Source organism: Pinus tabuliformis, chromosome 4_1 (assembly GCF_031772625.1).
Source record: "Pinus tabuliformis cultivar Carrire ecotype Pingquan chromosome 4_1, CPIR1, whole genome shotgun sequence".
In the NCBI taxonomy this organism is placed as follows: Eukaryota; Viridiplantae; Streptophyta; class Pinopsida; order Pinales; family Pinaceae; genus Pinus; species Pinus tabuliformis.
The window spans coordinates 914,533,477-914,605,565 of NC_142303.1; the positions used below are offsets into that span (position 1 = coordinate 914,533,477).

The 72,089-nt window shown below is 36.2% G+C and overlaps 3 pseudogenes; 1 reads left to right on the plus strand and 2 right to left on the minus strand.

Annotated features, from left to right (window-relative positions):
- Positions 1–35,372: 35,372 nt before the first annotated feature.
- On the plus strand, positions 35,373–43,098 carry LOC149179127 (uncharacterized; annotated as a pseudogene).
- Positions 43,099–43,817: 719 nt separating this feature from the next.
- LOC149179128 (uncharacterized) lies at positions 43,818–46,088 on the minus strand (annotated as a pseudogene).
- Positions 46,089–46,265: 177 nt separating this feature from the next.
- On the minus strand, positions 46,266–47,115 carry LOC149179129 (mitochondrial dicarboxylate/tricarboxylate transporter DTC pseudogene; annotated as a pseudogene).
- Positions 47,116–72,089: the final 24,974 nt, after the last annotated feature.

Consider the following 72,089-nt stretch of genomic DNA (forward strand, 5'->3'; position numbering starts at 1 on the left):
TACGTGTCTCAAAAAAAACATATTACATTACATATGCAACAATAAAAAAAACTTACATGCGTTTACTATGCCATACTCCCGTACATAGTAAAATATAATAAACTTAAAAGACTTTACCTAAGTTTACGACCACATTATATTTTTTATTAAATGCTTTAGTGACAGGAACCGGCGGTCAACCAAAAAAACTTCACGTCAATCGCACGGAGGTAAGCCTGATAACCAAGAACCATGTACCCTGCTGCCATGACCATTGATCTGATCGGGCGGTTGACTGCAATCCCCCGGAGCCCCCAATTGCACGAACTTTACTGGCCGGGGAATGAGCGGTTTTGAAACTGCACTGTGGACACGCATCGGCATATCGCACTGATCAGAGCCCCTTCAGAAAATACCACAATCGGTAGAAGGCGGTACGGGGAAATCCATGGTGGTTTTGCTGCTGCACGATGGCGGATTCGGCAAACTCAGCAGTTTAAATTAATATTTCAACACTCCCCTTTAATTTCAATTGTTGGGTTATGAGTCATACCCAAACATTTCCTCAAAAAACTCACAACTTTTCTGCCTATTCGTATCAGCTTTCCTTTCATCGCTTTCATTGTTGTGCTCAGGCACTCCAATCATGTAATATCCTCTTTCTCTCAGCCTCAAGCAAGATTTCCAATCTTTGCATCTCCAAGCTATCCTGCAACCTTTTCTTCTCTGCTCTTATGGCATATTTAATTCCATATCTCTCCCCTATAAGAAGATCTTCATCAAAAAAATATAGTTCAATGATAATGATCAAGAATTACAGGCTCCCCCTAACTATATGCATCGTCTCCTTTTGGCAGAGTCTTCTCAAAATAAACTTAGATTGGTTGGAGAGCTCAAGGGACTTTCGGACTGTATTTCCTTCCTTCTTCATACTTGTGTAATTTTCTTCTTTTGCATGGCTCTAGCTTGTGTAAGAGCCCATGTTAAGTTACAATCACGTGCCATATGACTAATGTTATGACACTTGAAGCATTCTACATTGTTCATGAATAAGATTTCATGATTTCTTCCTGTAAAATTGTTTCTTGGAGGTTGTCGAAGACTATAACATCTATGTCTATGAGATGCCTTACAGTCTTTTGCCATATGACCAAAGTTTGAACAAGAATAACAATAACCAAAAAATGAACTTTGGTACCTGGGAGATGGAGGTTTCCTTGATGTACTTCTGAAGCCTTTCTACCTTGATATCCTTTGATGATAACCATTTCCTCTTGCCTCTTTGACATCATCTACATTTCCTTTTGGCGCTGGTTTTCTACTTGGAGCAATATTTCTTGTTGGAATAGGATTTCTTCTATTGTAGCCTTGATTTTTCTCCTTGCCTTTGCTGGAACTAGGAGCATCACAATTTCTTTCTGGCTTCTTCACATCTCTTTTGCTTAAAGCATTTTCATTCTTGTTTGAGGGTTCACCTGCATACCATAGTCCTGATTTATCAGATGGACATCTGTGATAGCTGAGCATGTCATCCAAGGCTTGAGAGCTCTTCATGATTTTGTTCATCCCTTCAACCTTTTTTCTGAGGAGGACAATATCTTCTTCCAATCTTTCACACTCATTATTCTTCTTTGCAAGTTGTTCCTCATTTTCTTCATTGCTACGAGTAGCTTCAGCTGCTACTATTTTAAGGGAGATGATATCTAACTTCATTTTGAAGATTTCTTCATTCTTTGCTTCACTGCTCTCCAATTTCTTCTCAGCTTCTTGTGCCTGTTTCCTGGCTTCTTGTAATTGAGACTTAAGGGAGGAGACTTCTACCTTGTACTGACCAATCTCTTCTTCAAGTTTGTTCATGCTCTTGTGCCTTTGTTCAAGTTGACTTGACAAGGTATTTTCCTGCATCTTTGCTTTATTCAATTCCTTCTTAAGCTTGGCAAGCTCTTCATCCCTTATTTGTACTTGAAGCTTGATGATGTCAACTTTTTCCTTGTTTGATCTTCGTTACCAACTGGAGCTATCTTCTTAAGTGCCTCATTTTCCTTTTTCAAATTGTTAATCTCTTCCATGGCAGTCATAAGTTGAGCAAGGATTTCTTCTACAAAGTCTTTTTCATTCTTTTCATCTTCTAGGTCTTCTTCAGCCTTGATGTCATCATTCTCATTTTCAGCTTCTATGATGGGTTTAGGATCTCCTTTTTGATTGATGGTCATGGTCAGTACTCCTTTTGAATGAAGGTCATGAATTTTGTCCCATATATCCTTTGCTGATGAATATTTTCCTAGATTCTTCTTTACAGAATCAGGTAGCCCATTCAAGATTGTCTTTGTTGCTTTTGCATTGTACTCCTTGGATTCTCTATCCATTCTGCTATCATCAATCACTGATTCCCAAATTTCAATCCCTTGAGACTGTAAGAAAGTCCTCATTTTTACTTCCCATATATCAAAGTTCCCATTGAACCTTGGAGCCTCAAATAGAATGCTTTCAAATTGATTGTCTTCTATTTTAGTAGTAGAGGGAGACACATCCTTAGGAGGATTGGAGACTTTCTTTCTTGACCTTGCCATTTGTGTTCTAAAATACCTGACTGTGTATTTACAAGTAACTGACTGTCTTCAATAGCAACACAAAAAAATAGCTTGAGAAGTACCTTGGATTTTTTTTGATTGAGTCTTCACTCTGCTGGAGAAGCTGCTGCAACAAAAATCCTTCCTTCAGTTTCTTTGACACCTTCAAAGAGCCTTAACAAGCTATGATACCAAGTTGGAAATTTTCTGGTAAATTCCAAAACAAAATCACTGAACAGAGAATGATGCTCTGTTTTTGCCACAGGATTTTTAACACAGGGAAGCAAATAAATTTTTTGAGCAGACAGAGTTTTCCACATACATAAAAACTTTATATTCATTAATAAAATGCCTGATACAAACTTCTTCCTCTTAACAGAGGGATTCACCAAGAACTTAAAAAAAAATTACTCTGCCTCTTTTAGAAATTTTACACTACTGTGTGTAAAAATTTCTTTTACATTTACTGCTGTAAATAAAAAAACTCTTACATATCCATTCTTCAATCAACAAAAATACATATGCGCTACTGCATATATTTCCCTCACGCTAATGGATTTACTTTGCATTTCCCTTTTTTAACAAAACTACATTCGCCCTCTGCTCTGTCTCTGTTTCGCACTGCTGTGCCTTTTTTCTTTTCTTGCATTACAATACGCGTCTCAAAAAAAACATATTACATTACATATGAAACAATAAAAAAAACTTACATGCGTTTACTATGCCATACTCCCGTACATAATAAAATATAATAAACTTAAAAGACTTTACCTAAGTTTACGACCACATTAAATTTTTTATTAAATGCTTTAGTGACAGGAACCGGCGGTCAACCAAAAAAGCTTCACGCCAATCGCACGGAGGTCAGCCTGATAACCAAGAACCATGTACCCTGCTGCCATGACCGTTGATCTGATTGGTCGGTTGACTGCAATCCCCCGAAGCCCCTAATCGCGCGAACTTTACTGGCCGGGGAATGAGCGGTTTTGAAACCGTACTATGGACATGCGTCGGCATATCGCACTGATTGGAGCCCCTTCGAAAAATACCACAATCGGCAGAAGGCGGTGAGGGGAAATCCATGGTGGTTTTGCTGTTGCACGATGGCGGATTCGGCAAACTCAGCAGTTTAAATTAATATTTCAACAAACCCAAATTGGATCCAATCACCGGATAATGGTTGGGGATGAAAATGAAGCTGGCGCGGGAAACCAATTCAAATTCCAAATTCAAATCACTGAATGATGCGAAATTCAAATCATTGAATGGCGTGGGTTAACGATTTGTGTTGGGAGTAACTACGGACTGCAGAAAAGGTACATAATTAATTAGCCACGTCGGTGGTCATCCCCAGGTTGCCCAAAACACATTCTCCAACGAACCATTGCCGTTACCGTTCTCCGACACCAGGAACAGATTCTTTCCCGATGGGTAGATAATCTGAGCAATTCCTCCACTCGGATACACTTAGTGTTTTTCATTTTATCTATTAAATATCACTTTATTCTCATCCAATGAACAAGATGAAAAAACACTGAGCCAATCATTGTCTTAGTACATGGTGTTTCATGTTTGGGGCAAATATTTAGTACATGGCCTTTTCATCTTGTCCGTTGGATGAGAATAAAGTAATATTTAATGGACAAGATGAAAATTAAGCACCATGTATTAAGCCAATGATTGGCTCAGTGCATTTTCATCTTGTTCGTTGGATGAGAATAAAGTGATATTTAATGGACAAGCACCATGTACTAAGCCATTGATTGGCTCAGTGCCTTTTCATCTTGTCCGTTGGATGAGAATAAAGTGATATTTAATGAACAAGATGAAAAAACACTGACCCAATCATTGACTTAGTGCATCATACTTAATATTTGTCTTCCACGTGACCACCTTCTTCCCTTTTTCTAGCGCGTAGTCTACTGAGGTGGAGGAGTTGCCTGGAAAGTTATGGAAATTCCGGTCATATTTAGAGAAAATCCGACAAGGATTTTTGTAAATCAAAGTTATATTGTTAAACTTCAAAATTTTAGGTGGCCTAGACGTTTTTGATGGTGCTGAATACATTTCCACCATCAAAAACATGATTCAAACACTGCCTCTACAAGATTTTTTGAAATCTTTTTGCCCGGATTTCGGCCACTTTTGGCCGTCCAGGCAATTCCTCCGCTTCGTTAGACGAGTCCTTTTTCTAGTGGATCTTCCTCTATAAGTGGTTTTAGCTAGGCAAATGGATTTTACATTGAATTTCACCAATTATTTATCACAAAGGAGATGGGTAATTTTTATATGACTTTTAGACATTAATTTTGGGTCAGGAAATTGAAATATATGTATTTCATTTGAATTAAATAAATTTAAATTTAAATTAATTAAGGATTTAATTTTTATTAAATTTTAAGTTAATTTTTTTATAATTTTTCTATATAAAAAAAAACCATCATGGTTTCAGTTTTTTTTTTTTTTGAGAGATGGTTCCAGCTTTGATATCCTCTACATATTATTTCATACTATTACCTTTTTTGAGAAACAAAAATTAGTTTAGTTTACATTATTTATCATGGATTTTATAGGGTATTAAATTAATTGCAATATTATTTATAAGTAAATGTTGAAAGTTTTAAAAATATATAATGTAACATAGTAATAGATTGTTGGACATATATACTGTTCACACATTTTAGTCTAACATTTTATATTGAGATTGAATTGTTTATGATCTTGACAAGACTAAATAGATTTTGTAATAAATGGTTGGATATATGTACTTTTCACACATTTTATGTGTAACATTCTATATTGAGGTTGAATTGTTTATGATCTTCACAAAGACTAAATGGATTTTGGAGGCTTTTTAACATACCGAGTGGGATGGTGATAAGAGGGCCTTTTCACATAATGAGAGGTTAGAAAGGAGTGGTTAGCTCTAAGTGACTGTATATGGAGAAATGAGAATCAAAGTTCAGTTATTTTTTAGTGGTTATGTGTATTTTTTGGGAGATGACTTAAAAAATAGTGATTTCCTTTGTGTTTAATATGAAAATGCTTCACATATATTTTGAACATAATAATATTAATTAAGAGATTTGGAGATTTTTAAAAGTAAATATCATAAATATTAATATATTTATGTATTTTTTGATTTAAAAAATCAATATAAATTAAATATCTTATTTTATATTGATATTTTGTTTAAGACTAGGAGGGACTGTTTTGAATTGTTTTTTAGTTTTGGTTAAAGAAACTAGTACAATTATTGTCGTTGTGTTTTTTATTATAAAAAGTAATAGAAAGATATATAGTGTTTTTTTCATGTTATAATAAAGTATTAAACATGAGAGGAGTTTTTTTTTCATCAATATTAATTTACTTGAATTCAATCAAGGATGGACATAATGTTTTGGTTTCATATTAGATAGGCATAAGTTAACTATGGTCTTTCACAATGCATCAGTGACAATGCAAACTTGGAAAAACAACAATATGTTAACTTGCAAGATTATTTAACATACTTGGACAATGAATTTGGATATGGTATAAAAAATAAAATTGAATTAGCTTTCCAAATATATAATCTGTATTTCTTAAATATGCATTTAAATAAGTGAAATTTGAGTTTCCCTATGTACATTACTTTTCATAGATGGAATTTCCTTGATTTTTTTATAGAATTGTAGAGAACACATAATTATAGTATGACACTATTTTTTACAAAATAGCGTCATGCTATAATGGAGGTTTTAATGTATTTGTATCATAAACCACTAGGTTTGTCACTCTGAACCTAAATCCAAGGAAACCAAATTAGTGAACATGTAGGCTAAGGTTATCACTCTTACTAAAAAAATTGAAATAGAAAGAATGTGCATAGGCTCTACAATGCACGACTGTATTTGATCACATGTGACGTAGGTCAAATAACCATAGGTCTACAACTTAATCATAAACACACACCATAATACCAAAAATGAATTGAGATTCACCCAATAACAAATACACATAAACTCTCCAAATAATTAATTAAAGAAAATATTTACAAGAGAAATCATGGCCCGATGATTGGCCTCTCGTTCCTCACACCCATTCACATACTTTATCTCTTACATGCCTCATGGGCTCACCTCAGTTTATACAAATGGATTAGAACCCAAGGTAGGTTCTAGATCCCTCAACAAACTCCCAAAATATCTCCCATAATCCCTAAAATCTCTCATCTAATTCCTTATCCCTAGATAAGAACTAACTAATCCATAATCCTCTCAAACCTTCCACAATACTCTCGAATCTTCTCTTATTTACAATAATCTGCATTCTTCTTAAAAATTATAGGAAAAATACAATAAATAATTAAATCCTAGCTTTCTAAAATAACTCCTCTAGTAAACGATTGACCCAGGTTAGATGCACCTGCATCAACATGTGCACATTTAAAGCATAAGTTTATGCTCTAGGAACTTGCATGCACTTTATCACTAAGCATTCATAAGGTGCGTTTGACAAAAATTTGCCAAAGAAATCTTGCAGGTATCTAGGGCCATCAACAACATGTTGACTCACCATAAAGAATCTTTCAAAAGTATTTTTGGTCTCTTGATTGGTATAGTCAACATGGGTATGGATCTTGGGACCATGGACATGGAAAAGGGATGGAAAATTAACATGCAGCCAAAAAGGAAAATTTTATCCATTTAGGGCCAAGAACAATGCCTTAAACAACCATACATGACCTCATGAGAGTACCATTGGCCTATTATTTTTTATGTTGTGCCACTAGGTGGTTTTCAATAAAAATATATATTCTCATCTCTTCTCCATTTACCCCTCTCACGCACTCTTCATTCCCACATCTTTGAATTTCACCTATATCCCAATTTTGTCTCACATATTTCTTAATGTCACCTACCTCCATCCACACTATTTATCTTCTTACCTCCTCCTCCTTTTCCTCTTATGCATCATTCCCACATTCCCACCACTCCTTATCTCACCTATCTTCACCTCTTATTACCCCTCCCCACGTTATTTCACCTTCCCTCTTGACTTACCTCCTTTCCCAACCCCTTTTGTTCTAACCATCCATGTTTATCTCATTCTCAATGTGTCTCCATGCCAACACCCCTATAGTGTCCAACATCGTAATCCATCTCTCAAGTGACAACCTACCTCTACACTTCCTTGTCCCAAAATAAAAAATCAACCCCCAAAGTGCCAAAACTTAAAATCCCCATAAGAATGCCCTCTCTCCCAAGCTTCCCACACTTATGCCCTCCCTTGTCGCCCCTCCTCCCCCGCTCCCCTAAGTCATTGCCACAAACCCAACAATTGATGTTACCACCCTCCATTACTCCCATATAGCCACTCCCACATATCCTCTTATCCAAAATTTAATTTGAGGAAGACAATCATGTTAGGGCATAAATATGATAAAACAATAAAAGACTAATAATAATAAAATAATAATGTCTTTTTAATGTCAATCAAACCCATGGATTCATAAGAAATATTAAAAAAATCATGTTAAATTACAAATTTATTAATTATAAGCTAAGATTAAGGGTTAATTAATCACTAATGAAGCTTAAGTATTGATCAAGCTTAAGGTTAACCATAAGCTTGATCATTAATCAAGGTTAAGGTTAATCATAGTTTATTCATTAATCAAGATTCACCGTTAGTTAATCATCTAGCACAATAAGATATAGAATATTAGTATATCCATATAATGTGTGGGTATGTAGCTAACATATTCATTCCTCTTAATTATATTAATAATTCTTATAAGAATCAAACAGGTTAATCACTAAGGAAGTAGGTTAATAACCTAATGTAACATAATATAATTAAAGAGAGGATACTAAACAAAGCCAAATAAAAACTAAATTGATATATAAGACTTCAAATTTAAGGTAAAAAAAAATAATCCATTTATTTAAAAAAACAATTATATATGTAACTTCTTAAAAAAACTACACTCATTTAATTATATATATATATATATATATTAAATAAGGCAAATAATATATGTATGTCAATATATAATTTAAAAATAAAATAAATAATTTAATTTTAAATAGGAAGGGGAATCTTTTCTCTGGTTAAAGTTGTTTGAAATTTATTTATATTTTAAAGAAGAACTTAAATAAGTGATTTTATTAATTTTTTAATTAAACTATGAAATTATATTTTTATTTTATTTTATTATTTAAAAAATATTTTATTATTTAAATTGTATTTTTAAATGTAAAAAAAAAATTGACATTTATAAATATTTAAACATATATATTATACTTAATTGATTATTTAAATTTATAATTCCAAAAAATGTAATTAAAATTATTAAATATTATATTAAAAATTATAATTTCTCCTCTCAAATTAAATTTTTAACAAAATTTATCAAAAATTTAACAAATGGCATTAAATTTTTTGTGCCAGAAAAATCGATTCTTTAACGTATCTTAGGGTTTTTAAAAATTTCATTTAATTATCAGTAATTAATAAATAATCAATAAAATTTAATATTTATAAAATATTTTTAATATTAATTAATATAAAAGATAAAAACTTATATAAAAATAGTTATATTTTTTTTACTTAATTTAAAATAATTATAAAAATAAAATCAAATATTTACCAAATATTTTAACAATGAAATAAACTCTGATTTTTAAGTATATGATATTAAGAAACCGTAATATTGTAATAAAAAATCACCAAAATTTGTGCCTCGGAGAGCACTTGAAGGTGAGAAGTTTCTATGATTAAAAAGTCACATATACATATTTGTCCAGATCTCAATTTTTCCCGAAGGCAATGGGGATCAGTGCAATTATCAAAGTTGAAAGGTCACCTAACAGGGAAATCCAATACCGATCTCAATTTTGTAAACACGTGGTGGAAACTGTAGGCCTGTAAACCATTTGTACAGCAAAGCCCACTCGGATAAAGCAAAAGGGTTTTAAGCTTACTAAACCCACCATTAAAATCCCAGGTATATCGGATAACGTAACGTTGAGATTAAATCCCAGTGCCCATAGTCAATGCAAAAGAATCTCATTCACCCTGCTTCAAACCAACACCGTCCTCGTAAACTGTCCGTCAGCGCGGTACATCACATTCACATTATTACATGATTTACCTAATAATAAAGTACACATTTTACCATATATTTCTTTTAGTATTGGGATATATATATTAATATTTAGAAAGATTGAATGTTGTATTTTGAGTAATTACATATTTTATTATATATTTTTTAGTATTGCTTTGGATTATAGGATATATATTAATATTGACAAAGCTTGAATGTCGTATTTTGACTCTGACTCTGTAATTTAAGTAGGAAAGAAAAATGTATATAAGAAGAGGAAACTAAATTCATATAGGAAGACACATAATTTTATGTAGTAAAACTCTCACAATGTATTAAGGAAACATCCAATGGGAAAGAGATTGGAATGCTTTGTTATTCGAGGTCAACAACAACTCTCTATAATACAATAAGTCTCACGGGTAACAACATTTTGATACAAAAGAACCATTACTAAGGTAAATTACATTTACAAAGTTTTTTAATTGTTGTCATTATTAACAATTTCCACCTTGACAACAATTTTCCTATTCCCTTGCCCATGTTCATTCATCATCTTTTCTGCAAGCCAAGAGAAGCCAAACATCACTGCAACTTCTCTACCAAAACAAGTTTCCTGAACATGTCTACACAATTCTCTCGTGTGCGGACCTTTTTGAGAGCTACTTCGTCGTCATCAATTACCTACCTTACGAAATGGTATTTTACATTAATATGTTCAATCTTGTTGTGATAAGTCAGATTATTAGCCAAATGAATATCACTTTGACTATCATAGAATACATTCACTTTCTCCTGCATCCTTCTAAGCTCACCTAGTAGACCCTTCAACCAGATTTCCTCTTTACAGGCATGTGAAGCAACGATATATTCTTCCTCAGTATTGGACAAAAAAATTGTTTCCCGAAGCTTTGACATCCAACTAATCACGACACCTGTAAGAGTAAATACATATCTTGTAGTAGATCTCCTTCTGTCCAAGTCACCAACATATTCTGAATTGGGATATCCACAGACTGAATCACCACAGCCATTAAAGATGATACAAGGGACACTTGTGCCTCTCAAATATCGAAGCACCCATTTCACTACTCGCCAATGTTCTTTTCCTGGATTTTCCATGAACTTCTTGACAACTCCAACTACATGTGAAATGCTAAGTCATGTAGACACCATTGCATACATTAAGTTTCCTACTACATTTATATATGGTACATGAGACATATGCTCATTTTCTTCATCAATTGTAGGACTTAAACTCGAATAAAGCTTAATATGGGAAGCTAAAGGAACATTAACAAGTATCACATTGTTCATACCGAACTTTGCAAGTAATTTTTCCACATATTTTTGATGTGATAACTAGAGCTTTCCATTTATCCTATCTTTGTGTATCTCCATGCCCAAGATTTGTTTTGCAGCTCCAAGATCCTTCATATCAAACGTCCTAGCAAGTTAAGCCTTTAACTTGTTGATCTCTTTCGTGCTTTTGCTTGCAATAAGCATATCATTAACATACAAAACCAAGATAATGAATATACCATTGAAAATTTTAAAATACACACAATGATCATATTCACTTCTAGTGAAGTTTTGACTCACCATGAATGAGTCAAAATTCTTGTACCATTTCCTAGGAGACTATCCCAGGCCATACAATGATTTCCTAAGCTTGTAAACTAGTCTCTTGTTGTGACCTTATATAAAACCTTCTGGTTGTTCCATATAGATCTCCTCATCCAAATATCCATGAAGAAAGGTTATTTTAACATCTAGTTGTTCTAACTCAAGGTCAAGTAATGCAATTACTGCTGACACTGTATGAATAGAAACAATTTTTACAAGTAACAAAAAAATATCATGAAAGTTAATACCTTCTATCTTTCAATATTTCCATCAACATTTTTCTTCAATTTGAAGACCCATTTACATGCGAAAGCACTTCTCCATTTAGGAACTTCTACAAGATCCTAGGTTTTGTTCTTGGCCAAGTAATCCATTTCCTTGTCCATAGTCTTCTTCAATTTTTCATTATTTTCATCATCCATTTATCCCTTATAATAAGAAGGTTTCCCATCCTTAGTAATCAGGGAAACATAAGAAGCATAATTTACATACCTCTTGGGTGCTCTTGTTTCCCTTGTAGAACTCCTAAGAATGACTCGTCATTGAAAATTTACACTTTCCTTTATACCTTCTTCACTTTTTTTTTCAAAAGTTTCTTCTCCTTCTGACTTTCTGAAAAAGGTTGAGTCTCCAACTTAATTTGTTGATAAGACAATACCTGTTCCTTTTCAACTTTTTCAACATCAATTTTTAGAAGAAAAAAATCATCAACCATTACATCTCTAAAAACAACAATCTTTAGCGTAGAAGGATCCCACAACCTGTATCCTTTCACAACATCGTCATACCCAACGCAACCATAACATTTATCTTTTGGGTCTAACTTAGAGCAATGCTTCTTTAGAATAAGAGCATAAGCATTACAACCAAAAATTCTTAAATATAAATAATCACAAGACTAACCCGACCAAACTTCTTCAGGAATTTTACAATTGATAGCAACTAAAGGTGATCTGTTTACAAAATAACAAGTAGTGGATACTGCTTCGACCCACATCTCCTTCTGAAGATTAGCATTGATAGTCATGCTTCTGGCTCTTCGCATAAGAGTAATGTTCATACATTTAACAATGCCATTTAGTTCAGGAATATAGATAGTAGTTTCGTGTCTAACAATCCCTTCATCATTGCAATAATGTTCAAATTCTAAGGAAGTAAATTCACCTCCATTGTTAGTTCATAAATATTTAATTGTATTTCTTATATTCTTTTCCACCATAACTTTAAACTATTTAAAAGTATTAAATACAATATCCTTTCTTTTAACATATAATCCTAAACTTTTTTGGATCATCAATAAATGTTACAAAATAGGATGCACCTCCATAAGACATTGTAGGAGATGGTTCCTAGAGATCGTAATGAATATGATCCAAAACTACTTTACTATTATGACTTCTAGCTTTAAATTTGTGTCTACATTGTTTTCCATATACATAATGTTTACAAAAATCCAGACTCAACGATTTCAAATTAGGAAGTAGTTTGCGATTCATCAATACCAGAAGGCATTTCTCTCTCATGTGACCCAGTCGCTAATGCCATAGGCGAGATTCTTCTCGCTCCTCCTCAGATACATTTGTTGCCTCATTGACTTGAGCATTTCCATTAAGTCTGTAAAGTTTTTTTTATCTTCTCTACCTTCATAACAACTAGAGCACCATTTTAAACTCCTAGCACTCCACCTTTACTTGTGAATTTGTAACCCTATGAATCCAACACTCCCAAAGAAATCGAATTTGTTTTCAACTTAGTTACATGTCTAACGTCAACAAAAGTTATAATTGTACTGCCATACATTTTAATTCTGGCATTTCCCACCCCAACAAATTGAAAAGATACATTATTACACCCATAAACACAAAAATTCCATTCACACCTTGATATGAAGTGAACCAGTTTTTGTGCAGACTCATGTGATGAGAAGTGCCAGAATCTAAAAACCAATCTTTAAAATTCCAACAAACATTACACATAGACAAAAATTATCTACCATACCTGATTCAACAAAAAAAACCTCATCTATCATCCCTGACTTGACTTGTTTTGCTTCCTTCTTTGGGTTTTCACCAAAATCTTGTATTTTCTAACAGTCCTTCTTAATATGCCATGTTTTTTTGCAAAACTAGCATTTAGCTTTACACTTCTTGCCTCTTGACTTTGATCTAGAAGAAATTCTTGATTTTTCTCCTCTCTCCCTAGAATGGCCTCTGGCTACCATAGCTTCTAACATGGACATTTCATTGCTAGAATTTCTCTGCACTCCTTCAAATAACAAAGCTCCCATAAAATAATCTAATTCTAGAGATTTAGTTGTGTTGAAACTGATAGAAGTCACCAAATGGTACCAAGGCTCAGGAAAGGAGCATAAAAAAGTAATGTTTTTATATTCTTCTTCAAATTTAATCTCCATATCAGTTAATTGGAATATAAGTGTATTAGGTGATCTGCAAATTTAGTGTCTTCCTTCATCTAAAGGCTATACAACTACCTTTTCACGTAAATTATGTTGGTTGTGGATTTGGTCATGTCTAAAGTTTCCAATTTACCTCATAGATATGCTGTTGAGGTTTCTTCAACAATGTTGAAGAGAACATCATTAGCTAGACACAACCTTATGGTATTGAGAGATAAGGCATCCAAGTCCTCCCATTCCAAATCTGTCATGCCAACTTGTCTCTTTCTTACCACATCTACTACTTTGTGCAACTTTTGTTGCACAAGCAAATGGGCCTTACTTTTAGTTTCCATAATGAAAAATTATTTTTGTCGGTGAATTTCTCCACCTCAAACTTGACATGTGTCTTTTTCGCCATTTTCCTTCTACATGAGCTCCTTTCAATATTTTTTTTTTAATTCACTCGGTTCTTTCAAATTTCTTGATTTGAATTCTTTAACTAGGCTTTTCTAAAAAATGATTTATTTCATAATTTTACAGTTGCACAATTTTTATTCTTTATTTTGTTTTATTTTTAACTATTGAATATGTCGTTAATTTCTTCTCCCGACATAAACTTCCTAGGGTTTTTTGTGCTTAAGAAAAACACTACTTCAAAAATATACACAAATTTGTTTTCTTCCAGTAGAAACTCTTTAGAGATACCATATTAAAATTGAAATTCTACTAGGTTTTTTTAAAGAAAATTACCCAACTAGGGTTTTGTTGTCACTGCTACAACACCGTCCAAAAATTTCGCTACAATTGAATTTTGGAGCCTACTATCATTTTCGTATCTAATGTGTTTCCTTAATCATCAAATTTCGTTACATGCTATTCTGTGTGTTTCAAGTGCTCTTGAGTGGTCTCAAGTGTCGTCGCATTGATTAGAACATCTCTAGGTGAATTTCATGGTCATAACATCTTTGTTGTTATAAAACAACACTTTGGGTCATAGTCACACACACTTCACTCATGGTACTCAGGGAAAGTGTAGAAAGTAGAGTTTTGACATATATTTATCATTTTTCAAGCTTGTCTCTGTTTTCTCGATGATTCGGTATGAGTCTAATCCAGGTGGATGTTGGTGGCCACCCACCTATCCCATTTGGACCCCCACAACTGTCTCTTTCAGCTTTTTCAGTTTCCTAAATTGTAGCACAGTTTACTATTTTTAGCAGTTTTTCGGGTCCTGAACTTCCGGAGCCGTTTTGAGGCCCTAAATGACGTTTTTTTGGGAATCTGGGGCAACATGGGTCCATGGACTCCCAAAGTGGTAGTACTCGGATAGATCTTTCTAGCAGGCTATCGTACGCGTCAAACGGAGATCGTATGCCAAAGTTACGACCCCGGGAAATTGATGTACCAATTTACCGAAACGGGGCCCACAATTTGGCGTTTCATCTTCTAGGGTTAGATTTCGGAATGTTAAGGGTTTTACATTGTTTCTCAATAATAAATAGGCCTTTGAGCCTCATTGTAACAGAGTTTGGAGAACAGTTCAGAGGCATGTAGCCGCCACATCTCTTCTCAGAGATAAGCTACCATCGCCCTAGCTGGTTTTTTCTCATTTCTGTTTGTAAGCGCATTTCAGTATTTTACAGAAATCTCAGTATTTATGGTTATCTCATCTTTGTATTTATGGTTATCTCTGTAATCTATTGCGTTCCTGTCTAAATCCGGATCAGTGGTATCAGAGAGGTCTGCTTTTTCTCTGTTTTTCTTTGCATGTCCCCAACGAGGTCGGGATATAAGGAGTTAGGGCTTGAACTGGTCAAACCTTTGCAAGACCAGCCTCGCAAATCCCGACGGCCTCCCATGGCGGATGAGAAGAAAGACGAGGGGGCAGGAGATCTTATCAAAATCTTGCTCGAAGAAGCGCTCGAGTGGCAAAGGAACGCGATGATGGATAGCTTTGCGTAGATCCTTCAGCGGCTACCCAGAGGCAACGCATCGGCTTCCAACAGCGACTCTGGAAACGCCACACCATTTAAGGTACAAGTTAATTTTGAAATCCCCATCTTCGAGGGTCAAATAGACGCAGATGCCGTAGATAAATGGTTAAATCTGCTAGATGGGTATTTTTCTGTTCATGAATTTTGAAATCGAGAAAAGATTGTTTTCGCCCTTCTCAAAGCAGCCCCCACGTCAAGGACTAGTGGGAAACCTACTGCGAGCAGAAGGATGAAAGTACAGGCTCACTATTTTCAGCCGCACCAACTTGGAATGACTTCCGAGATGCCATCAAGGAGAAATACTACCCTATCGGAAGCTATGAGGACAAATACATCAAATGGACCACACTGCGGCAGGGAGGTGACCAAGATGTGCCGGAGTTCACAAACATTTTTCATACCCTTCGCACACAGTTGGGTATCAAAGATTCTGAGCTGCATCTGGTACTCAAATACCGCGGCTGCCGACACAAATACATCCAAGAAGAGATGGGGTTCTTGAACATCTCCTCACTCGACACAGCATACCGATACGCTGTCAAAATCGAGCAAAAGTTCAAACAGAAGAAGCGAGACTTTGGATCTGCAAATCTGAAGCCCAAAGGACAAAGCCAAGGCGGGGTGACCCAAGACAACCCATCGAAGCCGCAAGAAAAGAACAACACCATGAAGTCGAATAAGGACACAGGGAAGTGGTGTGAGTTCCACAAGAGTCCCACTCATAACACAAGTGAGCGTCAGACCAAGCAGTCACTGGTGGATGAGTTGAAGGCTTCCGAATCAGATGCATGTTCCGACCCTGAGAAAGAACCCGACAAGGGGAATTGCAAAGGGAAGCAGATCATTGATGCTGATCCCAGTGCCAATGTTGCCACTGCCAAGATCCAGAAAGACGAGCCCGAAAATCCAGAGGAAGGGGAGCGTCTTTTCCACTCACAGATGTGGGTGAAGTGTTCGCCGCTACAATTCATTGTCGACAGTGGCAACCAAAAGAACCTTGTTTCAGCAGAGGTCGTGAAGCGGTTGGGCCTACCGAGTAAACCACACCCACAGCCGTACAGTATCGGGTGGCTTCATGAAGGACGAGATCTCAAAGTTCGCCAGCAGTGCCGCCTTCCGTACAGCATCAAGCCCTTCACAGACGAGGTATTGTGTGATGTTACACCTCTGGATGTTTGTGATGTATTATTAGGCCAACCATACTTGTGGAGGCGACATGCTGTGTATGAGTCCAGGCCTCGTGCTGTCATTATTTCTTTGAATAATTCATTATACAGGATACCAGAGGTAGCCCCACCTACCGCCACATCTTTGATCACTACCAAGAAAGGCAGCAAGCTCATATCACAGACCAGGAAATTCATATGTCTGGTCCACTCCCAAAGTAAGGGGAAGATTGTTGCTACATCCATGACCCCTACAAAGGGTTCCTCTACGCAGCAGCAACAGCAAAGGAATACGGTCATGAAAAAACACAGGAACAACTTCTCACGCACAGGGGTACCACACAAGCTTCAAGTGGGCGACAAAGTCTGGTTGCATATGCAGAGAGAACACCTTACCAGATGCCATCAGAAACTCAGACCACTCCAACATGGTCCTTACATCAGTACCAAGGCTACGGGAAACAATGCTTTGAAGCACAACATTCCTCCATTCCTTCGCTTGCACCGAGTGTTCAATGTGGACCATTGTCGACCATGCTTCCCACCATTTCTGGACACATCAGAGATCGCAGAACAACTCACTAGAGAACCAGCTCAGCAGAAGCTTCCTCATCTCAGGGAGGAACTCAACGCAATGGGGACCATTGCTTCCTAAGGGGGGAGGAATGATCCAGGTGGATGTTGGTGGCCACCCACCTATCCCATTTGGACCCCCACAACTGTCTCTTTCAGCGTTTTCAGTTTCCTAAATTGTAGCATAGTTTACTATTTTTAGCAGTTTTTCGGGTCCTGAACTTCCAGAGCCGTTTTGAGGCCCTAAACGACGTTTTTTTTGGAATCTGGGGAAACATGGGTCCATGGACCGATGTTGCCTCCCAAAGTGGTAGTACTCGGATAGATCTTTCTAACGGGCTATCGTACGCGTCAAACAGAGATCGTATGCCAAAGTTACGACCCCGAGAAATTGATGTACCAATTTACCCAAACGGTGCCCACAATTTGGCGTTTCATCTTCTAGGGTTAGATTTCGGAATGTTAAGGGTTTTACATTGTTTCTCAATAATAAATAGGCCTTCGAACCTCATTGTAACACAGTTTGGAGAACAGTTCAGAGGCATGTAGCCGCCACATCTCTTCTCATAGATAAGCTACCATCGCCCTAGATGGTTTATTCCCATTTCTGTTTGTAAGCGCATTTCAGTATTTTACAGTAATGAAATGAAGTATTATTTCCATTGCATCTCAGTATTTATGGTAATCTCATCTCTGTATTTATAGTTATCTCTGTAATCTATTGCGTTCCTGTCTAAATCTGGATCAGAGTCGCACATGGTTTTATGTTTACACTCATAACGTTCGCCCCTTTTCCTATATCCCAGGCTTAGAAAAATATTTGGTTTAAAAGAAAACCCATTGAGGCCAAGAGTGCATGAGCACACCATCAAGCCTTGATCTGAGATTCTTCATTGTTTAAAAGTGCGCAATGCGCCCTCCAAGAGCACAAAGCACACTACTTAATCCATATTTTCCCTTCCATGTTCTGAATTGTGCCCTTCAAAAACCAGGGCTTCCTTTGCACAATCCTTCGACCTCAAGGAATGCTCCCTCCTTGGGAGCACTCCTTCGACCTAAAGGAATGCGCCCTCCTTGGGAGCACTCCTTCGACCTAAAGGAATGCGCCCTGCTTAGGAGCACTCCTTCGACCTGAAAGAATGCATCCTCCTTGGGAGCACTCTTTCGACCTGAAGGAATGTTCCCTCCTTAAGTGCATGAGTGCACCCCAAATGCCTTAAGCTCCACCCTTCAACCTTTCACAACGTGCCATGCGCCCTCTTGACCCTTTAAGCACATGAGTGCACTTTGAAGGCATGAAGCTTCATCCTTCAACCTTCGGAATTGCGTCATGTGGCCTCTTTGGTCTTTTGAGCGCATGAGTGCACTTTGAAGGCACGAAGCTTCATCCTTCAACCTTCAAACTTGCACCATGTACCCTCATTGGTTCCCTTTGAGCACATTCCTTCAACCTGAAGCGATGGGCCCTCCTTGAGAGAACTCCTTCGACCCGAAGAGTTGCGACCTCCCTGAGAGCACTCCTTCGAATTGAAAGGTTGTGCCCTCCCTGAGCGCACTCCTTTGACCATAAGGAATGCGCCCTCCTTGAGAGCACTCGTTTGACCCGAAGGAATGCGCCCTACTTGAGACCACTCCTTCGACCCGAAGGGATGCTCCCTCCTCAGTTTCTTGAGTGCATGAACGTACTCTGAAGGCCTGAAGTCTTATCCTTCAGCCTTCAGGAGTGCACCTCGTGCCCTCTTTCTCTCCATTGAGCACACAATGCACTTAGGAAGCCCGAAGCCTTCCCCTTCATCCTTCAGACTTGTAGCATGCACCCTTCGAAGTGTGACCATGAGCCCAAAAGCCCTTTTTGTCCCTCTCAAGAGAACTAAAAAGGGAATGAAAAAAAAATATGAATAAGACATGGTAGAATAATATATTTTCATCTTGATCGTTGCTTGGCATGAGTGACTGCAGATGTAAGTATTCCAGAAACATCATTGCAAGCTCACATGAGGAATATTGGGAAAAGAGAACAAACGAAGGAAGTTGCATGAAGAATGAAAAACACACTTGAACCTTGATGATCAAAGCACCCCAAACACTCCATTACATCAAATACCCTTTGGAGGGTGAGGACATCAACGATTTAAGTTTATTGAAGAAATGAAGACATAAGTGGCAGGCATGTCACCACTAGAGAAAGTTTGTGCCATCAGTCATGATTAGTCCTACTCATCAAAGATATTGACATGTCAAGTCTCATCACATGATCATGTGGAAGTCATAATGTATTATTGTAATCATTGTTAAAAAAAACAAGTGGAAGTACAAGAGTCATGTATGAACTAAAGAGTTGTGGAAGTCCAAAAGACATGTAATATCAAAAGCCATATGTAATTCCAAAAGTCATTTTGAATTCCAAAGGTTGTAGAATTCTAAAGGTCACTATAAGTTGGAAAGTCAAGAGTCATGAGGATGTGAAAGGTCATTCCTCAAGTTATAAATAGATCTTATTCTTCATGTAAAAGACTTTTTAACCTTGGATTCTCCCATAAGGCATTAGAGAAACAGAGTTAGTACTTTTGGGGAGTAAGTAGTGGCTCTAACGCTCCACTATTGGAGCTATTAGTGTTCATTGTATTTATGTATCTTGGGAATTTTTCTTAATATTGAAGCCTTTTCAGGCCAACAAATTTTCACGGATGGATTGTGAATGTTTCTAAGACTATTATTTGAATGTTTATGGTTCATGTTTTCTTTCACCAGTACTGGAGTAATTGAACTATTTCAGTGACTTCAGTGCTTCTTGTTGGAAATGTGTTGTTATGTTTATAATGATCATCACATCTTTGTGAACTATTTCGCTTAACATTAGACGAACTTTTCTCTTTCACATGTTTCTCCATTAGGGTAGTACTATTACTTCTCTCTTAGAGGCTCACTTTATTCTCCCTCCAGAGTGAAAGAACCTAGATACACCTGCAATTGAATATTCACAAGGCACACACGCTTGCTCATTCGAAAGGACATTTTCATTTCTCTCTCTTGCTAACATCTAAAGCCAAGACATATCTTTAAGTTAATTGTATTTGGGATGTATTACATATGGGACTCCTACATCAAACTATGTAAGGTCTAATTAGGACTTTATATCGAGGAGATCCCCTTTATGTTTGCGGTTTCCAGCACCGTCAATATTTTTGCGCTAGAAGGAGGGCCAAATTACAAGTGGTGCCTGTTGATTCTGTTTTAAATCTCTTATCTTTAATGACTCTTTCCAAAATCATAATCTTGGAGTTTTTTTCAAACCTACCTTTTGGTAAACTTTCAATCTCGATGGAACTTGTTCATGCTTTGTCTCAATTCAAATTTAATGGCGAGAGTGGTATGTTTTTATCCAGACACATAAATGATTTTATTGGGTTTTGTAAAACTCATGAAATCAATGATGAAGATGTTATGTGTATTCTATTCACCCTCACTCTTGAAAGTCATGTTAATCGATGGTGTCATACCTTACCATATGACTCCATACATTCCTTTCGTTAATTCCTTAAGTAGCTTCATCAAGATTTTGATAGGTATGATTACCGAGATGTTTACAAAAGAATCAATCATCTTAGAATGAATCCTAATAAATTAATTAAGGATTTTTCTAATATATTCCTTCATTTATGTTGTGATTTTCTCGGGAAAAATTTGGATTGGGATTTCCTTAAAAGGAAGTTCAAAAGTTTGGTTCAAATATCTTTACATGGTGAATCTAAATCCCTGAATGTTCCTGTTTCCCCAAATTTCAAAAAACGTGAGACACTTCTAATTCCAGAGAAGCAACCTACTATCCCTTTTGTTCCTTTTCCTCCTCATTTTCCAGTACCAATTTGGGTGCCTCCTTGTGATAATGTTGAAATTAGGAAATCTAGGAATCAAATTCCTAATTCATCTTCCCAACCTTCTCCCACTTTCCATGATTCAGATCTAATGAAGGAAACCTTGGAATAGTTCATGGATCCCAAGGTGAAGGCTAATCCCTCGATTTATCAATATGGTATTGACAATCATAATTCTAGTCCTGAATTTGATTTGGATTCTTTTCATCCTCTGTCATATTTTTCTCATAACGCCTTGTCCCTTGATTCAATTGATAAGTCTCCTTCTGCATATTATTTATTTTCAAATCTAAAAAGTGGTCAAGTGCAAGGTAGTCATTTTTCACAGGAAGAGGGGTAGGAAGGTGAGGATTCTTTTGATATTTCTTCTCTTTTTCAAAATCCTCCATGTCAATATAATGTTCTTACATGCTTGGTTGATTTTGAATCTAAGAATCTCAGTGATAAAAATAGAATTGATTTTCGTAATCAATATAAAGTCTTGGATAACCTTCACCCATTATTGTATGTGATGATGACTGCGCAAGTGCACCATTTCATCTTTTATTTTCTCAAGAAGATTTTGTTTTGGAAGATTTAGACCTCAAATCTGATTCAGTCCAAGAAGTTGTTCTCTTGGAAACTTCCTCTTCACCTCATTATCCCTTGTGTAATACTATTTGTAATGCATCAACTTGTGAAGAAGATACTCCATGGCCTTCAAGTTCATCATCTAGTGAGTTGGATTTTTAATTGACATAAGATAGTGAGGTCATCCATGAAGGAGAAGAAGGTAAGCATCTTATCAAGTATCCTTTCCATTCCTTATCATTTCCAATTTTTCATGAAGAAAAATATTCTATCCAGGTTACTCATGATATTTGTCTGATTTATCCATATTTAGATGTGCAATTAGAAGAATCTTTTGACTTGGGTAATCTCTTTGTCTAAAATGTAAAATTTGATCAAATCGATGATCTAGATGGCTACCATTTGGATAATAGTGATATTGTTAAAATTACTAATGGTAGTTGTCCATATACCATGCATGATCTGATCCAATCTTAGATATCTCGTTCTAAAATCTTGGAAAGTTCCGGGACTTATCAAGAAGTCAAGGCACTTCAAATTTTGTTGATGGTTACATCAGGTTCTCGCAACTCTGGTAAGATCCCTTAGCTACGTCAAATTTGGATTTTCTTGCACAATTCTTTCTTTGCATGGTTTTACTAGATGTAAATGGCTTCTTGAAATATGTTTGTTATTTTGAATATGGCTCTTTAAACTTTCAAGATCTCATTTCCGGTTGGATTGAAGATTTCGTTTCAGTTAGCTCATCTTCATGCAAATATCTTATATCAAACTCAAGTTTGGAATCTTTCATGGATGAGTGAATTTGTCAAGTTGATCTATCTAAATATTATCTTTGGCCAAAAGATTCATACATCTCACATTATTTTGCAATTAAATAGCTCCTAATCCTTCTTGTGAATATTATGATACTGATTATTTTCTCCATGGCACCAAATGTCCTCATCAGTGTTAGTGAATTCTTGTGTTATTCGTTGAATCAAGTTCCTCTTTTTCATCTGCTACATCTCAATTGGTTTCATGTGCTTGCCATATTGGCATTCCTTTTTAATGATTATGATGTCAGTTCAGGTTATAACTAGTCACAAGTAGATGGTTTGTCACATTTAGCATATGAGGAAGATGATTATGTCATTCAAAGAATTTGTAAATCTACTCAAATTCATTTACCTTTGTTGTCTCATAATCAAAAATCTTGTGCTTTAATCAACCCATCTGATCATGGTTCTTGTTTTAAAATTTGTCATTCAATTGATTTTTTTCCCACTAGTGTATCTAATTATGGTTGTTTTACATCACCTAGTCTTCATGGTTTATCATCTCAATATTTAGATACTTGTCAAGTAGTTGAGTCACTTCAACCTTCATTAATGGTTAAATCGAGCCCTCACTATTTTGAAAAGCTTTTTGAATATGATCAGATTTATTTTCCCTTGCAAGATTCTCATCCTGATTCCACATTATTAACTGAAAATTATTCCCCCAAGGATTTTGGGATTTCCAAGAGGATTGTTTTAAATTTCATGACCCAATCTATAATCAATTAGAAGTATCTTACTTAGCAAGCCCATTTTTATAATAGCAAGTTGCAATCATTCCTAATGTTTGCTAAGCAAGACAATATATATGCAGGTTCTTTATCAAGAAGTTTTCGAGGTTTGTTTGATTACTCTTCCCGTCGAAAAGGTAAGGTGGTAGGTTGGATAGGCTAGTTGTCATGACACATCTCTCTACATATAGAAAATACCTTTTATCTTTTGTGCAAGATATTGAATTTCTTATCTTTTCTGTTGCACATTATATTACGTTAGTTTTCATTGCTCATATCTTTATGATTGCAGGTCGGGAGCAATTATGTTGGCTTCACTAGAAATATCATTACACTTATCCCTAACCTTTTAGCTAGTTAGGTTAGGAGTAGGATTAGTTGCATTTATTTCCTCTTTTATTGCATCCACATTCTTTCATGTTATCCATCTAGTTTTTTCATCCTTTTTGTTTTTGTATGATGTTTTTATCTTCAGTCTCCATTTTCTTTGTCTCTTGTTTCTTCTTTTGGTTTTGTATGTATTTTCTTTCTTGTTTACTTAATAAGACCTTGTGTGAAAAGTGCGTGACTTAAAAGGGATGTTTTTATGGAATAAAAGAGAAGTGTGACAACCACAACACTTGGCTTTCTGTTATTCTCCCTCTTTATTTGAGAAAATGCCATGGGTTGAGCTAAGTCTAGATGGAAAATATGATTCGTACAATAGAAGAACCTTGAGGGAACCTATTATATCAAAACCTATGCTAGTATCTAAACTACTCGACTGGGTGTATATCTACTTGTGTGTTAGAACTTGTCTAATCTAGTAGAGAAGGTATAAGGGAAAAATCTAAAGCGAGCAAACCAATATCAGAGGTCTTAAAATACTTTTCTGAAGGGGAAAACTCCTTTTCTCTCAATAAGTTGGGATCCCTCTTATACCGTTGAAAATAATAAGTGTCGATGCATAGTTCTATTAAATAAATAAATAAAGGGTGAAAGAAGAGAAAGGATTCCTACGCTAGGAGGTGGAGCAAGCGACTTCGCTAGGTACTGACCAGGCTTGCTGGCAGGGAAGCAACGCTTGTGCTTCTGAAGTGACTTTTTTGGGGCACTGTCTAAGCCTGTTGGTAGCGGAGTAACATCAGAGATGAAAACTCATACTATGAATATCATAAACTCACCATGCACATTTCCCTTTCTTAGATTGAAACAATTGTGATATGGTGTATCTTTATGTTTGTGTTCAACCAAGTAGAGGAAAGTGAGATTCTATGTATAAAAATAGGTCGAAAGGGGGAAATTGATGCATCAATTATTCTTGAATGTATGACCCTTAGCCAAAATCTATTCTTAGACAGAGAAGTTGAAGTTCGCCCAGTGTGTCGCCAAGTGTTGTCACTGCTACAACACCCTCCAAAAATTTCACTACATTCGAATTTTGGAGCCTATTATCACAATTGTATCTAATGTGTCGCCTTGATAATCAAATGTTGTCTCATGTTATTCTATGCGTTTCAAGTGTTCTTGAGTGGTCTCAAGTGTCGTTACATTGATTAGAACATCTTTAAGTGAATTTCATGGTCATAACATCTTTGTTGTTGTAAAAAAACACTTTTGATTCGCAGTCGCACACACTTCACTCATGGTACTAGGGGAATGTGTACAAAGTAGTGTTTTAGCATATATTGATCATTGTTTAAGCTTTTCTAAGGTTTCTCGATGAGTCATATGAATCGCACATGATTTTATGTTTAAACTCATCACATTTTCCCCTTTTCCTATATCTGAGACTTAAACAAATATTTGGTTTCAAAGCAAACCCATTGAGGCCAAGACCACATGAGCACAACCTAAAGCGATGATCAGGGATCCTTCATTGTTTAGAAGTTTGTAATGTGGCCTCCAAGAGCACAAAGCGCACTCCTTAATCCATGTTTCCCCTTCCTTGTTCTGAAATACGGCTTACAAAAACCAAGCCTTTCTTTGAGTGAAATCCTTCAATCTCACGAAATTCACCCTCCTTGGTAGCACTCCTTTGACTTGAAGCAATGCACCCTCCTTGGGAGAATTCCTTCGACTGAAAGGAATGCAGCCTTCTTGGGAGAAATCCATCAACCTGAAGGAATGCACCCTCCTTGAGTGCATGAGCTCACTGCAAAGACCTTAATCTCCATCCTTTAGCCTTCCACAATGTGGCATGCACCCTCTTAACCCTTTGAGTTCATGAGCACACTTTTAAGGGATGAAGCTTCATCCTTCAGCCTTTGAACTTGAACCATGTGCCCTCTTTGGTCTTTCGAGCACATGAGCGCACTTAGAAGGCATGAAGCTTCATCCTTTAGCCTTCGAACTTGCACCATGAACACTCATTGGCTTCCGTTAAGTGCACTTCTTCGACCTGAAGGGATGCACCCTCCTTGAGAGTACTCCTTCGACCTGAAGGGATGCACCCTACTTGAGAGAACTCCTACAACCTGAAGGAATATTCCCTCCATGAGCACACTCATTCGACCCGAAGGAATGTGACCTTCTTGAGAGCATTCCTTTAACCTGAAGGGATGTTCCCTCCTTGGTTTCTTGAGCCCATGAGCACACTCTGAAGGCATGAAGCCTCATCCTTCAGCCTTTAGGAGTGTGCCCTACACCCTATTTCTCTCCCTTGAGTACACAACGCACTTGGGAAGCCCGAAGCCTTCCCCTTCATCCTTTGTACATGTGCCATGCACCCTACTTTGATTTCCACCCTCTGTTAAGTGCATGAGCACATGCCGAAACCATGAAGCCTTTCCCCTTCAACCCTTTAGCCTTTCAAACTATGCCCATGCGCCTAGAATCCCCTTTTGTCCCTCTTAAGCGCACTAAAAAGGGAATGGACATAATATATGCATAAAACATGGTAGAAAAGGATATTTTTAGGTTGATCATTGCTTGGCTTGAGTGATTGCAGATGCAAATATTCTAGAAACATGATGGCAAGCATGCACGAGGAAGATTAGGAAAAGAGAAAAACGAAGGAAATTACATGAATAACGAAGAGCACACTTGAACCTTAATGATCAAATCACCCCAAACACTCCATTACATCAAATACCCTTTGGAGGGTGAGGACATCAATGATTGAAGTTGCTTGAAGAAATGATGACATAAGTGGCAACCATGTCACCACCGGAGAAAGTCCATGGCATCTGTCACTATTAGTCCCAGTCATCAAAGATAGTGACATGTCAAGTCTAAAAACATGATCAGGTGTAAGTCATGATGTATTATTTTAATAATTGTAAACACAAATAAGTGGAAGTCCAAGAGTCATGTATGAACTAAAGAGTCATGGAAGTCCAAAATACATGTAATATCAAAAGTCATATGTAATTCCAAAAGTCATTTGGAATTCCAAAGGTTGTAGAAGTCCAAAGGTCACTAGAAGTTGGAAAGTCAAGAGCCATGAGGATGTGAAAGGTCATTCCTCAAGTTATAAATAGATCTTCATTCCTCATCTAAAGGAATTTTTAACCTTGGCTTCTCCCACAAGGCATTAGAGAGACAAAGTTAGTACTTTTGCGGAGAAAGTAGTGGCTCTAACACTCCACTATTGGAGCTAGTGGTGTTCATTGTATTTATGTATCTTGGGACTTTTTCTTAATATTGAATCCTTTCTAGGCCAATACATTTTCACGCATGGATTGTGAATGTTTCTAATACTATTCTTTGAATGTTTATTGTTCATGTTTGCTTCCACCAGTACTGGAGTGATCAAACTATTTCGGTGACTTTGGTGCTTCTTGTTGGAAATGTGTTTTTATATTTATAATAATTGTCACATGTGCGTCAACTATTTCGCTCGATGTTAGATGGGAATTTCTCTTTCGCATGTGTCTCCATTAGGGTAGTAATATTACTTCTCTCTTAGAGGCTCACTTTATTCTCCCTCCACAGTGAAAGAACCTAGATACATCTGTAATCATATATTCACAAGGCACACACACTTGCTCATTCGAAAGGACATTTGTGCTTCTCTCTCTTGTTGACAACTAAAGCCAAGGCATATCTTTAAGTTAAAGGTATCCAAGTTTTATTCCAGATGAGACTCCAACACCAAACGATGTAAGGTCTAATTGGGACCCTATATCAGGGAGATCCCCTTTATGTTGGTGGTTTCTAGTGCCATCAATAGGTTTATGTGCAGACTCAGCAAAACTGCAACTTTTCTTCCACGTGGACCCCAAGAAAAATGGTGGAATTATTTCATCAAATCGAATCACTGTTGTTTGTACCTACGTTTTAGGTTTCCACTGGCTGAAAATTACCTTCACTGCCTCAACAAACATGGGCTTTGATTTATTTTGTAGTGGGTCCAAACCAGAAAAATGACGGATTCCCTAGTGACTAGACAAAATGGTAGTGGCCTTTCTCTATGCATGAGATTCCCTTGGCGGCTAGACAAAATAGCAGTGACCTTTCTTTGCGCATGAGATTCCCTTGGAGGTTGTCAACAACCCTAAAATACCATTGTTATCACGTGGTTATACCTCATATGACGTCCTCTTCTGCAATTGACGGTCAGAGGAAACTTCTAACTAGCCTAAATTTACCTTGCCACTCGCGCCTTCATTTTCTTGCCTCTTTCTTTACTAAAAATCAAATTTTTTTACCTCGCGACCTTTCACAACCACAAAGCTCTGATACCACTTGTATTTTGAGCTTGTAATTTAATTAAGAAAGAAAAATTCACATAAGAAAAAGAAACTAAATTCATACAGATAGACATGTAATTTTACGTGGTAAAACCCTGATAGTGTATCAAGGAAACCTCCACGAGGCAAGGGATTGGAATGCTTTATTATACAAGGTCAACAATTCCTCTTTGAAAATACAATAAACCTATCAAGAAACAAGATTTTAATACAAAGGCATCATTACAAAAACTACCTATCGTTACACAACTACATAGGAGCTTCACTTGGGGAGAAATACCATACCACGTGTATTCATATTGGGGGATATATATTGAGGAAAAAATGACATAATATATTGAGCATACAATAGGGAGTAAAGGTTTTTTATATTGGCAGGTATAAAAAATGGAGCTCAAAGTTAATGAAAAAATGGATACCTACAATATCTAGTGAAGGTGGGGGCTTTTTAAATTGGGAAGGTGTATTTGGTTTGTATTGGTAGGGGGTTAAATAATGTGATATATATATATATATATATATATATATATATATATTAATGAAATCTATGAGCCGACGGGCTCTAGGCTCTCTGCGGCTCCAGGCTCTATTCCTCGGCGGCTGCGGCTCCAGGCTCTCTACGGCTCCAGGCTCTATTCCTCGGCGGCTCTCTGCAGCTCCAGATCTCTCGACTGCGGCTCCAGATCTCTTCCAGGCTCGACTGCGGCTCTATTCCTTTGGTCTCGGCGGCTCTCTGCGGGACTGTGGCTCCAGATCTATATACATTATATATTAATGAAATCTATGATATAAGTGTTTCTGCGGCTTCTTTGATTTGATTTTTATTGTTTTCAATAAAAAAATCTCTCGACTGCGGCTCCAGATCTCTTCCAGGCTCGACTGTGGCTCTATTCCTTTGGTCTAGGCGGCTCTCTGCGGGACTGTGGCTTCAGATCTATATACATCATATATTAATGAAATCTATGATATAAGTGTTTCTGCGGCTTTGATCTGGTGCAGATCTGCGTAAAATATGGCTCTGAGCTTCGCAAAAATAACTGGTGGCTCATCCGCCTCTGGAGGGCAATCTCCTACCCATATCGTGAGTGAAGCCCCAGCTCCCACTATCCAAGTGGTCCAGGACTCACTCGATGAAGCTTTGAAGTTCTCCGAAAGTGCCCTAATTTGCCGGTTCAATGGTTTTTGGCCGCGGCTGATAGCACTCCACAATTGGATCTCGGAGGTATGGAAGCCTATCATTTCTGATGAAATTAATATCTACCCCTGTGCTAGAGGTTTCTTTATAGTAGATTTTGAAAATCCTGAAAGCAGACAATGTATTCTAGATTCCGGCCCTTGGTTTTGGGAAAAATCGGGCCTATTCATGAAGCCATGGAACCCATCATTTGATCCCTCTACAACAGTGATAACCTCAGCACCAGTTTGGGTGAGATTGCCAAGCCTACCCTTGCATCTCTGGAATCTCTCCTCGCTAAAAGCCATAGGAAATGCAATTGGGAAATTTTACTGCAGGTGCCCAGAAACAGAGGAATATGCCAGAACCACCTATGCACGCATCTGTGTGGAAATGGATTTCAGCGCCAGATTCCCAGCTGAAACAAACCTAACAAGTAAAGACTATGTGTGGAACCAGAAGCTTGACTATGAAAGTGTCCTCTTCAGATGTCGATCGTGCTTTGAGACGGGACATCTAGCCAAAAATTGCCCAAAAGCCTCTGAGAAAAATTTTGCTAGAAAAAACCACCACAGATCTACATGGTGGGAAGGAGCACAAAAAGAACACTACACTGTCATCAAATAAGAATATTCTAGAGAAAACTCTGAGTCACAAGAAATCAAGGAAGAAGGAAACAACTCTCAAAGCAAGCAAGGAGAAAGCCCGCCCCAACAAATCAACAGTTATGAGGATTTGAATACCGCAGAAAATAAATCTTCATTTAACAGTAAAGCAGATCTCCTAAACCAAACTTCTCCGACTATAGATCACGAAGATAAGACACCAATGTCCCAAGAACCAGAAGAGATGAAGGAGATGCAAGACAAAGGAAGTTGGAAGATCGTAGAGAAAAGAAAGAAAGCTACAACACCAATCTCGCCAAGAAAGACGAGGAGCCAGACAAGTAAAAATTAAGAAAATTGTAGGTCCGATAGACCAATTTGGTCTCAGTGGACGTTAACCATCATCATCATCATCATAATCATATATATATATATATAACAAAACTAGCGTGTATATTGAATAAAATCATGACAAACCCACTCTGATAGGACTCCATATCATATCTAACTAGTCTATTTTCAGACAAAAGAATTTCATTGAAAATTGTAAATAATCTGATTAGCCTAAGGTTTATATTTCTATTACTCTTGTACCCATGCCATTAAGCTATACTAACTTACAATTCCAAAACATTGAAAAAAAATACATGTGTTGAGGAACTTTCAATCTAAATATGAAAATAATGACCACTCAAGCAAAGTTACTTTCAGTTAAAATTTTGTGGAAATTATGAACTCCGTGGAGTGCAAAAGATGTCTCTTCCTCCCAAATAATTTAGGAGTAAGAAGACTCCAAAAAATAGTTGTCCACTATTAATTATTTCTTCTTAGTGCACTCAATAGTCGAGTAAGAACTTGTTTTTTTTACATGATATAATTGATTGCAACAGAATTTATTGAGCATGCCTCTTCCTTACATTCAATCGATGTACAAGGAAGAAGAGAATCAAAGATTTAGGGTTTATAATACCCATATGCACCCACAAAGTTGAGCGAGCATACACAAGATTCTAATCAAATGAATGAAAGTCCTGAGTATTCTTATGGTTTTACTCATTATGAAAGCCATGGGTATGCTTGTGATTTTACTCATTCTTGCATCCTCAAGGTGTATAAGGGTTTAGGGTAATGCATATTTTATTTTATGGATTTGAATTTTCTATAGGAATAGACGAGATAATAAGAATTGAATAGTATTGTGAACCCATAACAATATGACTTGTTCAAAAGAACGAAGTAGATAACAACAATTTCATCTCCGAATGTAGATATTGCTTATGCCAATAAACCATTGATATAGTCTACAATTAGTTTAGCTCCACCTTAGCCACGTGCCACTAGGAAAACCAGGTTTATCCCACTTTTACTAACTCATTTTAAAACATACAAAACCAATGATTGACTTCAAATTGTTGTCAACCTTAAAAGATGGTATCTTGACTATACATAAAATGTTTATGCAATACTTACCTTAATTAAGAGTGCATATAAGGATTATTTGAAAACATTTTCAGAACAAATCACATTGGTAGATTTAGGCCGACGCGTTTTGAACCAACTAGTGTGGTTCATCATCAGGACAAGATGAAAAATCAGATCATAGAGGTAAGTTAAATAGGGAGTCAAGACCTTGTAACGACTATAGGGAAAAACAACTAAAAAAACGGCTATTTTTGACTCGATAGGAAAATGGGACAAATTATTATATTTATTATTAATTAATAATAAATTAATAAATATAATATAATATATAATTATAAATAACTAATATGACCCCCAATATATAAAAATAATAAGTCAAAAAACTGTTATTCAAATAAAAACAATAATTAAGTCAAATAAAATGTAATAGAAATAATATTAAAAATATAAATATATTATTTAGTTATAAACTAAAACAGGGAAAATTAATTATCTTGGTTATAAATGTAATTTGATTAAATAAATTCTATTTTAAATAAATTAAATTTTTATAGAATAATTATAAATTAAATATAAATGTATTTTAATTTTAATTATTTATTATTTTATTATTTCATAGATTGTAGTTACCTTGGTTATAAATATAATTCGTTTAATTAAATTCTATTTAAAGATAAATAAATAAAAATTATAAATTAAATTTAAATGTATTAAAAAACATTTAAATTTATTTATTTTTGTTATTTCATCGATGTAGTTAAAAAAAAAACCCTCAGGGGGAGAAAAATAGAAAAGAGGAAAAAGAGACAAGAAAGGGAAGGGACTAAGAGGAAAGGGCTCGAATCTAGCAACGGCTGATTTTCCAACCGTCGTCCTTATTAAGATTACTAGGCATCCTCTCAATTTCAATGGCTTCCCTAAATTTACGGTGATGAAAGTGAGAAATCTTCGCAATGGCCTTAGCCTCTTCAATGTATATCTGATGCATGGTCTTCTCAGGATGTTCTGCTAATCAATATGAAAGAACATGATTTTCCAAGCTACTAACCTTGAATACAATAATTAACTAACATCCATACAAAAATTAATCTAATATCCATGTGTAATATGTTTTAGAGAAAATAAAAAGACAAAATACTTAGACTGTATATATATTAATTAGTTAACTTTTTTTTCAACTCTAGAAGAAATCAAAACATCATAGAAATAACAAAGAAGCACATATATATAGACTACCAGGACTCCTCGAAGTGATACAACTAAGTGGTCTCTTTGTTGCAACCCATTTAGAAAGTGTCTTAGAGATTTGTGCTCCTTCATAAGTCTAGCAATGCAATTTTTGTGCAAAACCTTTATGTAATCAAATGAAAATGAACATTAGGTAATGTTATGTTTGGAATATATAGTAAAAACTCGCGTTGACATTCCAATAAATGTTGAGAAGGTTATTGAAAATGTTAAATATCTCATACAAACATCAGGTCAAACAAAATAATTCTATTAAAAAATAAGAAAGTTGTGGAGTAGATATGAATTTGATTGGCCTAAGGTTTATGTTTCTAGTACTCTTGTACTCATGCCATTAAACTAGACTAACTTACAAGTCCAAAACATTGAAAAAAATACACATGTTGAGGAAATTTCAATCCAAATCTGAAAACAATGACCACTCAAGCAAAGTTACTTTCAATTAAAATTTTACGGAAATTATGAACTCCATGGAGTGCAAAAGATGTCTCTTCCTCCCATAGAATATAAGAGTAACACTACTCTAGAAAATAGTTGTCCACTGTTAATTAGTTGTTCTTGGTGCACTCCATAGTCGAGTAAGAACTTGCTTTTTGTTACATGATATAATTGATTTCAACATACTTTATTGAGCATGCCTCTTCCTTACATTCAATTGATGTACAAGGAAGAAGATCATAAAATATTTAGGGTTTATAATACCCATATGCACCCCCAAAGATGAGAAAGCATACACAAGATTCTAATCATATGAATGAAAGTACTGAGTATTCTTATGATTTTACTCATTATGAAAGCCATGGGTATGCTTTCGATTTTACTCATTCTTGCATCCTCAAAGTGTATAAGGGTTTAAGCTAATGCATATTTTATTTTACAGATTTGAATTTTCGATAGGAATAGATAAGATAATAACAATTGAACAATATTGTGAACCCATAACAATATGAATTTTTCAAAAGAGTGAACATTAGTACAAAATGTCTAATTAGTTACTAATAAAATGACTACATTTTGCATATAAATGACCATTTTTCAATCGGTGACTAGTCGTAGCTAATTTACAGTATCTTATAACGTGACCAACTTTTTGTTTGTTTGTTAAGCTTTGCAGGACCTTCTTTTTTCTATTTATAAAAAACAAGTTTACACCACATATGGGAGATAGGTAGCCTCAACTCGCCCAGTGGGAAACCAAGTCTATTGGCCACCTATCCTCGTTATAAGCCATCCAAAAATAATATAGTTTCAGTCGATCTAACTAAGCTATATACGTATCAGTATCATGATAAGATTCTATGTGTCTATCTATCATAAGCATGAATCAGTAAAAGTAAATTCTACCTGCAAGAAACAAAAAAAACCCAAGAAACTGAGTAATCCTGCTGTTCTTTTGAGGTAGACTCCGCCGGAGCCGGGTCTTTGGCTGAGTCTCTAGGTATGTCAGCAAGCTCGATAATGCAAGGAATGTGCCTTTGGATTCGATCTAGGCGGATGTCCTGCTTACACAGCTGAAATTGAATTGTCTGCAAGTCTTTTTTGTAGTTAGGCATGTCCTGGATGGTCATGGCCATCCCCACTAACATTTGCTCTGTTGCCTTCCCCATGAGGCTCTTCATGAGCCAGTACATATATAATGTCTATTTAAACTAGGTGAGTCTGCCCCTGATACTCCAAGGATCCAGGATTACAGCCCCCCAATTCTCCATTTCCTCATCGAACTCCTCCCCCTGTTTTATCTTCTCCTCCCATTCTTCCAGAATCTTAGGTATGCCTGCATTTGTTCCTTCCTTGTAAGCTATTCTTGCTTGACTGATGAGGAATTCTACGAGCTTCCTCCCATGCCTATGTTCCGAGGTTCTCAGGTCAGTTGTACGAGTCGACTCCCTACCGCTTCTACTACGTCCCCATCCACATGCAGGTTGGGCCATCTCTTCTCTTTTCCAGGCCTGTTCACACACAATATGCATTAGCTATCGAGGCGTGGTCACACGCCTCTCCTGAATGATGCAGTTTCCCCTCCCCTCATGGTTCCCATCACAATTACCTCTGCCCAAGTGACCCTCTGCCCCAAGATGCATTGCCTCTCCTCTGCCTGATGCGTTTGCGCCTCTCTTCTACCTCTCATGTTTCTTGCTCACCTGTCTTGCAATAGCCTCACCACCCCTCTGGTTATGCCAATGCTCTTGGCTTCTCACAGGGATGACATCTCGGTGCCCGACCCAAATTATGCTTACAACTCTCAGCGCCAACCCATCGAGCCAGGTTACCGTCACTCCCCATCGCAATTCCTTCCCTCGCCTCTCTACCTAGTGTTGCTGCCTCTCTTCTCTGCTCTTCCAGTGGCCCTCGCGCACGCTTGGCCGCAGTCTGCCCACCCTCACTGGTATACCATCTATCTCGATCACTCGCAGGGGATTTCTTAAAGTCCCAACCCCGGTTTTCTCTCCCAGCTATAGCATCTGGTTCTAACCCGCTCACCATTCCCCCCAACTTACGCTGCCCTCCCCGACCTTCTCCCCAATTTCCCTCCCCAGTCTTCCCCCACACCCCCCAGCCATGAATTAATATAGTAAACATAGTGATGGGCTTGTAAGGCCAGGGAACATACCCAGATACCGTTCGTCAAGGTCATTGCTGGTAGCTCCACTATCTTGCGCCCTCGCTCCTCCTTCCTCCCGTAATCTCAAATATACTCCTCTTTCTGTCCCGACTTCCTTCATAATCCCAATCCACCTTTCTCTGTCCCATCACCCATCCTGCCTTAACCTCCTCACCTCTCTCACCACCCTAGCCCTCACTGCCACTTCTCCCATGTCTTTTGTCAGGTTGCATGCAGGAGGCCACCGCACCTATCGCTATGAGCATTTGGGGGGTGGTGGATAGTACCCTTCCCTTACAAATCATAACTACCATCTCTGACCGGCGTCCTCGCCTTCCTCGGGCACGCACCCCGATCGGGGGTATAATGTGACCAAGCTTAGTCATTAATTAGTTGTCTCAATTTTATTGTCTAATAATATATTTAGTCATTAATTTGGTCATTAATTTAGTTATTTATTTAGTCATTAATTACCACAATTAATGACCAAATATACAACAAAATATATTACTATAAAACCAATTAATGACCAAAAAAATATGTTGGTCATGTTATAAGATACTGAAAATTAGCTACTAATAGTCATCTATATGAAAATTTTATTCATCGTTTGAAACCAATTAATGGCCAAAGAAATATAATTAAATTTTGGTCGTGTTATAAGATACTATAAATTAGCTATTAATAGGCGCATATATGCAAAATTTATTCTTCATTTGTAGTAGTCATTTATCTTTTTTTGGTAGTTCCATATCCATTATATAAGAGACTAATTTAGTATTTTATATTCATTTTACTTTCATTAATAATCATAATAAATGACTAATTTAGTCGTATATTCATTTTATTTGTGTTCATCATTAATCAACATGAACTATTAATTTAGTAGTTTTAGATTGATTTTATGTGTTCATTATTAATAAACATAAATTAATTAGTATGAGTTTGCGACTAAATTAAAAAATAAAAAATAAAAAATAAAAATAAAAAATAAAATAAAATAAAATAATATATGTATATGTATATGTATATGTATATATATATATATATATATATATATATATATATATATATATATATATATATATATATATATATATATATATATATATAATTGGCATATTTGTGTTTTCATCTAATAAGAAAACACAAAGTTACGTATGTTAATTACAATACTAAATAATATCAAGTGCAACTATAAATAACTTCAACCACATAAATTATATTATATGAAATGTCAAGTATTACAATACCAGTTTTCAACTTAATATTGGTTGGACTACAATTTACACATGAAATATTGTTTCATCACTTCAAAATATTATCATTGTGTTGCCAAGCATTGTAGGTGAATTCACTAACTCTGAAAACTTGATCATCAGTCTCTAGTGTGTCTCATGCGAGATATTTTCTTTAAGGGTATCATTAGAACAATTCTCTTCTCTCTCTCTCTCTCTCTCTCTCTCTCTCTCTCTCTCTCTACATTTGTCGCTCTAGTGTTATTGTTCTCCTCTTTCTTCAATTCTTGATTTTGACCATAAATATTGAGTTCCTTTTCTGAAATGAAAGAAAATATAATGTAGAGTATAAGACACTGAAATATAAACTAAATTATAATATAAAGGATTTATATGACATATACCTCAACATCATCTATGTCAATGCCATTTTTCGCCAAAAAAGCAAGAAACTCAAACAAGTTTTCTTTAGTTGGTTGATAGTGGCCACTATGTGGCCAGATGACCTGTATAAACAAAAAAATAAAGTGTCACCATAGAAAAAGAACACGTTGGGAACTTAATAACAATAATGTCAAAGTTACAATCTAAAAAGGTCAAGTTGTATATATCTTGTGGAAACAAATGGAAAGAAAAAGACATCATATAATAAATATTGTATGACAACTAGCTGGAAAATTGCATCATAGAAGAAAAAAAAATTCTCCTATGGTTATCCATACATGTGGGTGGGTAGCACCCATACATGTGGGTGGGCAACATGCCCCAATATTGAAGTAAACCTCCTACTAACATAATGATTGATTGGTTGCATCTTGGCCTTGCCTCTCCTTTGTGATTCCAAAAAATAAAAATAAGTCCATCATTAACTAGTTGTACTCCATAGTATCATTTTCACATGTTATCTCCACATACCTACCAAAAATTTCATATATGACAAACAAATGGCATTTTGGAATTGTTTCTAAAACTATGTCATTTATACCCCCTTCCATTGTATCTAACCAAATGTACCCACTTGATTTTATTTTTTCATATTCATTTACATCCTAAAAAATATCCGTTCAAAAACAAAGACAAACCCAATATCTCCAGATCCTAGTGCACATCCATATTTGCCATAAAACATAGGAATTAATACTCTCTTATGATCAACATTTTACAACAATGAAGCTACACAAAACTAACTATTCGTATAAAACAAAAATGAAGATATTGGTATAAAACAAACAATGAAGCTTAATTTCTTTGGTATAATGAAGTTTAATTTCTATTGGTAACTACAAAAAAAGAAATGAAGTTATACTCATAAAACAAACAACAATGAAGCTACACAAAATACTCAGTCAATCGGTATAAATTCCAAAGATAATGAGAAAATGAGTAGTGCATCATTCTCTAACATGTGTTTTATTGAAATGAAAATCTCTTCTTTACAATGCATTTTAAGAATAATAAATGGATATTTAGTTCCTTATATTCTATTTTAAGAAATCTATTTGTATTCCAATGTTGAAGTACCTCCACATAAAGAGATATAACATTTCAAGTTTCCACGAACATCATAGAAATTCAGGATTATACTTCCATAAATAAGAAATTGAATTAGAACCAAACATCACATACTTGTGACAAGAAAAGGTATGCATAACATTGGTTATCTTGCACATATCAAAAAGTTTCATTGTTCTGTTTGCAGATCCTGTAGCCAATACCCACTCATTGAAAGAATTGAATGCAAGACAGTTAAACTGAATAAATAGGAATACACTTTATCAGAAGAACCAAAATAATACCTCAACCCAAAACAAAACTCATACTACAATAGAAACAAGAAAATAAACCTTATTGATATGTGCATGAATTGAAAGAGAAATGAGAACAATCGCACAAGAAGGAAAGTGCGAGAGAAAATCAAACTGTACACTCTATATTATATTAGGTATATACAAGATTATAAAATTGGTGGATAGAAATATTTTATGAGTTAGGAGAGTGATAATATTTCACCCACCTCATTGTAATAAACTTACATCATGCCAAGCAAACCTCGAACCTCATGCTAACAAAAGTTTTCAAGTGTTGCAGACATAGTTATTAACAAGGACACTAACTTGGGTCATCAAATCTATGTTGATCTATGGTTTAAACTAGTCAAGAATCATGTTTGGCTAAGTGTCAGTTGACTCACTAACATTTGGGTCGTGAGTTGGATAATTTAATAGATTAATAGGATAATATTTTGATTAAGAGTGTACTCGCATCATGGTTTATCTCTCGTTACAGATATAAGAGGTGAAAGATGCAAATCAAGTTACAATCTCTAGTATCAGGATAACGAAAGGTACAAGTCTAGTAGTTAGTTAATATACATTGTAGGGGTTCATTTATTTTTTGTAGATATATTATAAATAAATGTAATTTATCTAAGAGATGGATTTCCATCTGAATTACTGAATTGGGAACTACTTTGAGGTTTTTTTTTCTTGTTTAATACATTTTATTTTAAATAAAGAGAAAGTTCTTAAGTGCACCAATGCTTTGCTAACAAAAAAAAGCCATGATTGGTGATGCAAAATGTCCATCCTTTTTATGATTGGATCTTTTTCAAGCTTTAATTGTGATAAGCTATCCATAAATAAATGAGAATGTCTCACACCATAAAACCTCCCAAGTTTAACCAAAGATTTTATAAAATTCCTTTCTTGGTATTTATACTAAATCATCATAGGTCTGTCTTAACCCTGGAACTATTAAGCAATGCGAGAGATTAAAAAACCCATATGCAACTTCTTAGTGCTTTGAAAATCCCAGAATTAAAATGAATATATGCTACTTATTTTTTTATTTTGTTGTCAGATTACTTTTGACATTACGCATTGGACGTCAAATTTTTTCCATGTATATATATATATATATATATATATATATATATAGATCTCCCATACCATGGGCTATAAAAGTACCTCCCTTCGATTGGTGAAACTTAAAGGTGCATTTTTAAGATGAGAAAGTACTCTTTTTCCAAGGTCGCTAATGTTCAAGAGTGTCAGTGTGGCCTTTGGTAAGGGAACACAATTTATAAAAGCTAGCTTCAGTATGTGGGGATGAGCCTAACATGTTAAAAAAATGTTGTTGAGCCTAAGAGTGAAATATGGGAGCATTTTGTGAAGTCTAGACAAAATTAAATTTACTTGTTTTTCATAACTTAAACACAGACATGTAACAATCACATACGTTTTTCAAAAGCATGGTATATAGGATGGATGTTATTTTCTTGGTAAGAAAAGGTAGTTTTTGTATTAACTAAGCCCGGGTTGGGTAAAAATACACACATAAAATACGAGGGGAAGTATGATACATGATTTTTGGAATAGATTTTCCTACTATCCACTCCAGACATTCCAATATAAACAATACCATTCACACAAACTAGACTATTGATAAAATAACATTTTCTCAGAAAAAAAGGTGTAAATTCTAACTATAAAACAAGAGATATATACATTATTTTTATGTGTATGTGCATTTTTTACTATCCAATGGATATATCCTCAAGATCTGTAATTGTCTCGACTCTCAAAGACCATAAATGATATCTCCTCCAGCGACGTAGCAAGACAAAAATTGATCCTACGCCTCCAAGCTTCAGAAGTCATCCTAGAGTGGAATCAAAATACATTTATACATAGCGAGGCTACTTCCCCTTCTTCGAACCTTCTATGCTTGTCAAAAAAAAAAAACTCAGAAAACCATTTAAGAATGTCGATTCTTTATGGCTCAGTTCTATGCTTTTACAGTTTTAAAATATCATAAGTGTAACTGACAATTGTACTACAGTTGTAATCCGAGCAGTGAAGGTTTTCATTAAAAAATTGATTTGAAGGATTCCTTAACATAGCCATCTCTAGCTTGCAATAATATGCATTTCCCAATTTCCCTTTGGGGTCCTTTGGATAAGGACTCACAATTCAATCTCCATGTTGAGTTCTCTGAATACATGGATAAACAAAACAATGTTAAGAATTGATTTCATTCTTTGAATCTCCTTGAATACTGAACTTGAGAATAACTTTTCCATCCTATATTTTCCACACATCCAATTCATGAAAACAAGAGAATCACCAAATTTTTTCAACTTTTGAATCATTTTTCTTTTAAGCCAAGGATATCAACAATTTCACTTCTAGAAGCTCGACAAGTATATGGAATAGTTATCTAAGTGGTTATTTACTTCTCTTATACTATCCATAGGAGATTCCAAACCATTGGAGATAAAATTCTCCATATATAAGGAATTTCATTATATAGAAATTTATATAAATGTGGATAATAGTTAACAACTCTCTCCACTTTTATACCAGATAAGAACCTGAAATGTAACTTGTTTCTCTAATATCCTTTTTTCTGGTGCTATATGTCCTATCTCACCACCTTACCACAATTTGATCTATTTTAACTAAGCGAGTTTTTTGGGCTCTGAATTATGTAATTTTAAGAAGTTGTTGAGATTGTTTAGTCCCTACCATTAACTTGCAAAGAGAAATCATATGCACGATAGTTGAAGAGAAAAGTAGAAATTGAATACTACTTCTTGTCAAAATTCTTAACATTAACCCTTTATTTTTTTTCCTTATAGATGTGGATCACACTATGCGTTGGTGCAAATAGTACAACATGGTGCAAATACCAATATGTGAAATTTCCCACATGCACAATTGCAGGTATCCTCAAGGTCTTTGTTGGAATTAGTGCTACAACATACATGGAAGTTTTCACTGGGTTCCTTAGCCAGAGATCCGTAAATATGTTCTTTTTCTGGTAGTGGGTCCTCTTGAAGTCTTCTTACTTATCATGTATTTGTGTAGACCTTGTACACCGGTTTTTGTGGAAGATATATAAGAGAAAGGTACTTTGTTTTCATCCAAGCGATTAGCATTATTTTGGTTTTGTATCTTCTTTCAATTTCTGTAGCAAATGATCTTTTTTCTTTAGAAAACCATCCTATCTCCAAGATATGTGTAGTGGTGATGCTTTTGTTTCTCTTGTCACCCACTTTGATTCCTCTAGAATTGACATTACGTGCAATTAAGGAAGACCGTGTAGATGTGCAGAAATCTCTTCACTTGCAGATGGACCCTTGTAGAGAACCACTTCTTGGTATGGAACAAAATGGCCCAGACATGAAGCCTACTGCAGATAAGAACATCGTTGAATCTCTATATTTTAATAACCCTGTGTCAAGCATGTCAGAGGATAATATCAATGAATTGTAGAGATAATTAGAGGCTTTGCCCCTGTTTCGTGACTTTAAGGAAATGAACCTATTCTATTAGTTGAAGGAGAAGGAGCTGTCTGGAAAAAGAGAAGACCAAGACGAGGAGAAGATTTCAATTTTCACCAAGTTGTGGTGAAAGCTGACTTTTAGCTACTTTTTGTAGTCTTATTCCTTGGGGTTGGCTCTAGGGGTACATTTATCAATAATTGGGCATAAATAGGGCTGGCTGAAGGCCTATCAAAATATCATGATCCTATTAGCAATAATTGGTGCTTGCAACTTCGTTGGGTGTCTTGGCACTTCGCTTGTCTCAGAATATTATGCCAGGTTTGTTGTTTTGGGATTATCATTTTGTTTTGTTTATGAACATCCGTTAATCAGTGAGATGGGTATATTATTTTTTTGATAAGTAAAAAAGAGTTATTTCACGTTATTAGTTTTACTTTTTATTAAAACAGTGGATGCTAAACATGCAGGCAAAAGTCCATTCCTCGGACAGTTTGGATGGCAACTTCATAAGCTCTTATGATAGGGGCTTTTCTATTCTTTGCCTTAGATTTTCCAGGATCTGTTTATATATTTTCTTTCGTACTAGGAATTTTATATGGAGTACAGTTCTTTGTAATGGTTCCTACAACTCGTGCTCTCTTCGGTTTGAAGAACTTTGGTAAGATTTACAATTTCCTAACAATATGGAATCCACTGGGATCTTTCCTCTTTTCTGGCCTCCTTGCTGGATACATACACGACCAAGAAGCTCAAAGGCAGCTTGGGTATTCCTACCCAACAAAAATCAATGCCGCCAATTTTGATTGTTTTGGGAATAACTACTTCAGGCTTACATTTCTTATCATGGCATGGGTGTGTGATTTTGGGGTTCAGGTGAGCATTATTCTTACAAACCAGATAAGGTCAGTTTATGAGACACTATATAGGTGGGGTTCCTTCTGCATTTCGAAAAAAATAAGTAGAAAATAATCAACCTTGCAGAAAGCATAAAAAATATGAATTTCATTCAACATTGGTAGACCTTTTCAGGTTCATGTAGTGACAGTTATGCTATCAAGCAAATATTTTTTTGAAATGAGGTTGCCTTCTTAGCTAGCTGTTTAAATTCTAATTATTTTTCAAAAACCTTATTGGTGTTACTCTTATTCTATATTTGAATGTACCATTCATAATAAATATATTTCTGGGTGGGGTGGAGAGTAAGGTTTGTATAGTTATCAGATAGGGTTGAAGGAAGTATTTTTCAAACTCTTAAATCCTGGGCTCAATCCCTCTTCCAAAACTTGATCCTCAATTGACTCTAAAATATAGAACCATCTTCTACATGGACAACTTGTAGAAAATGAGACATTCCGACAATCCTTCCTATTTGGAATTTGTTATGAAGGACATTAATTTTACTAATATCAACTATGTTCTCTAAACGCTGGTGTAAGTTGCGTAGCTTTCACTGGTGTAAGTGAAAACTAATTTTTGGCTACTTTTTGTAGTCTTCTTTCATGGGGTTGGTTCTAGGGGTACAATTTTCAATAATTTGGCACAAATAGGACTAGATGAAGGCCTACCAAAATACCACGATCCTATTAGTGATAATTAGTGTTTGCAACTTCGTTGGGCATCTTGGCGGTGGGGTTGTCTCAAAATATTATGCAAGGTTTGTTGCTTTGGGATTCTCATTTTGTTTTATTTATGAACATATGTTAAAGAGTGAGGTGTATATACTATTTTTCTAATAAGTAAAAAAGAGTTATTTCATGTGATTATTTTTACTTCTTATTAGAACAGTGGATGCTAAACATGTAGGGAAAAGGCCATTTCTCAGACAAATTTTGATGACAGCTTCATAGTCTCTTATGATAGGGGCTTTTCTATTCTTTACCTCAATTTTTCTAGGATCTATTCATATCTCTTCTTTCGTACTAGGAATTTGATATGGAGTACCATTCTCTGTAATGGTTTCTAAAACTCCTGAGCTCTTGAGATTGAAGCACTTTGGAAAGATTTACAATTTCCTAACAATAGGGAATCCACTGGGATCTTTTCTCTTTTCTAGCCTCCTTGTTGTATACATATACGATCAATAAGATCAAAGGAAACCTAGCTATTCCTACCCAACAAGAACCAGTGCCACCAATGTTGATTGTTTGGGGCCTAACTAATTTAGGCTTACATTTCTTATCATGGAATGGGTGTGTAGTTCCATATGGTGTCAAACCCTACCAGAAAGCATACACATTAAGATTTATAACATGCATTTAATGACTATTGTAAATTTACAAACAAATTGAATTGTAACAAGATCTACTTTTCACCTTGTAATTCACATCAAAAATATGTTTTTCACAATATACCATCACTTCTTGCATGATCCATGCAATACCAATGCTTCATGTATGATCCACGCAATTTAGAATAACGAGTTAATTGCAAAAAAAAACATGCCTTCACTTCATGTCTAATGTTGCAACTTGGCACCCAGTTGAGGAAAGAAGAACAAAAAAGGGCAACAAAAGTGTATAAAGTTGTACATAATATTAAAAGGAAAAGTTAAAGGTTTTGTGAAACCATGCCTTTTGCAACGTCCTTAGGAGAACAAAAATATGAAAGAAAAATTGGTTGGCATTTAGGAAAGTATAACGAGGTAAAAAGCTACACCACACCTTTGAAGAGGAGAAAGATGTTTTCTTCTAGCATAGATCAAGTCTTCACTAGAGAGGAAATATATTGGAGACAAAAATCCAAGGTTTACTGACTAAAGCAACATTAAAACACCAATTTTTCTCATAAGGTAATAGTTTAGGAAAAAAACATAGAATAATAAACTTATAGGGATAAATAAGAAACATGAAAATAAATATGGGAAAAGAAAAGAGTAATTTGAAAATTTCCTAATGGAGCTAATTCAAGAAAAAGGTTAGAATCAACTAGACATTGCACAAAAAATACCAAATTATTGCATACAGTCATAGCAAGAGACTAATGAGAGAAGTGAAGATTTAGGCAATTAGGCAGGTAGTATTGAATAGGGAAGAAAAAAAATTCTTTGGGGCTAAATTGGTTTTCTACATCCTAATTAGAAGTTGTACAAGTGCAACATCTAGTAGAAAAGCACAAGATGGTTAATGATGTGCCCCTTCTAGCAAGTTCAAATACTTAAAAGAAATTTTGTAGTAAAAAAGATGGGAAACCCCTCAGATCGAGTACTTGTGGATCATCCAATAGAAAAGCACAAGTGCAACATCAAATTGAAAATCACAAACTAGTTAATGATGTTCCCCTTCTAGGTATTTCAAATATATAGAGGTGATGCTATCAATTTTTTTCTAAGATATGTATTCCCTTGTCATTCTTCTAAAAAAGAAAGGGAAGACAAAGAAATATGAAAGAATTAATCTTCTACCAAGGGATCGAGATGAGAAAGGAAAGACATAAATGTGAGAAAATAATCTTCTACCAAGGCACCCATGTTTAATTCCCATCATGCATAGAACCTACAAATTGAGTTCTTGGTGGAGTTTGACCACGTTTCGTATTCAACATTCATTCAAAACAAAATGTTAGGCTGTGTGAAGTGATAAAAAGACATTGTACCTACAGAGCCTCGGGGGAGAACATAGAGAATTGCAAAATACATTCATAAGTATGACAAAATTCCTTCATGAATATAATAATGTGTCTGTGTCTTCAACAATTTCCATTCTATCTCATATGGTTCCACTAACTTCATTATGTCAAGTGTTTTCATGATGCCTTGTACATCATGCTTGATCATCCCGATATGAAACAAAATCTTGAGAGAGTTCTTGTCATTGGAATGTTCTTTCACATGTTCAATGGTTGAAGCTTCCCCTCCATCTCCATCCCCTTATCCTTCCGTGATTTGTTTGGTGGGAGTGGGAATGGAAAATTAATTTGGCTGGCTAGAAGCACTATTAGGAATAGTAGTGGGTGGTGGAGAAGTACAACAACAGGGTGCTCCTCCACAATCATATTCATAGTTGCATAGCCTCAAGATGAAGGCTTTAAAAATAACCAAAAATCTTGTCAGTAAGAATAGGGTGGAAGACTCTCGAATCCTTTTCTTTTCTTCTAATGGTGCCGAATCTCATCAGTCCCTAAAAATGGTGGTCACTAACCTAGCTATTTTATTACTTTTAAATCCGTAAAATTGATTTGGGTTTTTCTTGGAATGTACTTCTTCTTCTGTAGGTCTTGTACAATCCCTCCAACTTGGAAAATTGGTTTCAGGGTTCGATCTCAGTGCATCTCTGGCACTACTTCTACACCACCACAGCCACTTCGAAGTCAATGTGGTATGTATTTTGTTTGGTAAAATTTTCAAGTTGAGAAGGTGGTTGTCATTAATCCGGCGACCAAAATAACCAGAATGTGCAACGAAGTTGTCCTGCTTCTTCTAACACGCTCTACCCTCCCCTGCCATACACTCATTAATGACTGCCCAAAGTTCACTAATTGAAAAAACTACAACTTCTAGGAAAAAAGAAATAAAATAAAAAAATCCAATTCGCGAAGTGAAAATAGATTCAAGAAAACCCAAACCCCGATGCCATTTGAGTGCCAATGATGGTTGGGCGAAGAAATAAGGTTTAGGGAAGTAGGACAAAGTTATGCATAGCCTTTGAGGATGAAGAAAATGAATGAATATAAGAATATCCATGTCATCACGACATGGCGAGAAATTCAAACGTAATAAAATGGAAACCCAATATAGAACTTAAACAGTCCCCCCTACTTTGAATGTTTTAAAAAAACAGTCCATGGAGCCTAAATATGGATACTTCCACTCGCATCAGGTTGCATATTTTGTATACGAGTCTTCACATAATCAAAGGGTAGACTACATGCAAATGCAAAAAAACTAGAAACAACACTTGCACCAACCACAATTGTAGGGTGTCCTTCAAAAATTCTAGAGAGTGGTCATAAGAAGAAAACATGCCCATATTTAAGGCCATTGCTAGGAAAACTGTTGGACCCACCCCTTTCCATAAGGATAGAAACCCTTTATCACCTATAATAGGGTATAGTGCATGGAATGCATTTTTGTAATGTCATCGTTGTGTAGCAGGCAAAGTTGCATCCTCTTGCATGTGAATGACCCAATAGCTCTTGCTGTCAATCCACAAATAGCCTTCTAAGAGAGAGATAGTGGTTTCCCATCATTAGTGTAAATTGATTTGTTTGTCAATATCCTAAATGATCCAAGATGTGTTGTTGTGTAGGTTGCCTATCTTAACAAACCAGCTAATAACCCCTTGTAGAAAACACCAAAGCCCTCATCCCTTACCATGTTCTTTGCAGCATTATAACCTGAACCTTGACCCAACTGAATGTGCACCTTGATCATGTCCACGAGATGGATAACACACATGGCGACCATACCAAAGTCTCCTCCATTAAAAAATAGCTTCATTGTATTCCACACAATACTTATCTTGGGCTTCTCTTCTGCCATCTCTCTAAAGGACCCAAACACCTGATCGATTTGAAACTAATCTCCTTCCTCTCCCTGACGTCACCATTGATATTTGAAAAAACCAGTAAGAAGACTTTGTTTGTCTACGCCTCCTCAACAAGAAATAAGAAGAATAGGCAAATATTTGATCTCTGTTGTGCTACAATGCCTCCTATTGGCAGGGTGAAATATCACACATCTCTGATTTTAATTGATTAGAGGATGACAAAAACTAATGTCTTCTATTGCCACTGTCTCCTCACCCACAGAGGAAATGCTTATTGAGTAAATATATTTTTAATACTATATAAAGATTTAGAAAAGTACATTAATAATAGCATAACATAACAATGTTTATAAAACTAATATCTATATATATATATATATATATATATATATATATATATATATTATCTAAAATAAAAATTTACAATTAAAAAATACAAATTAAATGTCAATCACAACCGAGTATATGATGGAGATGTTGTCATTACATTAAAAAATATGTAACGTTACATTAAAAAGTATTAAAAAAAATATATGTGTCGGCTTATATATATTGTATATGTTGAAGATATGTGTAAAGTTACTTTAAAAAACAAACTAAATAAAAAATGTGTCGACTAATATTAACAAACTCAATTTTGAAAATGATATATATACAATTTAAAAAAATTAATTACATAAAAAAATGTGTCCGCTAATATTAACAAACTCAATTTTGAATATGATATATATACAATTTAAAAAGAGTTCAATTAGTTTATTCATCGAATAACAAAGAAAAATAGGTAAAGGAAGAGAGGATTCAATTGGGCATATGTTGTAATAATAACCAGGTAAATTTCGTGGCGTTTCTGTAATAATAATAATAAGATAAATTTAGTTGTGTTCAGGTTTTAGTTGTAGGAAGGAAAACTCAATATAATGGAAGGTTCTCAATAAAATTAGCATGAGTGAGAGGAAATATTGTGTAGAATGTAATATTTAGGGTGGGGAGTGACCTGAAATATTAGGTAAAATTTAATAATATTAAATTTTAATTAGTATTTCTCCCCACCCCTAGCCACTATTTACTAGGTGGGGGATGTAATCAATATATTTGTAACAATTAATATAGATGTGTTCCATCTATAAATTTAATTAATAAGCGGATAAAACCTTAATATTTATAATATGACAAGATTTTTAATCATGAATATTAATAACTTCTGAGTAGTTTTTTTTACAATACCATGGGTCAATACCCACAAGAGAAAGATAGAGAGGGAGAGGAGGGAAGAAAATTAAAATACCATGGTTTATCAATACCATGGGCCATCTAGACTTTGGATTATTATGTTATGGATCTAAGCTTTTAATTGTTATAATACCATGGGTCAATACCATGGATTATAAATACCACATGCCCAAAAACTATAACTTATTTCAAAATAAAAATATTTTACAAATATGTTATTTTAATTTAATTTTATAACATTTTTTACTTAAATCTAAGAGCAAAAAGGTTATAATTACTTTGAGGTATATCTAAACCCTCCATCCTCACATCTATTAACAATATTTTCATAGATATTAAATGGAGTTTTTAATAAATTAAAAAATGAGGATACTTTTATATGTACATATGTGAAATTTATATAATATAAATAATATTATAATGAACTAGGATAGATGCATCTTAACCAAGGATCCAAGAAAAGTGAGAAAGCAAAGTGATTAACAATGATAGAGGAAAGATAATGCTTGAGTATTTTATTTAACATGATTTATCCAAAATATAGGTTTAATATTTTACAACCGATTATGTTTTTTATTAATTTAGATACTTTCTTAAATACAATACAACGGGATCATATTTAAGAAAGAGAGTGACATGGAAGGGGGAATAGAGTGTGGGAGAGAGACATAGAGGTGAGAGACATAGTGAGAGAGAGAAAGGAAGAGAGAGAGGAGGGGGAGAGAGGGAGGGGGAGAGATGTATTTGAAGGGGGAAAGAGAGGGAGTGACAAGGGAGAGATGAATATGGAATGAGGGAGAGAGGAAATGAGGGAATAGAGAGAAAAGGAAAAGATAAAGATAGGGAAAGAAAGGGAAGAGAGAGATAGTGAGACATAGATATGGAGGGGGAGAGAGGGAGGGAGATTGTGACAGTTTTGGAGGGTGGAGAGAGAGTGTGTGTATGATGGGGGGAGAGATGGAGGGAGGTGAGAGAGAAGGGGGGAGAGAGGAAGGAAAAAGAGAGAGGACTTGAGAGATATGAGAGAGAGAGGGGGGAAGAAAGAGATGGAGTTGGAAGGGGATGAAAGACATAGATAGATAAAGGTGGAGAGGGAGTGGCAAGGGAGAGATGGAGAGTTAGTGAGAGAGAGAGAGAGAGGGAGAGAGAGTGTGTATGTTTTGGGGGTGAGAAAGAAAGACAATGGGAGATAGAGAAATATATGGGGCAGGGGAGGAGGTAGAAGAGAGAGGCAAAGAAAGGGAGGGAGGAAGAGGGATAGATGGGAGATAGAGATAGATGGAGGGGGTAGAGAGAGAGAGAAGGAGAGAAAGATAGGGAAAGTTAGGGAGAGGCAAGTAGAGTGAGATGGGGGAGAGAGGGAGGGGAAGAGAGAGAAGGAGAGGGGGAGGTAGATAGACACAGAATGGAAGGTAGAGAGAGGGAAGAAGAAAGAGTCTCACAGAGACAAATACAAACATAGAAGTTAGATATAGAAAGTCATGAATATTTTAGATTTTCACTAAAATAGATGTATTGATTTCAATGTAGTTGTTGATTTCTAATCCTATTTGATCACATGCACTATATGCATTGATTTTAATGTAGATGTCGATTTATAATTCTATTTAATACCTTACACTAGATGCATTGATTTCAATGTCGATGTTGATTTCTACTCCTATTTGATTGCTTGCACAAGATGCATTGGTTTCAATGTAGATATTGATTTCTAATCCTATTTGATCGCTTGCGCTAGATGCATTGATTTCAGTGTAGATGCCAATTTCTAATCATATTTAATACCTTACACTAAATTCATTGATTTCAATGTAGATGTTGATTTCTACTCATATTTGATTGCTTGCATTAGATGCATTGGTTTTAGTGTAGGTATTGATTTGTACTCCTATTTGATTGCTTGCACAGGATGAACTGGTTTCAGTGTAGATATTGATTTCTAATCCTATTTAATTAGTTGCACTAGATACATTGATTTCAATGTAGATGTCAATTTCTAATCATATTTAATACCTTACACTAGATGCATTGATTTCAACATAGATGTCGATTTCTACTCATATTTGATTGTTTGCATTAGATTGATTGGTTTCAGTGTAGATATTGATTTCTAATCCTATTTGATTTCTTGCACTAGATGCATTGATTTCAGTATAGTTGTTGATTTCTAATACTATTTGATTGTTTGCACTAGATGCATTGATTTTAGTGTAGATGTTGATTTTTGATTTGATGCAACAAGATGTATGATGTACATTAATTTCAAAGTAATTAGATTAATAATGTAAATTGATTTCAATGTAAGCACATCTCTACCTCTTCCATCTATATCTCTATCTCCCATTGTCTCTCCTTATCTATCTCTCTATCTCAACCCCTAAATATACTCTCTCTCTCTCTCTCTCTCTCTCTCTCTCTCTCTCTATATATATATATATATATATATATATATATATATATATATATATATATATATATATATATATATATATATATATCTACCTCCCTCCGTTTCCCCTCCCTCTCTCTCTCTTCCCCTTCTCTCTATCTCTAACATTTCTCTCTCCATATATATATATATATATATATATATCTCTTCCTCCCTCCCTGTCTTTGCCTCTCTCTTCTTCCCTCTCCCCTCATCTATATCTCTATCTCCCCTTGTCTCTCCTTCTCACCCCCAAAACAGAACAAAGACACACTGTCTCAATGTAAACACATAAAAATAATTCAACCATAAATACAATACTTGAATTTTCATCCTAAATAAAATGTTTTCTTACCCCAAATGTTTGCTTCTTGAGACTATAAACTATTTATAATTGGGTACATTTTTATTATTCCCATTTTCCATCATTCAACATTGTTAATTACTTTACATTCAAACGCAGTAATAGAAAACAAATACCATTGAAAATTATTTGGGGTTTAACACTCCATAAGTCACAATGATTGACTTTGGAGAAAACTACTATTAATATTAGAGAGCAACAGAGACAAGGTATTTTGTTTACTACAATAGGTCGAGTTAAATATTTGAATGGTCTATGATTCCAACTACATTTTTCATATGATCGATATGAGAAAATGGAAAAACTAATTGGTGTGACAATAGTAACAGTAGAAGAAAATAGTTTTAGATTGATTGCAATGGAGATTGTTTGTAATTGAATATATTCTTAGTATTCACATTTTCTATCTACCAAAATTGTTACATTGAGAAAGGAAAGGAAAAAACCAACACGAGGAGTGAAAACTGTCATTGAAAGCTATGATTGTGCTCTCGGGTTGCCTTGCATGCAGAGTCTATGACTGGAGCCGAATATTGCCAGATGTAAATTAGTTAGAGAGTATGGTTAGATCCTGGTAAGCAAAGAACTGCGGCGAGTGAGAGATGAACCAGTTGACTGATGCAGTGTTGTCGAGTGCAATACGGGTGGCGGGAAGTCGAGGGAATGATAATACTTTGTTCCCGTATACAGGATAATATGCTTCACGCCCTTGGTCATGGGTATCAGAACTTAGAGAGCGGGATAGCCATGGTTGGTTGTTGAGCAGGATTTGTTAGATAGCTACGATAGTGGTTGAAACAATTTCAGCTTCTAGATTTGCTCCCATGGAGGTTGTTCCTAAGGTTTGAGGGATTTCCTCTCCCTACATTGTTTGATGGTCCGCTGGGATACTGTGGATATTGTCTCGACCATATCAGAGCATATCAGAAGTGATAAAATGGAAAGATTTGATGGTCTGATATCAAGGGTGGAGCCGAGAGACTAGATTTACAGTTGTTCGCGGTGATTAACTAGAGAAACAAGAGCTATGGAGTTTTTACCAAGGGTCTAGGTGAATTTCAGGTGGGGCGAGCCCTTACAGAAGATTATCATTTTGAAATATTTTCTGAGGACAGAGTGATCATCTGCGTGAAGTTGTTAAGAGGGCCAATGGTGGTTGGACTCATTTTTTCTCCAAGGTTGGATGAGACTATAGGGTTAATTGGCTGAGTTGGAGGGGAGGGCCTACAGAGGCATGGATTAGTATTGATATTTGCATAGGATTACAACTGACTGGATTCCTCTCTAACTAGGCAGGTGGGGCCTATCACAGCCGGATCCATAGTACTACTCGGGGTTAGACTCTACATAGGTGGGAGGATTTATAGGGTGATAGATGTGCGACGAGTTATTGTATTAGGATTTCATTTGATCCTGCATTTAAGAATTGGTACTATACCCCCTTGATATTTCGGTACGGGTAGTGTTGGATTGAAGTGCTTCATGCAACGATATCATGGAGTATGTGGTTCACAAGACTCTTAATTGGGAGCCATTTTTTTCAAGGGGTTTTCTCGGTTTGTGAGCCAATTCAGGGAATAGGGGAGAGATTCCTAATGTTGTGCAAGGACCAGTGATTGATATAGTACAGGTCCCACCAAACCACCATAAATTGAGGTTTTTGAAACCAATATTTAAACAAAAATAAATAACATTAAGTATAAATAAGTATTAATTTATGTCCAAAATTTTCCCATACATTGACTGGGCCCACAAATGTCCATAAATAGTATCTTACTACTTAAGAGTGCAAACCATATTGACCCAACTAGAAAACAGCGAAAACCATAAAGGCTTCCAAAATGGTCTATTCCGGAAGTACAAAGTAGCAGTCACTTCAACCCCCACTCATCAGCGCTGAAGCTTTGTATCCCAAATAAATATCCCTACCTGCACATAATAAAAGGGAATGTATGTCAGCCATAACTGTTGTGTTGTTCAACAACTAAACACCCTATGTTCAATAAATGACACCCAACCCAATAACATTTAAACCCACTTTGTTCAATAAATGACACCCAGACCTAATAAAACGGCAATAAATAACATCCAACTCACTCTATTTCTCATTAAAACAGATCAAAGCACATGGATCAACATATAACCAATTCCCAACCATTAGATCATATCAAATTAAATCCAGACCACACATTCAAAATGAAGCCATTGCAATCCATGTGCATCCATGTCCACCAATTAAATTCAAGTGCCAAAAATTATAAAAGAAGTCCACCCACTGTTGAAGTTGCATCTTATGCTTTCAAACTATTCAGCAAACTTGAAGACAACATCACAAAACAGTGGCCAACATATCCAGGTTAGTTATATCAATTACAACTCATTCTTCTTACAGTTCTGTTTTCATTTATCATATTTCTTACATGATCTGTTTGGCCATAACTGCTAAAAGGATAGCTAGATGGTTTCACAAACAGCGATTGAAACTCATTCTTCTTACAGTTCTGTTTTCATTGTTTTCATTTATTAGAGTTCTTACATGATCTGTCTGTCCATAACTGCTAAAAGGATAGTTGGATGGTTTCACAAACAGCCATTGAATAAAAAGTAGGTTCTAAATTCAGCGATTTAGAAAAGTTAAAACCATTCCTTAAAATAAAATAAAAATGAATGCCTTCAACATACTTAATTTTTTCAGTTCAATTTTCTAAAACTTTTTATGACTGATAAGTCCATTCCAAGGTTGATCAAAGTTGCAAGTTGTTCCTAACATAGAATTTATGCCCAGCCTTATTGTGATTATGACAGGTATAGCACTCTTCTGGAGCATATGACCATATTTTGTTTGAGTTTCCAAACTAATTACTATGCCTGTTATGGTGGCCATGGACTGCGATGGAGAAGTTGCAGTACTGAGACATTTTTGGCAATGCCAAACAACAAAAAAATAGAAAATGATATTTGAAACAAAATATATGTGCACATTTCACTTGCTTATGCCTTAGCTAGTTCCTATCCTTACATTAACGAAGCAATCATGGAAATGCATCCTTATAAGCCCAGCTTGCTATAAGGGAATTCTGAGTAAAAGCCTTGGAAGCTGATTGTTGAATAATGCCTTCAACTGTACTGCAACTTCTATCGTAGAATCCTACTTGAAGCCCATTAGTAGATATCCATATAAAAGTTGCTAAACTGATGAACAGGCAGGCAATTGAGAGACTACGAAGTAATGTGCAATGAGATACTACGAAGTAATGCAATTCGATTTCCTGTAACATACATGTTGATAATTTCCTGTAATAAAGCAGAAGTATTTTTGCCTTGTATGAAAGCATAATTTACAAATATTCTAATGTCTAAATGCATGCAAAAATTTTACAAGTTGTTGCATCTATGGCAAAAGGAAGTTGTACTGCTCGTACAAGGAGAAATGGCAGGAGAGTGACAAGGGGTGCGCAGCTGCGATGCACATCATCTGATGAGGACAGGACAACTAATGTCAATGCCAACAATGCACTAGGGAACATTGTTGAGGATGACCATGTGACAGCAACTGATGTTAACACACCATCAACCACAGAACCACCATCAACAACAGTGCAAGGAGCAAGCTCAACTAAAAAGATCAGTGCTATAAGAGGATAGACAAAAGAACAAATGTTATTTGTAATTGATGACATAGAGTTTAATGGATACTCAGTTCGGGCATCTGCAAAAAAACATGGTATTCCTCCATCATCAATACATTATTGGATAAATGGACTGACTCATACAAAACGTAGAGGGCCTCTTACAATTATGACTGAGGAGGACGAGGCCGAGGTGGTTGAGTGGTGTAAAGAGATGGCCCAATTAGGACATGGGTTAGAGTTGATACAACTCAAATCAACAGTTGCTCAAATCTGTCAAGGGAGGCCAAACCCATTCAAAGATGGGTTTCCTGATAAATCATGGTGGTTTGGGTTTAAAAAAAGGCATCCAGAAATTGTATTCCGTACTGCTGAGGGACTTGACAGAGACAGAGCATTAAATTTGCACCTTGCAGTTGTGTAAAATTTCTATGACAGACTTTCTAGTGCTTACAATAAACATTCTTATGGAGCAGACCATATATGGAACTGTGATGAAACAGGTTTACAGGCAGGGAGGAATTGTGGCATGCGAATAATTTCCAAGAGAGGGAGCCGAAATGTGCCAAAGATTTTGCCTAAGAGCAGGGAGTGTATAACTATTTTATGTTGTGTCAATGCATTTGGTATTTCAAACCCATGATTTTATCTATTCAAAGGTAAAAAATCAACTGAAAAACTATATACAGAACTGTGAACCAGGTGCATGCATGGCTGCACATCCCCATGCATGGATGACTAAAGAAATATTTCTAAGTTGGCTTTTTCACTTCGTTGCATCGGTACCAGGTGGTGTCTTGCCTAATAACAGACACCTATTGATATTAGATGGCCATGGGAACCACATGGCTGTACAAACAATTGAGGAAGCAAACAATTTAGGCATCGACCTGTTGACACCGCTCATACCACTCACAGACTGCAACCCCTTGATGTTAGTGTGTTTGGCCCTTTCAAGAACTATTTCAGGTTGGAGCGCTTTGCATGGATGGAAAAGAATCCAGGGGTTGAGGTGAAAAGGTTCGAGCTAACAGAGCTTGCAAGTAAAGCTTTTAAAAGGGCTTTGACACCATCAAATATCAAGGCTGGCTTTAGGAGGACAGGAATCTTGCCAGTGAACTATGATGCTCTTATGCATGATACTGGTTGTAGCCAAGCGTTTCATGTGGATGGTTAAGAAGAAAGGAATGCCCAAACAGGTGTTGAAGTGCAAGAAGTAGATGACCAAAATGATCTTGTTGCAGCTGGTAATATGATTTCCCTATCTCAAGGACACTTATATGCTGAAGATGATGAAACTGTATGTGAAACACAATATAACCATGAAAAAATTCACAGTAACATGGAGATCGTTCCACCAACTCAAGAACATGAAACTCCTGTTGCTGATATTGTTAATGACATTGTTGAACATGCAGTTGACAATGACCAATTGACATTGCCAAGCCAAGTAACCCCACCTTCATGGCTAGCAGAAGCAATGATCAATATGAATGCACATAGTGTCTCAGCAACCAATGAAGAAAGCATGAACATGCCCTCACAACCAGCAGAATTGAATAGTGAAATTGTTCATTTTTTTTGTGGACAATAGATCAATGGAAGAAGATGAAGGACATAATGAAGCATCAAATGAAGATAATGATATAGTTCAATCAGTTCCAATAGATACTGAAAGGGAAGTACCAAGCATGACATGCAGGTGGGAGGGGTGGAGAAGACACTTGGACAGTTCCTAAAGCTACCAGTAGAGAGAGTATCAATGAAAAAAAGCAAGGTGCACCAGGTAGTCTTCGTATGGGCCAAAGCTCACAGTTACTCACCTCAGAGGACTATATAAACATGTTAGTTGAGTTTGAAAAAAAGAAATTTGAAATGCAAGAATTAAAACAGAAAAAGAAGGATCTAGTCAAGGAGAAGAAGGCAGCAAGGATTGTTGCAGCGCAACGTCGAGCAGATGAAAGGATTGAAAGAGATAAAGCAAGGCAAGTTAAGGACCAACAAAAGCAAATGGCAAGACAGGAAAAGGAAAAACGAAAGGCACAACAAATTCTTGAAAAGGAACAAGGGATGATCAACGATACAAGAATAGTTGATGAAACCATGATTATTTCAAACTCATTGGACTCCATTGCAGATAATACACCATTATTCCAAGATCTCATAAACATTCAAGTGCCTCACTATCAAATTGAGGGTTTACCCACTTGCCTTGTTCCTACCAGAGTTGGTGTCAATTCTCTGTATGCTCATTACACACCTCCACTTAATGCAGGGGTCAGTAGTGCAAATGTGAGGTATGGGTACTCAGTACCTCCATGGTTGGAAGCTGCAAATTGGAATCAATCATATGGCAACAATCAACCATTTCCTAATCAACCCTTGACTGGTAGGCCAACCTACCTGGCTCAAGAAGGTAACTGGGGGAGTTTTGGCACTCAAGATTCTCAGGGCCATAAAGAATAGGGGTGTCATATGTTTTTGGTTCTAACCACATTATGATGTGGATTTTGGATGGATTGTATCTTTTTCTTGTCACAGAAACATTTTGGCTTACAACCTAGGTTGTTTTATTTCATAATGTGTGCGACATTGTAGCCAAAATCCATTTTAGAAGGAACATCTATAGTCTATTAAATGAATCAGTCATGAGAACTGAGGTATATCTTATATACATAGTATAAAACAACTTTTCAATTTGACTAGCCTTTGTGACCAGTGCTCTTTTTATTAGCAAATATATCTCTAATCTTATGTCTGCGACTTAAATCAGTTTATTGTAGTTTATATAATACAAAAAAATACAGAAAATATGAAAGTTTGAATGAAAATTATAAGTGTACATCAATGTAAACCCAAGATTCCAAACCATTAGAGACAGTTGCTCAAGTTGAACTCTTTGCTTAACTAAATTTATATCCCAAGATGGACTCCTTAACTCATGTTGACCTAGACTAAAATATTCTCTGATGGTTTTATGTAAGAAAATTCTGTAGTCATCTCTCTGGTTGATGTTCACAATATTCTACAACATGGCTATAGTTGTCCATAGCTTTCAAGTGGATTCCATAGAATCCATGTATGCTAAGCTCTGACACCAAATACTTGGAAGATATGTCAATTATATTCACAGCCAATGTTAATAATGCAAGTTGGTTGTTCCATCAGCAAAGATAGAGTATTTTGGCCTTATAGAAACATTAGGGATAACATGTATCTCAATAGACAATTGAATCAAAACAACACCGTAAGATAGTTAGTGGCAGGGTCATCAGGCTCTATCCAAACTTCCAAGTCTGGATAGGATATCTAGTCAGCTCATAGAAAAAGGATGAATTGGAGAAGAAACTTACTGAAATATAATTCAAATCAACAACCAGTTTTAAGAAATTGGTGAGGTTTCGAGGAAAAGCCGGGACCATTATCTGGTAACTCAACCCAACAGAAGTAAAGATCCTTCAGGAATCTCTTAACCAAAGGAAATTTATTCATATGCCAAAGCTTGAATAAACTGTGTTGGATTGAAAAAGACAAATGCTCTTTCTTGGTTAAGGACTGTTACATCCAAGCATTTCTCAGGGGCTACCAGCGAAGAAAAAGATTCCTTCTGGACCAGATTTTGGAAAAAATGGGATTTGATCAGAGATAGCACATTTATTGGATTATGTTGATTAGGCTGAGACTTTAAGAGGACAAAGTGATTTCCCAAGAATATGGATAGGTTAAAGAGCCACAGGGAAAACATCTATTGGAGCTATGCAATCAAGGATAGCTTACAGGTCCCCAGGAGAACAATGGAAACCTCCTTGGAAGAAATCTACAGTATGAACTTTGATGCAACTGCAAAAGGAAATCTAGAAAAGGTTGCCATTGAAGGGGTATAAGAGACAGTAATGTACAATGGGTGTAAGGAAAAAATAGTAAGGAGGGAATCCATCTTATCAATTGGCTAGCACTATCTATCCCCTAGAAGAATCAATCTTCCTGTGATTCCTCTTGATGTTCCTATCAGCAAGGGAACCTAAGTGGGGGAGGGGGACTGATCAAAATGCGAGAGAACATATCTATCCACATTAGAATTAGTATTAGACCCAAGACAAATACTAAAGTAGAACTAATAACAACTTGGACTCTTTTGGTAGTTGCAAAGCATAAAAACATTAAAAATATTATGATCCTAGGTGACTCAAAATGTGTAATTGACTGTTTAAAAGGAGCAACACAATTAGAAGTTCTAAAACTGGTAGCTTGGAAACACAAAATTGGAGAAATAAGAGGATACTTATGAGAGATCAAATTCCAATACATTTATAGGGATTTCAACAAATATGTTGACATATTACCAAAAACTGCACGTCACGGACTTTGGCTTATTATAATTGAAGAACTGGAGGGCAATCAAATCCAAGGTTCCTACCACATATCCTTAGAACACTTGGATTAACTCAAAAAGACAATCACCCAACAATGTAAAAAAGCAGTTTCATCTTCCATTTTTTCCAAGTCAAAGACAAGCACTGAAGCATAACAAAATCGCAAATTTTAGTTTTTACCCTCTGCTTATTCATAATTTTCAAATTCCTGATGTAATATTCACTCTTAACTAAATCTGATTTTACAACAAATGTATTTTACATTTTATAGTGATAAGTTTAAGAAGAATAAACCAATATTTTTAAGTATGACTCTCTAACAAAAATAACTAATATAGATTCAAGCAAAATTCCGAATTGCCCTCATCTTAGAGAGAAAATACAAACACAAACGAATATCAAGGAACAACTGTGAACCTAGGGAGGGGGACTAATCAAAATGCGAGAGAATAGATCTATCCACATTAGAATTAGTATTAGACCCGAGACAAATATCGAAGCAGAACTAATAACAACTTGGAATCTTTTGGTAGTTGCAAAGCATAAAAACATTAAAGATATTATGATCCTAGGTGACTCAAAAGGTGTAATTCAATGGTTAAAAGGAGCAACACAATTAGAAGTTCTAAAACTGGTACCCTGGAAACACAAAATTGGAGAAATAAGAGGATACTTACGAGAGATCAAATTCCAATACATTTATAGGGATTTCAACAAATATGTTGACATATTATCAAAAATTGAACGTCACAGACCTTGGGCTTATTATAATTGAAGAACTGGAGGGCAGTCAAATCCAGGGTTCCTACCACATATCCTTAGAACACTTGGATTAACTCACAAAGACAATCACCCAACAATGTAAAAAAGCAGTTTCATCTTCCATTTTTTTCCAAGTTAAAGAGAAACGCTGAAGCATAACAAAATTGTAGATTTTCGTTTTTACCCTCTGCTTATTCATCTTTTTCAAATTCCTTTCTGATGTAATATTCACTCTTAACCAAATCTGATTTTACAACAAATGCATTTTACATTTTACAGTGACAAGTTTAAGAGGGTTTTGAGGGTTTGTTTGGGGTCATTGCTACAATGTTCCATTTTTCCATTGTCTTTCTGCTCGGGGCCGATTGTTGGGCGAAGCCCTCCGCTGAAGAAACTGGATGTTCCAAGTGAAACCTAATGACTAAGCCATTTTGGAGGATGATTCAAGAAAAATACTTGACTATGGAGCAGAATTTTGGAGCTATGTACACAGACAATGCTCTAATACCAATTCTTCTTTCTAAGGCTCTTCACCCTAGAGGTTTTTGTTTATGGAATCTGACAATAAAAGAACAAAACTTGTTTGCAGAAAATGCCTTCTGGGTCAATGGCAATGACAAAACAGCAAGATTTTTGGATAATTAGTGGCGATGGATTAGGGTTTGCTCGTTCAAATCCATGGAAGCTTAATAAGCACGATAACAACGAATAAGCACGATAATAGAAAAAATTTCACAAATACCAGCATGAAAAGCCACAAAGAAAATCAAAATATCCACGAAAAGGGGATGAAAGATCCCTGTAACCCTAAACCATCAAAACCTGCCATAGAAAGTTTACAAAAATTCCAAATAGGGTTGTTTGTGTTGAAAAACACAGAGAAATTGTTGGTAGGATTAAAATCCTACCAGATAGAGGCCATGGATGGTCGCCAACCTTCTCCAGAGCTCGCCACACCTTCGCCAGACCTTCTCCACACCTGCAACGAGAAGAAATAAGCCATTATACAACAGAAAAAAATAAAAAAAACTAGCACAAAATAGCAAAACCTACAATTACCTCTTAAAAAAAACCTTCAACCTCAAACTCGGTAAAACTGCAACCAGCTCCTCCCTAAACAACAAAAACAATGAATAAGACCACCACCAAAGAAACCCTAAACAACCGGCGGTCTAGAACTACCAACAAATTCAGGCAAAAAACCACAAGAAAGCCAGAAACCCTGTTCCAACCATAAACCCTAAATCTCGAACAATGGTGGACTTCAGCACCTGCATACCAGACAAAGCGCACAGTTTCTTGGGCCGTCCCGTGCCATCTTCGGCGGAGGGCTTCGCCCAACAACCGACGTCGAGCACAAAGACAAAGGGAAAATGGAACATCGCAACAATGACCCCAAACAAACCCGGGAAATGGCGCGGAAAGGATAGTTAAGTACATGACACGATGCCCAACACGTGGACCTCCAAGACAGACAGGTGTCATACGGTCTTCACGAGGGTTCATGTGGCGGCAGGTGACGTGGCGGGGAGGGCGCATAGGTAATGGCGTCCCTCCCCTATAGAAAGTCAGATTATGAACTGTGACATTGGCCACCTAGCTTACGTGCATAATAGTACTTCTTTGTTTGTTAAAGATTTGATACATCTTAATATTCTGGCAGAACAGAAGGTTGGAGCGTTTGTGGTATCTTGGTTACTAGCTCAATCTTCCATGGTTCAGGTTATCGACTCTGGCGCAAAGCCTAATCCTATAATTTCTTTACCTTTGCAAACCCTGGAGCGTCATAAGACTGTACATTTGAAACACAAACCGGTGAAGGCCTTTGTTGGTCACCACCAATGGTTTTGGGTGGAGGTGCATTTTAGATGAGTGTTAAGAGACTAACGCAAAAAAAATTGGTTGGGAGGTGGTATCACTTGAAGATGTCGGGGGAACAAGCGAAGAATTGGACAAAGGAGAGGTGGTATCTAATATTGAAGTATAGGCTGAAGGTAAGCCTATTATTCAATGGATGGTTTTGTTTTTATTTTCTCAGTGATGAGGACGCTGAAAGAATTTTAAAAGAGCTATGGGCCAAGGGGAGGGGATTTATGTTGCTTCAACGTTGGAAGGCGGGTTTTGATTTGTTTGCGATATACCTCGTCCAAATTTTATTTGGGTCAAACTGTCTGGCTTACCATTAGAATTATGGAACCCAGTGGCATTGGAAGAGATTGTGAATAGGGTTGGCAGGTTCTATTATTCGGATGGCAGTTTTTTTGAAAATTTAAAATTGCATTTAAAGTTTCATTAAGTGGGAGTTGGCCCGCAAAAAACAGTTAAAGTTGCATTTAAAGTTTCATTAAGTGGGAGCCAGCCTCGCGGGCCAACTCCCACCCCATGTGACCGTGCACCAAAAAACCAAGGGCCAGTGGATAGGCACTTAGCGTGATAATCACGCTTAATTTAGTTAATTCTGTTTAGCGTTTAATTAAACTATTGATTAAGTAGCCGATGGATTTGGTGACACGCCAAATTAGGCAGAAACTACTAGTTTTGGCAGACTTCACTGGAGTCTCTCCAGATTTAGCGGGGATTCCTAGGAAAAATTAGATGCAACATAATTTGAGCAAAAATTGAATGCAGCATAATTTGAGCAATTTTCGACCAAATTGAGAGCAAAAAGAAGTGTTCTTAGCTAATTTGGACATTCTGAACACATTGGTGTAGAAATCCAGAGCCATAGAGCTTTGTAAACAACATTTTTGCCACATTGAACTAATATAGAGGCCCAAGCCATGATCCTTGACGAGGTTCTCGAAGTCACACCAAAAAATTGAGGGGTACCATTTATAATAACTCCATAATTTACTTTAGTGGCGTAGGCCATTAGTTGTTCCACCAAGTTCACTAAGAGACCAATTTTATGTTAAATTAATCTCAGGTATGTACAATCCACATTGTAGTAAGCTCAGTGAAGATCCAGTGTAAGGACAATTGCCTCCTTTTCATATATTTTTATTGTGTAAAGCCTCCTGTGTGATTTCTATCGTATCGTCTTGGATCCTTTTGTTCTAAAGGAACTGGAATGCTTAGAAGAAATATGTGTAGAAAGACATTCTCTTATTTAATTTTAAATTATCTTTGATATCAATTACATAATGATATGGGCTTGAAGTCCTTAAAGTGTTAAGGGGATTTTTTCTTTGGAATCAATGCAAAGCCACATTTACAACCCCAAAAACTTTCAAATTTTGTCATGACTCCTCCACCATATTTAATAGGTTCGGGTCCATGATGTCAAAAAAAATGTATAAATATATGAACAGACCATCCATCTCTCTTTGGTCATTTTTCTTTCGTCGAAAAAGATGTAAATGTTTACACTACAACATCTCCACCATACTTGGCTCTGTATTGCTTTTAACCTTTTATTATTTTTTAATTAAGTTGACATATAAATGTTAAATGTTAAACATTTACATCTACACATCTAGTCCTATATTGAATTGTGCGCCAAACAAATCATATTAATTTCTATTAATGCTTGGTAAATGTGAAGTTAAGATGGATCTATGCTAGTTTTGAGAAATAAACTAATAGAGTGAATTCAAGTAACATCAATAAATTAAGCATGATCTAACACCAATAATATTATTTTTACATGTCCTTTGTGAGCAATGGAGGAATTATATCTCTCTAGCATACTAAAAAGTAAACTATTTTTTTTTTACTTTTAATTACTTTGCCTTTCTATATAGAGTTACTTTTAATTACTTTTCCTTTCTATATAGAGTTAAGTAAAATTAAGATGGAAATTGAAAATATTTATTGCACATTGTTTTCTTTTTTATATTAATATTTTTTATTTTGTTAATCAATAATGTTATTTTAACCTGTCCTATGTCAACTATAAAATGTTTTGGTTTTTTTTTTTGTTTCTTTTACTTTCAATTATTTTATGTGTCTACATAAAATTATTGTAAAATTAAAATCAAAATTGAAGATTTTATGTAAGATCAACATTTTTTTTATTATTATTTTTTATTTTGTTAATGTAAATATTATTTTATTATTTTTAAATTTAATATCTTCCGGATCTAGAAAAATAGACACAATAATCCTAATAAAATACAACAATTAAATAAATAAAATTGAATATGTATTCTTTACAAATCTATTAGTAAAATATAGTTATATATATTATAGACATTTTTAAAAGGTTCAAAATTTAACATTAGATATTTCTTTTTTAAATTTTGGTGAAGTGGAATGAATAATTAATTTTTTTGGTAAATATTAAAGATTAATTTTTTTTTCCTCTTTAATGAATGGAATTTGCAATTGAAACCATACTTTATCAAACAAACAAAAAAACTCATTATTTTGAATAGCATATTTATATGTTCTGCCAAATAATTTACATTATTAAGGATTTAACTAACTCTTTTATGTGAATTTTTAGATTATTGGTACAATTAAACGTGGTTCAGACCTAAGAAATTTTATGTTGTCAAATTCATTAACTCGTGGCTAGACCTAAAAACTTTTATGTTGTCAAAATCATTAAAGATCACACCAGACCTAAACCAAACTAACTCTTAATATAATTAATTTTTTCCCCATAAAATGCTTTAACGAATAAAAAATAAAAAATAATTGGAAAATCTCTTATAATATAAGACAAAAAAATTAAATAATTTTATTTCTTAATATTTAATAAATTTAATATTAAAATAAATATATACTAAATTACATTTATAAATTCAAAAATTATAATAATATAAACCAGGTTCATTTTATTAATTAACCAAATCCACATAATTTGTATAATTTGATTACGCAAATTTACTCCAAATTTCAATAATTTAGTTATCATTACTTTATCAAAATCATAGATATGAAAAATATGGTTACTTGCTTTGAAATATGTTCTCAAAATTAATTTTTAGCATTTTAATTATATGTATTTAGTTTTACAGGTTTATAAAATAAACCCCAAAATATAACCTTATTTCCTTTAGAAAAATAAATAGTTTACAGAGAAAAGTCATAATTTATTGCAACTTGATTTGAAGCCTTTATCTAAGATACATTTTTTCCATGGCTTCAATGCACATTGCCGCTCGATTTGCCCCAGTGAAACTGTGAAGTCATATTGAAACCATGACTAAATAAATTAAAAGCCGGTCGATTTGCCCCAGTAAAACTGTGAAGTCATATTGAAACCATGACTAAATAAATTAAAAGCCCATGGCGTTGGATGTTTATATTTAACTCTATCTAAAATGCATACCTTTTATGGCTTCAGTGGAAATCACTTGTCCATTTGGCCCAGTGAAACCGTTAGTTTTCATGTTAAAACCTTAAATATCTGACACAGAGAAGCCCCTCTATTAGTTTTGTAAAGATTTTATCCGGATTACATCCTTAAATAAATAAGAATTAAGTGGAACTATGATATCAGACCGAATTTCTAGTATCTCTTTTATGTCGGGCAAGCAAATTGACGTTCCATTTATATCGCAGTAATTGCACCGAATTGATGGATTTCACTGCCTAATTCCACTAATCACCGCACCAAATTCATAAATTCATGATGTTCTCTGCTTTAGCAATGCCAAAAGATACTTCACAATTGGTGACTCTACTTTCCAATCCTGGTTATATATCTTTTGTTTGGATAGTGCAAGGCCTATCTTTGGATCTTGGTTGAGGTATAGACCATCCACTGATTGAATCAGTTGTGTTGCAATTATGCAAAAAAACAGGAAGACTCAGAATTTCTCTGACTTAAATGTGGTTTCAAGAGTGTAGAAAGCACCAAATTCAAGGGACATCTATAGTTACTCCCATACAATAACCTATGTCAACATCACTAGTATTTAATTTATAAATTCACCCAACCCGTCATTTTGACTTAATAAAAATTTGTATCGACGCCTAAACGATCAGTTTCAAATACAGAAAAATGGCAGACAAACAATTTGTACCAAATGGACCAAATGATATGGTCGAGCTTAAGTCAAAGAAGAGGAAGAAAAGAGCTTGTGACAAAGGCGCGTGTTGTAGGAGATGGAGAAATGGGTGTGTACAATTGGTGAACCCAGAAAGGCAAAGAGGATTTGGTTGGGCTCCTTCGATACACCACAGATGGCAGCTCGAGCCCACGACGTGGATGCTTTATGCTTGAGAGGCAAGGCTGCCTGCCTGCCTGAACTTTCCAGATTTAGTGAATAGGTTTCCTCGCTCCTCTTCATTGCATCTGTGTGATATACAAGCAACAGATGCGGAAGCTGCCCGTGCCTTCAACCGGGAGACGTTTTCCCTCAAAGCTCCAGCTCCAACACAGTAGATCCGAATTAACATGACATGATGCATCGAACCCTTCAAAGCTTACAGTAGATCCGATGATGAACACACCGAACTAAATTATGGCCTTAAATTATTACAGGAGGGAATGAGGGCCTTAAATTATTACATGGAGAATTGATGTGAGGAAAATAACGAGTTAGTATAACTTCTGAGCAGAAGCATTTTGGGCGCGGTGCTAAATTTCCCGCTCATTTGGCTGAGTTTGAAATTTGGTGGGTAAGTAGCCCAGTTTGAAATAAGGTGGGAAAGTGGCATTTAATGCTACGTACATTTATTGCATTAATTACGGGTTCCGCTTGCTCGGAAAAATGGAGCCATCAGAAAACATAGAGTAACATGCATGCTCACCTCCTCACATTTCAGATGCCACTCCGTATGAATAGCATGGTTTTATGTATGGTGGATGGCCGTTATCCATTCTACGAGTATGGCATCCGGTACGGTCCGATACTATCTTAGAGCATTAAATATAGGAGTAGTTTAATTAGGTGAAGGAATTGTCCTGATTCTTTTCCCGCTCGGAAAATTTACCAGCTCCGGCCAGCATTCATCCAACCCTTCTGACGCGCTCCATTTCTGATTTGATTGTCAGAATCTGTCATAATCAAAATCTTTTGGATCCGATCGGTCACATCCTCTGTCCATCCAGCCAGGCGCCCCGACTCGGCTTGTTAATGCAATGAAGGTGGCCGATGGGCAACTTGAATTCCAAACCAGACACAAAACCGCTCCCGGCCAGAACTCCTCGACCTCCCACCGCGCCAGAGCTCCTCGACCTCCCTACCTCCTGCTTCTCCAAAACTCGTCGACCTCCCTGCGCTTGGGTAAGTAAGGTTCTGTTGCATCTGTTCCTTTTCTGAAAACGTTTTTGTTGCATTGGTGATTGCTCTGTCAACATGACTGCTCCCAAAATTCAATCCTTTGAAACCTAGAGCTGCTGCTTGGATTTGTATGAAGGGAATACACTCCCTAAAGAGGCTTTCCTTTGAAACCTGGAGCTGCTGCTTGGATTCGTATAAAGGGAATCCACTCCCTAAGGCGGCTTTCAATAGAAAACAATGCAGGTTTATAGATTAGTTTTCATGGTTAGAATTTTAGAAATTGCTTGAAACCATTTATCTTCAGTCATAGACATTCGCCTCTCAACTAGATGTAATTTCCTTCCTCATGATAAATATATGAATTCTGGGATTCATAAACAGCAATAAAGTAGTCGGTTGTAGCATGCTTCTTACTGTTGTAAACAACCCTACATTCAGATTAATAATCTCACTTTGATTGTGCTTCTTTAAGACCCCGTAAGCCCAATTGTAAACAACCCTACATTCAGATTAATAAGCCCACTTTGATCGTGCATTTAAGACACCATAATTCCAATGATATACAAGCACTAGTCTTTCTTTCCAACCATTGATGAAACCCATCAACCTTATTTTTTCTTTGTTGGGATGAAATCTAGAATAATATACGCATAAATCAGAGTTCTTATTCCACTCTTTAGGCCATAACTCTGCCACTTGTTCACTGTTACTCTGCCACTTGTTCGTTGTTTGAGATCTGAAATGAAGCCAAATCAAAATTCCAGTTCTACCCTTTAGGCCATAAATTTTCCACATGTTGGTTGTTTGAGATCTGCAATTTTATATAAGAAAACTAACCATTTTAGATCTCTTGACTACAACCAAAGAATCTTTCTTTTCGTTGTTCCAAAAATCTGCATTTCATTATTATTTCTTTGCAAAATCAAAACTACTCCTAAGCTTGAAAATCTGTCCATTTGAGTGGTTAAAATCAAAACTACTCCTAACCTTGAAAATCTGTCCATTTGAGTGGTTTTTGTTAGATTATGTTTTAAGATGCTCTTACATATTTGCTTTGGGTTATGCTTTTTCATTTCATTTTCCTTTAAATGCATATTTCTATTTTGATTTCTCACTTATTTTGTTTTTGTAATATTTCAAATTGTTTTATTTCCCAGGCAAAGTAAATAAGGTTGGAGTATTTAGAGTGTCTATCCATTCGGGGAGTGCAGTGGTGTTGGGATGTTATGAACACAATTTTGCAATCTGCAACTGATGTGAAGCATTTGGTAATGAAAATTGAGTTTAGTGGAGATGCAGAAAGACTGCAGCCTTTTCCTGAGATAGACTTTGTTGATTTTTTCAATATCCATTCAAGATTAACCAATTTTGAAGTACATGGTGCCATGTTGGTTGCACTTTCACAAAGAAACAGCTCGAAAACAAGTAAGCTTGTTCATCTCTAAATTATAACATATTGTTTAGGATGTTGGTTGTTATCTTTGCATTTTATTTTTTTGTTAGTGTTTCTGTTGGAAAAATGGAAAGCTCAATGAAAGATTTGTATTAATTTTTTCTTCTAAAGTTGTATTTTTTTATCTTGTAATTGGACTCCTTGTTCACGATATCTTGCCTGGACAAGATTTTGATTATAGTGAGGTCACCTTTGAATGTTGAATAGAAAACGATGACATTAATGTCCTTAGTCAAATACAACCCAAAACTAAAAGAATTGATTATAAGAGTTTCCCGAATGAAGAACCGCCAAGAAACTGCAGACAAATTCAAAGATTGCCAAGAAACTTCTGTTAGGGTCCCACCCTAACCCCCTTATTTATGTCATGGGATCACGTCATAGTCAAGAGTCAACAAAGCCCATATTAGTATTTGTAAGTGGTTAACCCGCAATTAATGACGGGACCACAGTTAGTTGCAAATGGGCGGTAGTATTAGATAGATGGTATTAATAAAACCCACGGTATTGGCCCGTGGTATTGCATGTATGAGTCATATATAAAGGATAGAGACTCCCTGCAAGGAGTATCGTGTCTTGTTTTTGTAATCGAGCTCTGCTCTATTGGAGGTTGCCCCCTCGAAGAGGCCTGTGAACATTTCTCTCTGAATAATAAAATCATTGCTATTCTGTGTTCTGGGTATCTTTTCTTTGCATATTCTATGTTCTGGGTATCTTTTCTTCGCATATTCTGTGTTTGGGTATTACTTTGCAGGTTAAGAGCATAACAAGTGGTATCAGAGCACTTTCCAGGGCTCGATGGGATCTCCAATTTTTAGCAAATTTTTTTTTGGCTAGAGACGTGTTCCGACGTCTTTAAACCACGGGATCTGTCGTTAAGCGCATAAACCTACGGATTTAGGGAGGCATGCACGCAGGAAATACAAGAGGTGGTCACGTCTGTTGGACTCCCTTGTAACCCCTGTGGGTACCCCTTCGAGTAGTAGCGCATTAGACAGAACCGCGCACGGACTGTCTTCCACGTACCCTGTGGGTATATAGGAAGCCCCCTAGCTCCCTTGAAACCTCGCCATAGATAAACCTTCGGCCGTCTTGTGGCTAGAGTACACCGAGAACAACACTCGGAGAGATTACTCGCCCGTACGATAGGGTAGTCGGGTTGTGCGGCTAAGGGTACGGTCGATCCTCCTTAGTTAGAGCCCTGAAACATTGGGCCAAGTACTACTGTCAGACCCTTATGTATATTGCGATTTGTAGCACCTGACACTCCTCAAGACCATAGTTCCCTTTCTATCGGGGGATCACACATCATCTATTCCAGATCAGCAAGTGCAGCAGCAGCAGACATCAGTCCCGCAGCTCCATCAGATCAGCAACAACAGTTGTCCCACCATTCAGATCTCTCAAATCCACCAGATTGGAGTAGTTGTGAAGGGTTCCTATACCTGGATATAATTTTCGCAGGACTTTTGGCGGCATTGACATTTTGAGGATTTTTCGACTGCAGTATTGATCAGGAAGGAGTAAAACTCCGTTAGGACGACGAGCTGAGCAAGGTGGTACCATTCAATTTCTTAGTAAAAAAATTTTAGGCGGTCCCAATTTTTCATCAGGTTGGTGAACAAAATTGAAGACCAGGTGAACTCCATCCAATTTTCGGTGAACGAAATACAACATGAGATTAAAGGAATAAGTATCGAGATATAGAATGCACTCTCGAAGGGCAAGGAGCCAGCCCACGAGGAGGCAAATAATCGCCATGAATACCATGAGGGTGAGTCTAGCCACTCTCCCCGCGTCTGGCACACCCATCCACCACCCAGTCAGCAACCTCCCAAGTTGGATATGCATAAATTTGATGGTTCTCACACGTCCGCATGGCTAACACAAATGGAGCAGTATTTCCAATTGAATCATATCATAGATGAGGGGACTAAGCTTATGGTGGGCACCATGTACTTGGACAATGAACGATGGCAATGGGGGGAATGGCATCAACGTTGCAATGGACATTTTCAAAATTGGGCCCAATTTGCCAAAGCTCTTCGAAATCGCTTTGAACAGGAAGACTCTTTTTTGGGGCGTCTCACTAAGCTCCGACAGACAGGTACAGTGGATGAATATATTACCGCTTTTGAAGCCTTAGCCTTCCGCACTAAGGGTCTCACAGATGAGTTCTACATGGAATGCTTTATCAGCGGTCTGAAAGAAGCCATCAAAGCTCAGGTTCTACTCCACCACCCTCCCACGTGGACAGAGGCTTGCCAGGTAGCTCGTAAGGTGGAACGTGCATTAACAGCCCAATTCAACCGCCTCAACTTCCCCGCTAAAGGTCATCCCCCACAGGCTCCCGAAACGACTCAGACACTTAAGATTCAAAAGGTGTCACCTGCGGAAATGGCCGAAAGAAGGAAGCAAGGACTATGTTACTACTGTGATGAAAAATATTCCCCGGGTCATAAATGCAAGGAGCCCAAGTTTTTTCAAATAGATGCCACTGACTACAGCTCCACCGAGGAAGATCCACCACTTGAGGAACCGGAGGCGATCGAAGAAGATAACCAAAAGGAGATTGTATCTGACGAACCAATTATTTTGCTAAATGCATTGGCAAGCATTTCTTCCCCTCAAACTCTCAAAATCAGGGGTTTTCTTAAACATCGCCCAGTTGTAGTCTTGATTGATAGTGGAAGTACCCATAATTTCATCCATCAAAAGATCGCTGAAGCAACGCATTGTTTTGTCCGGGCAGTCTCTAACTTCCAAGTCCAAATTGCAGATGGGGGCACAATGAAATGTGAAGGCCGCTGTGAAAATGTCAAACTTCAAATGGGGGATTATCAGTTGAAAACCCACATGTTTGCAATACACATGGGGGGTTGCGACATTGTCCTAGGCGCGGAATGGCTCCGCACTCTGGGGACAATCACAATGGATTTCCAGGAGTTATATATGAGTTTTAAGCAGAACAACTCCACACATACCCTCCGTGGACTACAAGCGGGAGCCCCCTCTATCATCAGCTCGCATAGGATGGAAAAATTGTTAAAAAAGGGCCATCATGGAGTGGTAGCTCAATTTAATGCCATCCAGGTAGTTGAAACCATGTCTCTGCCAATTCATCCTGAGATGCAACAGATTTTAAATAAACATCAGACGGTCTTTGATAAGCCTCATGAGCTTCCACCCTCGCGAGGGGAACATGATCATAGCATCACATTGGTTCCAGGGGCCCAACCCCCAAATGTGCGGCCATACAGATATCCGTTCACCCAAAAGAATGAAATAGAAAAGATCATCAAGGAATTGTTGGAAGCAGGTGTCATTCATCCCAGCATTAGTCCTTATTCATCACGAGTGGTCATGGTCCTCAAGAAAGATGGGGAGTGGCGGATGTGTCCCGACTTCAGGGCCCTCAATAAGTTGACAGTCAAAGATAAATTTCCCATCCCGGTGGTTGACGATTTGCTGGACGAACTCAATGGGGCTCAATTCTTCACTAAGTTGGATCTTCGCTCAGGCTACCACCAAATTCGCATGAAGGAAG